The sequence below is a fragment of the Rhynchophorus ferrugineus genome, unplaced genomic scaffold, assembly GCF_030347505.1.
Source record: "Rhynchophorus ferrugineus isolate W39M unplaced genomic scaffold, kcgeb_rfMv2 rfM14, whole genome shotgun sequence".
Lineage (NCBI taxonomy): Eukaryota > Metazoa > Arthropoda > Insecta > Coleoptera > Curculionidae > Rhynchophorus > Rhynchophorus ferrugineus.
This window is the reverse complement of record NW_027472593.1, coordinates 358,050-430,138: the sequence shown is the minus strand read 5'-3', so window position 1 is coordinate 430,138 and position 72,089 is coordinate 358,050. Positions and strand designations below refer to the sequence as shown.

The 72,089-nt window shown below is 32.4% G+C and overlaps 4 pseudogenes across 1 annotated transcript; 2 read left to right on the top strand and 2 right to left on the bottom strand.

The window, feature by feature from the left end:
- The window catches only part of LOC143205747 (eukaryotic translation elongation factor 2-like), a 10,067-nt pseudogene extending 6,573 nt beyond the window's left edge, over positions 1-3,494 (top strand).
- Positions 3,495-13,439: 9,945 nt separating this feature from the next.
- Positions 13,440-34,937, top strand: LOC143205746 (translation elongation factor 2-like; annotated as a pseudogene).
- Positions 34,938-41,529: 6,592 nt separating this feature from the next.
- LOC143205745 (eukaryotic translation elongation factor 2-like) lies at positions 41,530-62,596 on the bottom strand (annotated as a pseudogene).
- Positions 62,597-62,846: 250 nt separating this feature from the next.
- LOC143205719 (eukaryotic translation elongation factor 2 pseudogene) lies at positions 62,847-63,294 on the bottom strand (annotated as a pseudogene). The gene is made up of 2 exons (XR_013007874.1): positions 63,084-63,294; positions 62,847-63,022 (listed from the first exon to the last, which is right to left on the bottom strand). The product of XR_013007874.1 is annotated as a eukaryotic translation elongation factor 2 pseudogene (transcript).
- Positions 63,295-72,089: the final 8,795 nt, after the last annotated feature.

The following is a 72,089-nucleotide window of genomic DNA, read 5'->3' as shown; positions in this document are numbered from 1 at the left end:
ACATTCGCAAGATATGTTATATTAATGGTATATTACTTTCGGTTCTAAAGAATTCTTACTTTTTGGCCATTTGGAATAGGGGAACTAATAAGACATTAACAATCGTTAACAAATTATTATATTAACAAATGTTTCTTAAAAGTTATCCAAAAATACCTGATTTCTTCTAAAGATTTAATTGGCTGGTTTTCACAATGTTTCAACATGCTTGTTGAAAAATATGATTTATGATGTTTCGCATTTATAATTTAATTTTAGGAGATATTTCTTCAAGTTTAATATGTTTAAAAAATATACCAAAAACCACACCATAAGTCATGTATCTAATATTTGACCGAACTGCTTTATTATTGAATTTCCCGTTTTAATATTATAATTTTTCTGGAAACATAATTATTTATCAGATTATTTATTTATTATAAAAGCTAGTACTGTACTAATATACGAAATTCTTTTTTAACATATCTAATATTTTATTTTGTTGTTTTTCAGGATACGCATAAAATAAAGAAAGTTTTCCAGATCTCAGTCAATACTTGGACAAAATGTAAACGCGTCGTCAATGACAATCCATTTTTTTCTACAGTACAAATAAAAAGGGCATGATCCATGTTCTCGTCAGAGAGTAGACGGCAGACTGCATCTGCTTTTTAATTGCCAAATATAACAACTTGAGGGGATCCAAACTTGCTGGAGAAAGCGAATTATAGGAGAATTGGGGAATTGGACAGTAGGGGTTGACAGTACTTTGGTTGAAAGCTGCAATCCGACGAACTGTAGCAGTTAAAAAGGATGAGCAATTTAATATATATTTGGGTATACACGTAAGCTAGAGCCTGGTCTGGAATAAGGCGTCGTTCTCTGGAATCATTCCCTGTTCGGTGAACTTGAGAGAACAGTTTTGCCCATTTTTAAGGTCCACCCGATAGATGTGCGGTGGGCGTGGGTAGAAGAATGAGTCCATAAAGATACCAGATAACTGAAGTAAGGTAGTACATTCCATCTTACCGTGAACTTGTTAGGTTTATTAAGTTGTCTTTTTATAGCATTCATATGAATTGTAAAATTCAATTAATGTTATCAACATTTTTATTATTTAAATTTCAAACGTTAATTCATCAATAAACTATTATATTTCTTGTCATAGATTTTATAATTAATTAATAAATTTTTTGGAAAAATGACTTGTTTTAATGTTTGACCATAAAAAATGACACAAAGTTTTAAAATTACTTTCCAGGCGATGTGCATCCATTACAATATTTTTTAGAACCGATTTGGCAGAGGTAATTGGGCAATTAAAATACTGAATTCAGCTGAGCCGCTCTGTATTTATACTTTATGAATAAGTCGGTTATGGCCACATCACAGAATTAATTAAGATACCGGAATCTTCATCCTGCCCGTGAGGCTTTAACTCGATTTTGCCTCGTAGTGTTTTACATATTTATATTTCAAGGCAGCAAAACATTTATTTATGCAATCGTGCATAAAAGCGCATTTACCATATAGGCGTCTCTAATCAATTATTTGTGTCTAACATTCGGCCACCCTGACCTCGCAAAACTTCACTCCGGCCTGCTCTTGGAATATGGTGGTTTTTATTCTGAATTTTCTATAATGGAGACATACTCTTAACTACTTGATCTTTTAAAATTTCTTACCTTGTTGATAATTTTTTCTATATAGTTCCATTTTATACTTTCCATACTGTGTATTTTATAATTTCTGTGAAATCAATTTTTTACTTTTTGGAGTGACCAGCAGTTTATTCCTTCGGTGAGGTCCGACTGCCAGACACTATTTTAAATTCTCTTAATGGCCTGGTATATTCAATGATTCTTTTTCTGTTTTCTTTTTTTTTTCTTAGGATCCATATAATACACGTCCTGCTCGGACAGGAGTTCGGTGGTACTATGAATTTAACTTAAACATTATCTATATATTTTGATCAAACGATGATAACTCTATTCCTAATTTTTGAATTATTCTATACTGCTGGCGTAAAAACTTCCTGTTCGTCAGAGTGCATGCATCCGATGTGATGGAGGGCTGGCTGCCTCCATACTGTTGTCCGTAATGTAGACCTTTCCACGTCTGTTGTGGTGACTACCGATTGGTTGGCTACTCCTGTGCAGGCAGCCTGGCTGTAAACGTTCATAGCAACGTCGCTCGTGATGGCTCCCAATTTTTGGTACCCTTCATATCATCAGCTAATTTGTTGTCACGTGCAATGGTTGTTCTTATCGTTGGAGTACCCCACATAGGTATGCCCCTTTTGCAAGCTCTTTACTTTCCTAAATATAACTATATATTTGTAATAGATATCGAAGTTCTTTCCAGTTGCTCTATGTATTTGTGTTCTGAATCGCATCTTAAATTAATGACTTTATGCCTAACAAGATCTGAGAATAGAATATATATTTTCATTGTGTAAAACAATCGAACACTTGTTACCTCCTACTGTCCAACCTCTTTGATAAAATTACTTTGAGTGGAAGGACAAAAAATAATTTGAATACATTTAGTGTTTAATATCTTACCATGTATTTTATAGCTTATCACTTTTGGCGCTTAAAAAATATAACACACATTTATCTAATTTTTAGGCATTTAATTTTTAATCCTAAGCAAGCAGACCTTGGTAGTCAACAAGGCTTCTACTTATTAGCATATCAAGAAACCAAATGACAGATAACCGAGGTAATAAAAAAATGAATATGTTAACAATAAAAAAATAAAATACCGAATAAATTTTACAAGGAATAGACTATTTATCTCTAAAAATACTTGTCAACTTCATAAGTAAATCATATATAGTTATTAAACATACATTAAGCACATTTTTATAACATAAAACAATGAATTTTCAATAAATCACATAAACACTTAATACCGCACGCTTATAATAGAATTTTAAAATAGAACATAATTTATTTGCTTTGGATAATATAGCTTTTGGACTTTTCCAAATTTCATTATTACATCATTTTTGTGTCAAGTGTTTTGTCTTTGTATGTGATGAAACCACTGGTGTTTGTGGCACGTTTGTCTAAAAAGAAACCAATCAAAGCAAGTCAAATTTTGAAGAAAAACTCAAAAATTCATATTACATTTTTACGTTCCTGACAACTATTCAATTTGGATTTATTGGATACGGCAGTGTCTGTAAGTTGTCCTATTCTCTGTCTTTCAGAATTCCGAAAATTCCGTCTCTTTAAAGCAGACTCTGTGTCTAAACGTCTCAATACTTGATGTTCGAGACAATATTGCTCTGCAATATAAGTTGGGCCCTCACACTAAAAATACAAAAAAATTATAATATTTATAGATTATTAGGATATTCTAAAATCATAAATTACATTATCCCAACTATCATCAACTGGTACAAGTTTAATAGGTTCTAGAGGTGTTACCACCTTTTCAACTTCACTGCCTTCTTTTATTAGCTGCAATTCTATACACTTTTTATCCGGGCAGATACTATGGTGTAACTAGTATAAAAAAAGTACTGTATTGGTTTTCTTTAATAAATAATACACCTTACATTTAATTCTTCTGGTGGTACACGGTAACATGTATTGTAATCACAAGGGACTAGTTCAATATTCCCGCTGTTAGCAGCTTTGCATTTCTTCAAATGTAATTCCATCCTTGATACTCTTATGTGATGTGAGTTATTGTATGGACAAATAACTTTTTCATTGGGACTGTAAAATATCGGTTTATTATCTTTAAACTCTTTGGTCATACATTACTCTCTTAATATCTCCATTGTTTAAATTTCTGTATTATGTTTTTAAGATATTTTAAAATATACACTAATATAAATTGTTAATAGTTAAATTATAAACGTTTATACGTGAATAAATGCACTTAGTCTTTGAAATATTTCAATGTAGCAAACATTGTTTATCAAATTCTTTTGTCAAAATATTTTATGTTTTCTTATTGATTATATATATGGAAGATCAAAGAATAAACTAGAGATGATGAAAAAACTTCCGATGTATCGATAGTTACATAAATTATTCCATAAATATTATAAAGCCTTTTAATTATTTTTAATAAACTATTAAATTTGGTAGTTAACTTTAAAAGATTAGCTTCACTACACTAATTAAAATAAAAGATTTATTAAAAAATTCTATAGTATTTATATAGTATATTCTATAGTATTATTCAGTAGCTGTTAAAAAATATCTATATTTTATTCATCCCTTATATCCATATACTTTTTTAAAAGTTAACCTTGAAAGTGAAAGGAATACATAAAATTAAACAAATTAACTCGGCGGGAATGTGACACTAGAAGTTGGAAATATCATTCAACATCTTCCATTCAAGATCAAAATGATATTAGGTCGACTGCACGTTGTCGATATGTTCCCGTGCCGCATCTCCGAATGGTTCCGGAACAGTCTCCCTTAGTTCGTTGATTGAAAACGCATTGCCTTGTCTTACCTGTTGTACCAATAAGGTAGTATTTTTGTCGAATAAAGGCCTATTATTTAAACAAGTAAAGTTAGAATATAATGCACATTTTAAAGACTAGAACATCTGTGCTGAGGTTATAACAGTGAGTTAAATAAGAATTAAAATGACAGTGACAAAATAGCCGATGGATTATCCCCTTCAAAAGTGGTAAAATCAGACTGTGTAGAAACTATGCTTGTCGTCTTATCAGAACAGAAGCTAGAAATAACTGGATTAACGTAAAAATGCTATATGGCGTGGTAAACTTCCTCATCTGATGCTTCTAGCGCACAAGCTAGAATGGTTTGGATATGTAATTAATCTAAATTAAAAATTAGGGGTAAGTGATAACATTATAATTGTTAAGGCAAGTCAATCTGTCAAAGTCTGGTCCATACTATACAGTACATAGATACTATTTGAATGTTAAGCTATATATAATAGTACAGGAAAAATATATAACAGAACTTATTCTTGCGTTTACTAACAAAAAATTTCCGAGTTAACTTGCCTATAATGCCAACAACTCTCTGAATTATCGTCAATGTCCTGTATGAAATACTTTTATTTCTCGGTAAATAAAATACAAATATTCAACAAATATTATAATGGTCAATATACTAGGTGTTGCAACGATGATTACAATAACAATCGTATATCAAATACGTCAGCAAAGAGACTCTAAGAAACAATATGATTTCTGGTCAAGGCGTCGGCCTTAGTATCCAAAATGTGTACATCTCGGCATTCCCACCGCTCGGTCCCGATACCACGTCTGCCTCGATTAGCGAATGAGTCATCAGGTGCCCTCTATGTAATTGGTTAACAATACCGATCTATATTTTCTTGTAGCCCATCTCTTAGTGATTATGGAAAATTTCACTTGATTCATTTACCACAACGACCTACTTTGACGCACTGTATTAAGTAACATTGAATACGGACTATATCTTTTTAATCTGAAGCGGCAATAAAAATAAAAAATTCTGGGAATATACGAATAGTTAATTTAAATCAAGATAGAAGTCATCCGTTTTCACTCAATCATTGCAAAAAGGTCTATGCTGAAATTAGTTGTTGGTTAAAAATTTTTAAACCAAATAATACTAATTGTTCTACTATACAACAAAAGAAATCTCCATAAAATCCCTATTCCTACTATGTTGTGTGATAACAAGACATTTTGCAAATACTAAAATGTCGCAATATAATATAGTTTTAAGCAATATAAATATAGTTTTGCATAGCACTAGGATTTGTATTAAAAGTTTGAGTCTCGTTTTCTTCATTTTTACGCTTTGTAACATTTAAACTTTTAGGGCCCTTCGATTTCATTTGGATTATTCATCATATTTCACAGAAAAAAATAGGTTTAGTGCAACCAGCAGCAAAAAGAACATAAATGAATAAATGGAAGTAAAATGTATTAAGGCAAATGATCTAAATTTGCCTACAATATAAGGACTACTGTGTGTCTATAACTAAAATAATTTTAAAAATAATTTATTAATATTTTTCTTTGTATTTCGAGATTTTGATTCTTTCTGATCTGTGATCGGTGGTTAATAGAAATATTACTCCAAAAATATAAGGTCTAAAAGGATTAGTTTTCCAAACAATGATCCTACTTCAATTGTTTAGTATTTAATTTCCGTGTTTGTTAATATTCGAGAAGCTACCCGGTCTTTCCGTTTTACCATTATCCCTCAAGTCGGAAAGAATTAAACAAGTTACAAAATTTTAAGCATCTGTTGTTAATATGAATTGTTTATCAAAGTTAGGATACATTAAAATACTATCAGATGTTATAATTTTTTTACATTTTTCAAAATATGCTCTTATTTTTTTAATATGGAATTAGGAGGTTTCAAGAATTTTTAAACAAATTTAGAATATCAAAAAGACCTATAGATTTTTTTAAAATTGGAAAATATGGAATTAAGAGGTTTCTCAATTTCATCGAAATTTTAAACAAATTTAGAATATCAAAAAGACCTATATATTTTTTTCAAATTCACTTTCATTTCTTGTTATACGAAATCTACAATGGATTTCATTTTCTTAGTTGGTCAAGTATTTTCGGCACTAGTCCAATTGGAGAATTCCATGGCGATATTCTAATATTATCTAATCAAATAACTTTTAAATTTGATTTTTAATTCTTCTTGTTTTATGTTATAACAGCACCCATAGATTTAGCAATTGTGGAATTTTCAGAATTTGTTTTCATGTGATATTTTATTTTACAACTGAAAGTCAAAGGTTCATCCTTATCCAAAACAATGTCAAAACATATACGTACATATTTAATTTTATTTTGTAAATCAAAATTTAAATATTTTGTTAACAATTTGCTTCACGTAATATGCTTCTTTGTATCTTTTGAATTGGATGAATATTTGGATGAGGATTGTCTTTGATTAAAAATAGTTGATAGCTTTCCCCGCTTATAAGCCATGAGAATTCAAAACCTGAAAAACATTCACTAGAAAATATAAATCCAAAAGGAGATTTTTTAAAAACATATTAAGAGATTTATGCTGTGAGAGTGTAATAGAAGTTACATTTATTCCAAGTATATTAAATTTTTCTATTTCATTTTTACTATAAAAAAAGAATAATTCAAAATAAAGAAGCTCCCGAATCCACAAATTATTTTAATAGCGACTGATTACTTATATGAAAGATTGTAATGCCGTATGGGGATATTCGTTTACCATAAAGCTTTGGGGGTAAAAATTTAATCTAGCTCTATTGCAATTTCGTCGTTTTTATCAATATTTTCTTCATTAAAAGAAGCGTTGGGAGCAGTTTTAATTTTAAAAGTTTAATAACAATTTTCGGAATTATATCTAATTGTATTGTACGTTCTACATTTAGAATATTTAAGTTTCAAGTGACAAACATGTTAATTATACTAACTGCATTATCAAAATATAAAGTATAGCCAGTTTGAGTTGGATTTATTAAATAATATTTCATATTATTTTACTAATTTGATGTATTATTCACTTTTATTTAATAATAGAATTTGATAAACTTACAATTCACCTATTGTCTAAGACTTGCAGACGTTTCTTTGTCAGAACAACGATTTAGTCAAAACAACCTGACAAAAGGCTTGCCGATGATAACGCCAAGTTGTCGTTATTGTGTAATATTTGTTATTTTTCCTGTATATGTAGGGAACGACATCTGATCCATCTGTCTGACGGAGCCGTATCTACGTTTCAAGAATACGCTCTGAATGGTTTCTTGTTTGTGGAATAGCCGCCACCGAAAGAATACGTTCGAGTGGCATACAATAATGGTTAGTTTTTAATTTTTTGTTATATGAATTTTGGTTATAATTTATATTAACAGAAGCAACCATACAATTATTATTATTGACTTGCCATAAATTATGAATTATGGGTAATATAACACCTATACACTGATACACGTATACACACTAAACAAGTTCCTGTGGTTTGGTTCGCTTCGATCTTCTGATTTCCTGCGTGTTGTCCAATAGCTGTAGAGCTTCCACGTTACTGTGATTATGCAACCGTATTTCAAGGCGAAATCTTGGATCACTTCTTGTATCCATTTGATTTCGAGGTCATTGATAATAATTCGCAAAATTTTTTGATGTTTGGCGTATTATCAATATATGGCATTTGTCAACCCCATATGTGCACACCATGTATCCAAATTGGCTTTATGATTGACTGATAAACCAATCTCTTTGATTTTAAGTCAAGTGGAGAGTATATTCCAATTAACCAATACAATTGCTTGACTTTGAGTCTAATCTGCTCTGCTTCTTGTCTAACATGATGTTTTTAGTTTAACATACCATCGAGGCGTATTTCGACGTATTTAACTGATTCTGCTTGAATCAGGCATCTGTCAAGTGATATAATTATGTTTTTGTCATTTTGCTTCAATTCAAAATTAACATGGACGGATTTGGAGCGATTAAGCCATATTTTTCAGTCTCTAGTCCATTTGTAGATTTTTTTACCGCTACTTGTACGTTATCTACAGCCTTAGACAACTTAGACAATTGTTAATATGAAAACTGTGTCGTCGGCAAATGTTCCAAGTATTTTTTCTTCTGTTGTAGGGATACGTGGATCTTCAACTAAAATAGGGTTGAGTGTAGAGATTGCTCGTTCATCTAAAACTCTAAATTTTTTCAAAATGTTATTATTCGAGGAGTCGACAGTAATTGGGCGGAAGCGGAAGTAATATTGCAGGGCAGTATTTCTTTTCTTCGAATGCTTTTTTAATTACCGCTGTTAATCTATGCGCTTGGTCCATTTTTGATTGGTGATTTCAAACTGCAAATTGGAAATCTGGTATTTCTATAAATTACTTAATGCGTTTTAACAGCAGTTTCTCATATAATATTGATATCGTAGGTAACAGCGAAATACGCTGGTAAGATCTAACTTGGTCTACTGGTTTATCAGGTTTTTTAAGCAAATGAATTCGAGCAACATTAAATAATTCCGAAACATGCTTCAGTCTCAAACAGGCATTGAATATTCAATATATCTTTTATTAACCAGCCTTTTTAGGATTGATGTTAATATAAATTTCTGTAACAACTTCCATTGGAGAAATCTGATTTACAGCAAGATCGTCCTTATGAACAGGATTTGTATCTATTGTAGATTCTATAACTCTCGGTTGGAATACGTTATACGTTCTTGCATTATAAGACTAAACGGGTCTCTGCTAGTAAATGTGTTCGTAGGATTGGGTTTGTTTGTTTGTTTTTTCAGATTTGTCGCATCTAGTACTAACAATACTGGAGTGTGATCAAATGATACTTCGCAAAATCTCTCGATTTGTATTTCATTTGAATTTTAATTTGAATGAAATTAATTTTTACTGCCCCAATAAGTGGGTTTGCGCCCAGAGTAATAATTACATGTAGTAATATTTATTGCTGCGAATAGTTCGTTGGGTTTTCCAGATATTATTAATCGTGAACCTCAGGCATATGTATATATGTATGTTTAACATTTTTTTATTATTTAGTTATTATATTGTTACTAGTCGTTTCCGCCTAACCTACGACTTGTCTTTATAATAACTTAAATCTAGGTATATAACTAGGAGGACCCATTGGCCCTATCTCAGTCTCTGGTGAAATAATATTTATACGGTTCACTGCTGAATTTTTAAATATATACACCTCACTACACAACGCTACACAAGATCAGGTGATTTGATTTTTTGAGTCTGTGTCGTGTTCTGGTGGTATCCAATAGTTGCAATATTTCAATATTCGTATGAGAATGGAATCTTTCCTCATGCTCCCTTGCAATTCTCTTGATTTCTTGATTGACTGTGGGTATCTGAAGGTCTCGATGTAGGTAACAAGTCCTATAGTATTTGGGTGCACCCACAATACCTCTCAGGACTTTGTTCTGAAAAACTTATTTGATTTACGTTACTCTTTGCAGAACATCCACATAATTGAATTCCGTATGTCCATATAGGTTTTAGTATTTGCTTATATAATAGCAATTTATGATATACTGTTAATTGTGATTTTCTTCCAATTAGATTTTCCTATTTTTTAAATCCAGTTCGTTTCTTTTCTTCTTTATATGTTCCTTCCAGCGAAGTTTTGTATCGTGTTTCATTCAAAGATGTTTAGCGTCTTTTTATATTATGAACTGCACATGTACAGTTTTACTTTCATTAATTATTATTTTCCAAGCTTGTATCCAATTATTTAAATTGTCACTAGCTTGTTGTAATTTTGGTGAGGCTTCTTCAGTATTATCTCCGACAGCTATAATCGCAGTATCATCAGCCAATGTAGTCTTCGTAATGTTTTCCATTTGAGGTATATCACAAGTGTAGAGCAGATAAAGCATTGATCCCAGTACACTTCTTTGTGGTACACTTGCTTTAGCTTCTTTTATTGTAGAGTAAGCTTCTTCTAGTTTGACTCTGAACATTCTGGTTCTGACATGATTTTAATAGTTAGGTGTGTTGTTTTGGTAATATTTTCTGTAGTTTATGCACAAGGCCTTCATGCCAAACCTTATCGAAGGCTCGTGTTACATCTAAAAATATAGCTGAGCATACTTTTTTACTTTCGTAGGCTTTTTCAATAACATCTGTTATTCTGTGGACCTGGTCAATTGTTGAGTGCTTGTTAAAAACCCAAACTGGTGTCTTGGTATTAGGCTTTTTTTCTTTATATAATCGGTTTTATTCTTTTCAACAGGAGGTTTTCAGAAACCTTAGATATTACTGGCAGCAGTTATGTAGGTCTATAGGCTCTTATTTGGTTTGGTGACCTCCCAGGTTTTGGGAACATTATAATTTCCTTCAATCTTCAAATGTCTGGGACATATTTTAATCTAAATTGCTGTATTGATTCAGTTGGTGAATTTTATAATTTCCTTTCTTGGTAGTCTTTGCAGTAGTTCTCCTGTTCTTAAGTCGTAGCCTGGTGATTTCCTGGGGTTAATGTCAGTTTCAATAAATTTGTTTAACTCTTTTGTCGTGACTAATTCAATCGTCGAATTTTCAGCTTCTATGTCCGGCAAAATATGTTCAATATTAGTTTCGTTTGGTTTGAAAGTGTTTTCTAGATATTCAGCAAATGCTTCTGCTCTTTGGTGATTGTCACGTGCCTAATTTCCACATAGGTCTCTTATAGACGAACTGTGTAGACATGAACGCTTTAAATATTTCGGACTTTCCAGATTGAGTAATCAGTTTCTTTATCACTCTTTGGATTATATTGTTTAAACTATTATTATTTTCAGGTGTTCTGTTTTGTTGCCATTTTTTTCGTAATTTACGTTTTTCAGCTACCATTTCCTTCACTTCTTTTGGATAATTAATTCCTTTAGTTGTACTATTTGTGGAGTATTATTCCAAGCAGCTTGTTAAATATCAGCTACGAATTTCCCTGCTTCAAAATTTAATTGTTCGGTTGTCTTGAGGAGTATATTTAGTTAAATTCGTTTGTTCAATTCTTCAGCAAATCGTTCCCAATCTGTTCTCCTGTTTGTTAACGTTAGGTTTCTTTCGTTGGGTCTTATTATATTTTCGCTCAACGTCAGAATCACTGGCGTATAATCTGAACTTAGCTCAAAATTTTCTTAGATATTTTTATAGTTGGCTGTTATGTTTCTTACTATGAAGAAATCTAACAGGTCTGGGGTTTTCTCTTGATCAGTCGGCTAATAAGTTGGTTTTCCAGTTGACATGTAACTACATCTTTGTTCAGCAGCTGCTTTATGCCGTTCATTGCCTTCTGCATTGAAATCAACTCCAATTTTAAATTTTTCTCCCAGGTTGCTTAGGACATTCAAATAATTTTCCTTTTTTTGATTGTATCTTGGAGGACAATAAATTGCGGCTATTGTACCCTTGTATCTGCTTGATTTAATAGTTAGTGCTGTTACCTGATTTTCTGCTGTACTGAGCCGGGGTTCTTGATGGAGGCAAATGTTCTTTTTTATTATTATTACACTTCCTTCTCTTGCGGTGTTAGCTGGATGTATGGTATGATAAAATGTATATCCTCTAAATTTTATAAAGGACTCTTTTGTTAAATGTGTTTCTGATATTAGGCAAATATCTATTTTTATATCTAGGAATACTTCTTCCTGTTCTGTCATTATTGTAAAGTCATCCATTTGTACTCAATCATTGCAAAAAGCATATTTGAAATATGTATATAATAATCGTTGTAATAACTAAATAAAAATAAACAGAAACCTTGTGTGTGTTCCTTATTTATTTTTTGAAGTCGGTTTAATTTTCTTGTTAAAAACATTATATTTTTCTCTTTTTGGTTTTAGATATTTGCTCAATAAATTATGCAGTTATTATATTAAATATTACAATGGGTAGGCCAAGTAAAGTTGCAGTCTCTTTGAGGAAATATAGGAATAAAGGAACAACGAATGAAAATAAGAAATGCTTCAGACCCCGGGGTCCGGTACCTAACCTAACTGATTTGACAAATTATTAACAATAACCATTAACCAAACTAGAACAACCACGAAAAGTCATTGTTCCCATCAAGAATCGAACCCGTGATCTCCACGTGTGATCTGAAGTCTCTAATACCATAGAAGCAGTTGCCTGCAATATTTCTACAGCTTTTCATATGATATGGTTAGTCTTTAAAAAGCAAACTGAACGAATTTGTACGGATAATTAACATAGATTAATTAACTTAGATATTATAGACAAACATTTGTGCATTTTCTATTTTCCCTTCCCTTTTCAAGATCTTAGGAACCTTTAATTTACTTAATGAACTATCCTTTTTTTGGAGTCTTAGAGTTTCTGTTTGGTCAGCCTATTTAAGTCCTTGTTGATGTTGAACCTCTGTTTGGTGATGATAAGGATTTCGTATAGAAATTTTGCGATTGTACTGCGATGAATTTAGAGATATCGGGCTATGTATATCTGGATCGTGAATCCTTCACGCCTTAAATAAAATCTAAAGGGCCGGCTTGGTTGGCACAGTGGTCAAGGGCGACAGCAAGACCCTCTTACTGTTGCGATAGTAGCGGTTTCGAATCCTGCTGGGTAAATTTATGTTTTTGATTGTTTATAATCCGAAAAAGAAAATCTGTGACTGGGATCAGTCACGCCAGTAACCAGGCTGGGTAAAACCGGATTTATTCTGGAATCATCTCTAGGACCGTGGTTCGGAGTGGGGAACAGATAAACACTAGTTAGTAAAAAAGAGACGTTCAATGTTGTACGTACTATGTACATGGATATGTAAAACATTTTCTTTTCAACCCAATATAAACCCAAAAATATCTGAAAAATATGTAAAACATTATTTGAAAATGTCTATATTGTGTTGTAGAGCCAGAGAGAATTACAAGAAGATAAATCAAATTGTAGATATGTTAAGTTACTATGCTACAAAAGAGTGGAAGTTTGAGAACAAAAACGTGAAATCGCTATGGAAAGAAATGAGAAAGAGCGACCAGGAACTATTTGATTTTGATATGGGTGTTTTGAATTGGGACATGTACTTTTACACTTGTATCCGAGGTAAATCTTACCTGTACTGAAGTTCATTAATGATTGATGCTAGATGAATGATTATAAATATCGGTTATATGACAGAAGAACTAAAAAAATCCAAATTAGATGATATTTTTGTTATTTCATTTCAACTCGTATATATATTTACATACTAATTACACCCAATTTTTCAATTATTTTGATATACCTTTAAATATTATTTGTTATATCAATTCATTTGTTCATCATATAAGGTAACAAAAATTGGACAGTTTGTATTATGATGTGATGAGAAATGATACAGTCATACTGGACCCAATAGTGATTCCTAACTAGTGCTTTTCAAACTTTTCTATAATGTTTCGTCAGTTTCATTAGAAAAACACATGATTAAGGAAACGCCATTGCCAAACGACGTGTTAATACACTTGGCCAATGGGCAAATCCTAAGAACCAAGAAATCTGGAGTGCTGAAGGTGAAATGCCAAGGCAAAACCATATCAATAGAAGCGTTAATAGTACCCAATTTAAAATACAACTTACTATCAGCATCTAAAATGACGTTAAAATGATGTAAAATTATAATTGAAAAGGAGAAAACAACCATAATTGGAAGAGAGTTCTCTCTTAAATGTGAAAAGGAAAATGGATTATATACACTGAAAACAGATCTTGTTGAAAATGAAAATGAATTATGCAACATCATAGAAGATTTATGGCACAGACGATTAGGACATGCAGGCAACGACTCAATTTATCAACTGGGACTTAAGAAGATGGAAAAACCTTGTTCTATATGCATAGAAGCTAGAGCAACCAGGAGCCCTTTCTACTTTAAGAAGACAAGAACAAGTGCAATTGAAGAGTTAATTTATTCAGATATTTATAAATTAATAAACCCAATATCTAAAGATGGAGGAAAATATTTATAGTAGGAAGGATAGAAAAAACTAGATGATTTGTCCCATTTTATCAGAGAAAAAATCCTGAAGACAAAAAAAAATGAAGCTGAAGAGAATTTGAAACAATACATTAATGAATTAGATAGATAGCATGGAATAAAGCTATTTTGTAGGAAAAGGGGGATTCATTTAGAATATAGCAATAGCTCATTCACCGCGAAGTAACGGAAAAGCGGTAAAATTAAATAGGACATTATTAAATAATTAAATTTAGTTATGTATACGAATCAAGATACCAACAATTAAATTAAGCATTGTTCGGTACACTATATTTGGAGAGATAAGATAATGACTATTATCTAGTCATGAAAGGTAGTAATTATTCAGTAGTACTCAATGCTGATGCATTAATAAAATGACGAAGAGCATATAGTGGATTTAATGAACAGTCTCTATGAAGTTAAACAATTTATTGGAATGGAAAAAGCAGCGATAGAAGAGATTAAAATTCATCAAAAACACATAATTTAACGACTGCTTGAGGAATTGTACGTAGAAGGTTGTTACACCAATTAAAATTAATATTAACACCAGCAAAAGTGGAGAAATAATTTACAGTTAATAATTTAAAGGATATAAGTTTTGTTAATTACAAGATCGCATCTAAACAGATCAATTTGGTGCGCCAATGAAATTCTACTTCAATATGGATAATAGTGAGCAAATAATTGAAGATATACCGTTTAGAAAATATATAGGGAGACCAATATAAGGTGAGCAGATAAAATTCCAAAGAAAAATCTGTGAGTAAACCGATGCAGATAATTTTGCAAGAGAAAGGAAATTAGACAACCTGCTTATATTAGTCTGCTTATATCAACAGAAAAGACACCCACAGTTGAAGATGATATGTTTTCATTATTACAAGTCAATGATAAGAGAACGTTAAATAAAATAATGGATTAAGAACCTGACTATTTAGCTTTATTCGAAGACGAAGAAGAAAGCCCTAATCAAAAATATTTAAGATAAGATAAAGACAAACAGCACTTAGACAGTTCTGGGTTATATTAAAAGATTCTGATTTCGAATTGGAAATGGAGTGATAATGATTCTGATAGTAATGGAAATAACAAACATATTAGGATTTGATTCTGAGGATATCTGGTCTAGATGAAAATAAGAATAAAACAAAGGGAACTGTGAAGAATGTTCAAAGAAAAGGAATAACAAAAGTGAACACCCATTAATAATTGATTTGGAGTATAGAGATAAAGAACAGAAGAAAGCTCATAAAGCAGAATAATGTTAGTGAATGATTTGAGTTGAAAGGTGAAGATGATAAAGTTAGACAACTGGAGAAAACAAAATTGAGTACAATATTATAAGCAGAAAATGATAACCTCAGTGATACCAGAAGACCATGGGCTAATGTAGGGCAGAAGTGGACTTGAAGGAGCAACTTATGAAGACTGGTATGGTAATCAACTAGGAAGTTTTAATGGATCATACCATTTGATAAAAACAACCCAGAGGCACGGAAGAAATTCATTTGAAGAGAAATAAATGTGTATGTTTGGCATTCCAAGAACAAACTATATAATCGATATTAAATTGGACAGTGTTTTGGCGACTATTTCTATGAGTGTTCATAGAGAGAATTGTTTTTAAGTAGAAAACTGACTGTTACGTTTGTTTACCACATAATTGTGTAGATTCATCTGATTAAATTACTAATTAAAGTTAAAATTATCACAATGTAAAAATAGGATAGTTCTAAGTTCGAACAAATTTGTATGTACAATGTAATAGTTTTGTTCTGGCAATTTAAATGTACTTTTGTAATCTTTATTTGCAATTTTAAATACGTTAAGTTATATAGTACATTTAAATTGAAGGGGAGTGTTAAATATATGACTTGTCTCGAAAAAAGAGCCAGTATAGAAAGGAGGAAGAAAAGTTAGTAGAGGGCGCTGTGACTTGTATCGAGTGGGTATAAATTACCAGGGATCAAAATAAAGTTTCTCTTTTGTTTCAAGGCCATAAGTGGTGTATTAATTCCGTCCCGTCCCGAATCATAAGTGATTCGTAAAACAGTTTTGTCTAGCTAACGCATTTATCGACTAATATCGTGAAGAATGTATCCGGAGATCATTGAGATGATTGATGATGATAAATTTATTATGTTATGGCTAATATTATCCACCAAAACTCGCTGGAAAGCTGAAATTCTTAAATACACCAGATCCCATTGTAAAAAATAATAAATATAAAATATAATCGAGCGTAGAGTATCAATAGATCAATTGATTAACTTCAGTTAATGTACAATGGTTAATAAGACAGATAAACGAGTAACATTGATTGATGTTTCCACGCGGAAAATAAACATCCAAGTTCTTGCATCAAGAGAAAATGAGCTGGGTCTCTACGAACATCTATCAAAACCATCCAAAAAACATCTTTGTTAGTAACAACAAAAAATCAACAATCAAATCAATAAAACTAAAACGAATATGTAACAACTGGATTCCTATAGACGAACTTCGATTATGTCGAAGTAATCTACTTTCACATATTAATTTTTTCCTTAGAAGATATCCGGCTCAGTTGATCAGTGTCATCAACTAAGCGGTTTCTGGTTTTACTGTGTTACATGTCCACTTTACGCGCTTTACCAATAAACCGTTTTGTTGTAAACGAAGTAGTACTATTAACCTATAAATTGATTCTGGACATCGGTAATGAATGACATTAGAATTACAGGTTGGCCAACTAAAAAATAATTAATATTATAAATATATAAGTTAAAAAAAAGTTATAAATATTTAATCTTTACGGATTATATAATTGTTGTATATTATATAAAATAAATTATATATGCTTATTTCAAACATATTTAATTAAAACAGTATACATAGGATCTATTTACAAAGACGGTATCAAGTACTCGGCCCTTTTAACATTGTTTTAATCGTCAAGTTAATTACTTGCATCTTGCCGGGTTTTTCACACCATTTGTGATTTCGAAAATAGTTATAATGTGATCTAATACAGGAGGTAACAATTTAGAACAAATACTAATATTGGAGATGGTATCTAACGAACCATCTCTAGGAAACTACGCAAGTGTAGGAAGAGGTGCAAACGCCTGTTACTTATACCTACAGATGGATTAACGCCGAATCATCTAATATTCCTTATATTATCGTTGATGATATTTATGTTAGTGTCAGAATATTAAACGACAAAGTGCTCTCAAGAATGAAGAGATTCTCATTTGAAGTGTATAACTTATTTTAACTGCAGTGTAGTATAATGAGTAAAGTGGAAGTAGATCTGTTTAATATGATTAACATTGCACATGCTGATTCTTTTGGAAGCAGTTTTCAAGAGGGCCGTGAATACAAAATGCAATTGTTTGAAATTTTAAGAATGTATTGTTTTTTAAAATTTTGTGAATATATTTTGTACAATCTTATAAAACAAATGTACAAACAATTTCCTAAAGAGATATGCGGCTTTTTACAGATAACTGCTAAGTATCACGTACCATTTATAGTGAGAAACAATGAAAGTTACACGCCTTTGTTTTACTTTGAAGGAGATTTCCTTTTTGGGAGACAAAATTATAGTGTGCACTAATTGGGAAATGGCCTATTTTAAATTGTTATTCAAACTTCAGAAACTTAGTGTGCACAAATTGGGAAATGGCCTATTTTAAATTGTTATTCAAACTTCAGAAACTTAAAATCGAATTTGGAAAATATGACTTGTGTCTCATGGTTAAAGTTGATGATTTGTTACCCTTCGTTGAGGGGGTTGTTGACACAAAATTAACATGGCCATTATCCGATATGCTCTGGATGAAGCCAGATAATAACTGAAAATCAAATATTTATTCATCAACAATAATTAAAATTGATGTTATTTTCAAATTTCTATATGTTAGTTTATGTTTGAGAACTTTCTCTACATATTTTGTTGCAGAATACTTATAATCCTAGTTATATTATTGTAATCATGTTTAAACACATTAATAGTTAATAAAAGTTTGATTTAACGAATCATATTTGTTTTAATTTTTATTGTACCATTTAATAATAATGAATTGAATATATTATTTGTATATAGTTTAAAAGTTGTTTTAAATAACATTAATTGATAGTGTTTATCATTATTTAAAATTGGACATTTAAACCTGTCTATTTCGTTTAATATTTGTTTTCTTTCCCTTGTTCATTTTAAATTTACTATTCATACATTTAGCCTATTTTTAGTATGTTTCTTTTTTGCCTGTTATAACTATGGTATCTGTATGATTATGTTCCCAAATAATAGTCCGCTAACTGTTTCTTGTACATCTATTTTTTATGTATGCCAAACTATATCGAAGGCCTATCTAAGAATATAACTGAGCTTATTTTTTAGCTTTCTTCTGTTATTACAGAAATTAGTTTTATGTTTCTAAACACTACGAATTCTTAACATTTATTTTTGATAGAGGTGAATTTTACAGCAGATGAAATTTGTGCCATGATAGTCTAAAAACGAAACATCCGTAATATATCCGTCATAGCTTACGTAGATAACGGAAAATCATCTTTGACAGACTCCTTAGTATCAAAAACTGGTATTATTGCTGGTGCCAAAGTTAGACAACTACATTTTACAGACACCAGAAAAAATGAACAAGACAGATTTATTATCATTAAATCAACGTAAGCATATTAAGAATATGTAGTCTTTTGAAATATTGGACGACGAAATTTACAAACCACTGAACATGTGTGATAATTTTAATTAGTCATTCTGAAGCTTTAACTCTTTAAAATAAAGCTGGGTATTTGTTTTAACAAGAATATTAACTAATATATTTTTAGCGCCATATTAATGTATTTTGAGCTCGAAGATATGGATTTTTTCATAAATGATCTTGATTAACGCGAAAAAGAATAGAAAGTTTTTTTAATTAATTTTATTGGTTGCTCTGGGCACATAGATTTCCGTTTTGAAGTAACTGCTGCCCTTCGTGTAACTGACGGTGCTCTTGTTGTAGTAGATTGTGTTACGGGTTCTATAATAAATTAAATAATTATGTATGTATTTTGGTGTTACTTCACTTTGTATTAATTTTACTAATGAAACATGCATAATGCAATTCAATGCAGATGCAATAACGCATATCTAAATATATTTCTGTGGTAGACAAGACAATTTATTAAGGACTTTAGAAAAAAAATTAAATCTTCCAGTACAATTAGGCCACTGTATAGTTTACAAAATAACTTTTATAAAGTTATTTGGAAATAAATATATTGTTGGCAGTGCATTGGAAGAAAATTATAAGCCTAGGTATTAAACGCTTTCATGTTACCTCTATCTTTATATCCTAAGGTGACAAGCTGTTATATCGAGAATGCATTATATATTTGTTGTTCTTGGGTGTAACTAAAATATTTATTTTAGGGAAGAAGAATATGAAGTCCTTCTCTCCACACTGCGCACTAATTTGAAATATGAAGTCAAGGATAAGGATGGAAAACAATTTAGGCGGACATGGTTACCTGTTGGTGAGACTTTGCTTCAGATGATTACCATTCACGGGCCATCCCCTGTAACTGCTCAGAAATACAGAATGGAAATGTTATACGAAGGTCCACATGTATGGATTTTTAAAACGCGTGAAATTTTAGTATTTATTTATACATGACTATATGTACTTTACAACTCTATGCTGATTCACTGTGAATGATTGGTATAAACTGAACAACAATTACCAATTTATTATTATTTTTTAGTATACGCAAATTACTATACTTCGCTTTTTTGTTTTAATGTATTACGAACTGAACTATTGATGTGATATAACGGTCCTCTGACGATGTATGTGTCTAAAATGGTACCCACTTCTCATAAAAGTCATTTCCATGCTTTTTTGCTGTCTTTTCCGGTAAAGTAGCCACCGGCATGAAGGCCCTTATCCTGGGACCTAACTAAGTGGCATCAAGAAAGAAGATTTACACGAGCATAAAATTCAGGGAACCATCCTCATGATGGGTCGTTATGTAGAAGCCATGGAAAATGTCCCATCTGAAAACATTTGCAGGTTGTTCGGTGTGGATCAATTTTTGGTTAAGTCCGATACCATCACCACATTCATAAACAAGCAGAACTTGAATGTCAAGAAGTTTAGCTTATCTTCCGTAGTACGTGTAGCTGTGGAACCGAAGATTCTGGCCGATTTAGAAAAACCTGTAGAAGGTACAAAAATGTTCGCTTTTAGTGTGTGACTATCACTAAGGTCTGTGTCATTTGACTTCAGGTTTGAAACGTTTGGCCAAGTCTGACCCTATGGTTCAATGTGACATTGAAGAATCTGGCGAAAACATCATTGCCGGTGCCGGAGAGCTCCACTTAGAAATCTGTCTGTAGGCCTTGGAGGGGGATCATGCTAGCATTCAAATTAAATTATCCGACCCAGTAGTATCTTACCGTGAAACCGTCAGCGAAGAATCTGACCAGATGTGCCTGTCAAAATCCTGTTTGGATTTATATTAACGTGTAGTCTATAAGATATAGTTTATAAGGCTCTGCAATAAAAAAGCTGCAAGTCTCATCAGTGAATATAGCATTGATTAAAAAGTTTGAAACGATATGCTAGTCATCTAGTGGGATACTCATAAATTATTTAGATGAATATATAATTAGAGAATTATATATATTAGGAGAGTTAGTGTACAGTTCTTTTGGTTTAATTTTTAAATATTTCTTCCATACTCTGGAACAAATAAAACACGCACTATATAGAGTATTGAACGAAAAGTTGCAGGCGTCTGAAAATTTCGAAACAAATGTGCTGTCTGGTATCTTGAACATTAAGAGCAACGTTCTAATTATGTCTCTGTTTTTGTCTAGATGAATCTTCCACTGGCTTTTGGTTTATAGATCATACCCATTATTAAGCCAAAAAATGGCAACGCGCTCTTAATTTATTTTTTCAAATCATATTTAATGGAGTGAGTTTTATTCTTAATTCTATTTACAGGATTTCAATAGACAACAAAACAATCCATCATGGTGGCGGTTACATCATTCTTTCCACCCGTCGTATATTGACTTGTATGCTTGGCTATTAGTCAATATATTATTAATTGGTTAATAGTCTGGGCAGACGTCCAGCCCAGACTCATTGAACGTGTTTGTCAGTGTGAAATTCAGGTAAATCTTTTATACAATTAAATTTTCACTCCATCTTTATTTGGTATTGAATGTTAGAAATCCGTTGGATATCACAGAAAGCCTCACCAGATGATACAGCGTTGAATAAGTAGCAATTTTGAATTGTTTATATAATTATATCCCGGTTGATTTAGGACTTCTATCCATTCTTAGATAATTCTCCAGAATCGACTTGGTGTAGGTGTTTGGGCAATTAAAGTACTAGATACAACTTAGTCCATGTATATTTATACTTTACAAACAATTCGTGTTTAAGCCATAACACAGAAATGAGTCAAGAGTGAGGGATCTTCATCTTGTCCGGGGGGCTTTATCGCGAGCATGCGCCGTAGCGTTTTTACGATTTTATATACAAAGCAACTACTCTTAACATTTAATTATTCAACAATATATGAGCCGATTCAGTATATAGGCGCATCCACCCAATTATTATATGTCCAACATACGTATTGTAACATTCGCAATATATGTTAGATTAATTGTATATTACTTTCGGTTTAAATAATTCTTACTTTTTGGCCAATTGGAATAGGGGAACTAATAAAACATTAACAATCGTTAACAAATTATTATATTAACAAATGTTTCATTAAAATAATTCAAATCCTATAATAATAATTATGACCCACAGGCAGATTATTGAAGGCCTAAGAGATTAATAAAAACATTTAATTTGTGGCTCTGACTTAACAATATCTATTATCAGAAACATAAAATATTATCAAATATAATTTATTTTAGTATTTTAGGACATTTATTGCATATGTTGCCGAAGTACTTAAACTACAATTAATTATACAGTTCTAGTAGTTTGTTGGTTAGCAACTGCCAAGCTACAGGCATGGTGAACTACATGAGTTCACTATGGTGAGAGACAACACCAGGTATGGCCACTAGAATGGTTACGTCAACCAGAGAGAGTAGTCCAGTGAGTATGAGAACCGTCAACAATAAGGGTACAACCGACAGTCGACCACGAGCATGTAGACCCAGTACAAGGTATGTAAACAAGAGAGATGCCAATCCGGGTAACCAGGACAAATGTTCAGCCAACCTGGAGGTTTCGCCACAAGCGTGATACTAATCTAAGGTATGTGCAGCCTATCTGATAGGCCGCAACATGCGTTGCGACTACTTGAGGTATCAAACATTAAATATACCATCCATTTGATAGGTCCACAAGGAGGACAACGAAAACTGTAGAAATAGACAAATCGAAATAAATATCTTGTAATGTAATAAAGAAACTGTAATCAACGAGCTGACTATCGTCAATATGATGAAAGTGCTCAGTGAATTTCAGACTTAAATAAAACACAAATTTAGTTGGTTAGAAAGACAAAGATAAAAATAAGCGATTCCACAAGAAGCGTTTTGCATCGAACATTTCGCGTCTTAAAATCGAGAACGCCGAAATGGCATGGTTGAAAGCAAAAGAAGCCACCTCTCCCGATCTTGTCTTCGATCGCAAGTTTAGGTGGAATTCCCACATTCAAAGGTCCCTCCATAAAGGTCAAGGTATTGTTAATTTGCTGTTCCCACTTATCAACCTGGCACAAATGTTCTAGTATTTCAAATATTTATTATATTATAACCACACACACTTGATTGGATAAGAATCCCACTTCTGATGTTAGCAATCAAAATTAAGAGAATGTATTTGTTTAAATAAAAACCCATATTTCGACAAATATACTAGTTTATTGGTCCGATAGGTAAGACAAGGCAATGTGTTTCGATCAAAGAACTAACGGAGACGTTAACGTTCTGGGACCATTTGGTGGTGCCGCATGGGAACATATCGACAACGTGCGGTCGGCCTAATATCATTTTCTCTCGAATGGAAAAATTTGAGTAGCATTTCCATCCGCTAGTGTCACGATACTTTGATGTGTCACGATTTTGGTTTTCCTTTTCATATTCATTTTTTATTAGACATAAAGTCATTAATTTAAGATGGGATTCAGTACACAAATACACAGAGCTACTGGAAAAAAACTTATTTTTAGGAAAGTAAAGAGTTTGTTTGATCAAAATATATAAAGAATGTTTAAGTTAAGTTCATAGTACCACCGAACTCCTGTCCGAGCAAGACGTATATTATAAGGATTATAAAAAAAAAGAAAACAGAACAAAAAAAGCACTTAATGCACCAGGCCGTTAAGAGAATTTAAAATGGTGTCTAGTATTTGGACTTCACCGAAGTAATAAATTGCAAGTCACCCCTAAAAAGCAAAAAATTGACTTCACAGAAGTTATATAATACACAGCATGGAAACTATAAAATGGAACTATAAAGAAAAAATCATCAATGTAAGACATTTAAAAAAGATCAAGTAGTTAAAAATATGTTTCCATTGAGACGCCTATATGGTAAACGCGCTTTTATATACGATTGCATAAATAAATGTTTTGCTGCCTTGAAACATAAATATGTATAAACGGTACAGGGCATGCTCGAGTTAAAGCCACACGGGCAGGATGAAGATTCCGGCATCTTGATTAATTCTGTGATGTGGCCTTAACCGCCTTATTTATAAAGTATAAATACATACCGGTTCAGCTACATTCAGTATTTTAATTGCCCTATTATCTTCACCAAATCGGTTCTAAAATATATTATAATGGATGCACATCGCCTGGAAAGTAATTCTTCAACTTTGTGTCATTTTTAATGGTCAAGTATTAAAACAGTCATTTAAAAAAAATTAATTAATTCTAAAATATATAACAAGAAATATAATAGTTTACTCATGAATTAACGATTGAAACTTATATATTAAAAGCGTTGATAACATGAATTCTTAATAAAAATAAATATTTAGCTATTGGAAATTACGATTTCTATGAATGCTACAAAAAGACAACTTTTATGCACTAATTGATTATTTACGCGTAATTTATAAATAAAATGCAATTTTATCTCTTGAACAAGAATGGACTGCAGCACTCTTAGGTTAAAATAAATTAAGGAACTTATCTATATTTAAAATTTTTATTTCAATAATACATCCTGTCCTATTTTTCACTTACTCTTCACTAAACCTAAATGAACCTAACAAGTTCACGGTAAGATAGAATGTACTATCTTACTTCAGTTTTCTGGTATCTTTATGGACTCATTCTTCTACTGCCGTCTGCCACACCACTATCGGGAGGACCTTAAAAATGGGCAAAACGGTCCTTTCAAGCTCGCCTAAAAGGGAATGATTCTAATAGCTGAATTATACGCCTTATACCAGACCAGACTCTAGCATACATGTATACCCAAATATATATTAAATTGCTCATTCTTTTTAGGTGCTACAGTTCGTCGGATTGCTGCCTTCATCCAAAGTACTGTCAAACCCTAGTGTCCAATTTCCTAATCCTAATCCTTCCTAGTCCACTCTCAACTCTCTAACGAGAATCTGGATCACGTCCTTTTTATTTGTACTATAGAAAAAAAAATGGATTGTCATTGATGATGCGTTTACATTTTGTCCAAGTATTAACTAAGATCTGGAAAACTTTCTTTAAGACCCTTTATTTTACATGTATCTTGAAAAACCACAAACTAAAATATTACGTATGTTAGAAAATAATGTCATATATTAGAATAGTACTTTTATTATAATTAAATAAATTGATATATAATTATGTTTCCAGTTATTTATTATCACTTTCCATTTCCAAGTAGAAATCAGAATCTTTTTAATATAATCCAGAACTGTCTAAGTGCTGTTCATCTTTATCATATCTTAAATAAGTTTTTTAATAAAATAAATTTTTGTTTAGGGTTTACTTCTTCGTCTTCGGATGAAGCTAAATAGTCAGGTTCTTGAGCCATTACTTTATTTAACTTTCTCTTATCGTTAACTTGGTTTCATGAAAACGCATCACCTTCAAACGTTTTTTTCTGTTTAAATAAGCACACAATAGGCGACATATATGTCATAGTCATTTAATTTCGTTGGCCTCGAGGTTTTTCTTCTAGAATTTGTTTCCTCCAATTTAGATGGGTTCGTCATCACTGTCTGTTATCTGTTCTTGCATGATTTTTTCATCATCATCATTCTTGTATTCTTTTTCCTGTTGCAAAACTGTCTGCATCGGTTTACTCACAGATTCTTCTTTGAATTTTCAATGTTCGCATTATATTGGTCTCTCCATATATTTTTAAACGGTATATCTTTAATTATTTCTTCACTATTATCCATATTGAAGTTGACTTCCATTGGTTTATCAAATTGATCTGTTTAGATGCGATCTTGTAACTAGCGAAACTTATATAAAATTGCATTTTAATCTTGTATATAGTACCCATTAAATTATTACTAAATTATTTTATAATTTTGCCCCTGTTAATGTTAATTTTAATTTGTGTAACAATCTTCTCCGTAGAATTTCTCAAGCAGTTGTAAAATTATGTGTTTTTAATGAATTTTTAATCTCTTCTATCTTCGCTCTTTCCATTTCAATAAACTATTTATCTTCATACAGACTGTCCATTAAAACCATTATTTGTTCTTCCTGTCCTTTTAGTAATGAGTCATCACTGAATATAACAACATGAACATTATCTTTCAAGCACAAGAAATAGTAATACTAAAAATTGAGCTTGCTCATTACCTCATTTCGTGTTCCAACTTTTAGATGAATTTCTCAGTCCATACCATGCTCATTCATAGTATCTGGTTTAAGTAAATAAATCCTCCGATTTCCTGATATATACATCTAGATATATTTTTCTATTTATAATATGATCTAGTGTCAATTTCATTTTTCTTCCACTTTAGATCCAATTCTGTTGAATTGATAATTATATCAAAACTCTAATACCTTACAAAGAAACTTTTCTCCATTGCTCTAAAAAAACTTTTCTATTCTACCTGCAGCTCTGTTAGACCTCATGTTTCTAGTTTTCATAACTTGTCTAGTCCTTGCAACTTATACATGGTTGTTTTTCTAAACTCTTCGCCATTGATTACAATGTTTCTGTTTATCCTATCTATAATTCTGTTGGACCCCATGTATCTAGATTTTCTATTGCTTCATTGGTCAATGTAAATTATACACGGCTGATTTTCTAAATTTTCTCTATTACTGATTACTACATTGATTACAAAGTTTCTTTATCCAACTGACAATTCCGTTAAATTATATGTTAGTAGTTTACTAGTGCTTCACTAATCCTTGTAAATTAAACACGTAATTAATTCTCGAAACTCTTGATTACTTCTTCAATAATTATTACATGTATACAATGTTTCTTTCCATCTTACTGATAATTTGAGATCACGTGTTTCTAGTTTGCTAGTGTTGCATACAGCCTTCTTGTTACTTCCATTTACCTTCGTATATATATATATATATATATATATATATATATATATATATATATATATATATATATATATATATATATACATTTACTCTATATATTTTTTTTCTTCAGGTACGTTTTATCCCGTAAAAGAACATACGAGAGGCGCCATAGTTAGCACACCTTTGTTTGTATTTCTTTAGTAATTAATTTTCAAATTTTTAAAATAGAAAGTACTACTTTAAATAATTAAATATGTAGTTAGATTCTTTGTATATACTTGAATCAAAAAATATTTGGGAAAATTTTAATATTATAGTGAAAAACTGTTTAGAATTTCAACTTTACTCAACAGTATGAAATGCAGACTATGTGGTGCAAAATGTTTACATATTTTTGAAATACTTAACAATAAGATATTTTGAATAGATTTCTGTTTCAAAATTGCTAATTATATTATTTTTATTACTCCATTTATTTAAAATATTTAAATATTTAAAATATTAAAAATATTTGAAATATTGTAAAAAACTACAAGAAAAGTTCATTTTAAATCAACAGCGTAACATGCACCAGATGGTTGAACTTTATTTTAATAGACAAACAATATTGGGAGTTACCTTCATTTATCATGAGCTTTCTTCTGTTATTAATTTTTTTTTATACTTCTAAATGTTGAGAATTCTTAACATTTATTGTTTTGTTTTAGGTGAACTTTACAGAAGATGAAATTGGTGCCATGGTGGACAAAAAACGGAAAATCCGTAATATATCCGTCATAGCTTATGTAGATCACGAAAAGTCATATTTAACCGACTGATTAGGCCTAAGCAACCGCTGAGAAAAAATTATAATTGGAGGTAATTTCAATACAAAAAATACAAGATGGGGATCCCTAATGACAATAATTAAAGGCAATGAACTGCATAAAGCAGCTGCTGAACTAAGATGTGGTTACATGTCGACTGGAAAACCAACTTATTGGCCGACTGCTCAAGAGAAAACTTCAAATCTTTTAGATTTCTTCATAGTAAGAAACATAACATCCAACTATATAAAAGTCGAAGAAAATTTTGAGTTAAGTTCAGATCATACGGCAGTGATTCTGATGTTGAGCGAAAATATAATAAGAAACGAAAGAAACCCAACGTTATCAAACAAGAGAACAGACTGGGATTTGCTGAAGAATTGAACAAAAGAATTCAACTAAATGTACCCCTCAAGACAACTGAACAATTAAATTTTGAAGCTGAAAATTCGTAGTAGATATTCAACAAGCTGCTTGGAATAATATTCCAGAAAATAAGAGTATAACTAAAATAATTATTATCTAAAAGAAGTGAAGGAAATGGTAGCTGAAAAACGTAAATTACGAAGAAAGCGGCAACAAAACAGTACACCTGAAAATAAAAATAGTTTAAACAATATAACCCAGAGACTGAAAAGGGAAATACTGGAAATTAAAAACAAAACTATAAATAACAAAGAAACGACTCGATGAAGCGAAACTTGAACATAATTTTCCGGATATAGAAACTGAGCTAACCAAAGTTATTAAAACTGGCATTTACCCTAGAAAATCACCAGACGACGATTTAATAACCGGAGAATTACTGTAAAAGCTACCAAGAAAGGGAATTATAAAACTAGCCAATTTGATCAATTCAGCATTTAGATGTCCCAGACATTTGGAAGATGGCGGAAGTTGTAATATTCCTGAAACCTGGGAAGTCACCAAACGAAATAAAAGCCTATAAACCTATATCACTGCTGCCAGTAATATCTAAGTTTTTTAAAAAACTCCCTCCTCTCCTTCTTACCTCCTTGATAAGAATAAAACCGATCATAGAGAGAAAAAACTTAATACCAACACACCAGTTTGGGTTTATTAAAAAACACTCAATAATTGATTAGGTACATAGAATAACAGATGTTATTGAAAAAGCCTACGAAAGCAAAAAGTATGCTCAGCTATATTCTTAGATGCAGGACAAGCCTTCTATAAGGTTTGTCATGCAAAAATGCTGCCAAAACAACACACCGAACTATTAAAATCATACATTACAACCAGAATGTTTATAGTCAAAATAAAGGAAGCTAATGAAGGTGTACCACAAGGAAGTGTACAGGGACCAATGCTTTATCTATTTTACACTTGTGATATACCACAAATGGAAAATCTTACGATGGCTATATTTGCTGATGAAACTGCGATTATAGCTGTCGAATCACTGGAAGAAAATCACAATTATCACTATATAATAAATTGCTATTATATATGCAAATATTGAAACCTATATAGACATAGGGAGTTCAATTATGGAGATGTTCTGCAAAGAGTAATATAAACAAAATAAAAAAAATTCAGAACAATGTTCTGAGAGGTAGTGTGGGTGCACCCAGATACAATAGTACTGATTACCTACATCGAAACCTTCAGATATCCACAGTCAGTCAAGAAATCAAGAGAATTGCAAGGGTGCATGAAGAAAGACTCCATTCTCATGAGAATATTGAAATATTGCAGCTTTTGGATACCACCAGAACATGACACAGACTCAAAAGTATCAAACCATCTGATCTTGTGTAGTGTTGTGTAGTGAGGTGCATATATTAAAAAATACAGCAGTGACATGTGTAAACATTATTTCACCAGAGACTGAGATATGGCCGATTGATCCTTCTAGTTATATACCTAGATTTAAGTTATCATAAAGACAAATTGTAGGTTAGACGGAAACGATTAGTAACAATGTATTAATTAAATAATAAAAAAATGTTTCTTATTGTTGAGAATTCTTAACAACATCCGCTATATATCCGTTGTAGCCTCCGTAGATCACGGAAAATCATCTTTAACAGACCCCTTAGTATCAAAAGCTGGTATTATTGCTGGTGGCAAAGTAGGACAGGCACGTTTTGCAGATACCAGAAAAGATGAACAAGGAAGATTTATCACCATTAAGTCAATGTAGGCATATTAAGAATATGCAGTCGTTTGAAATATTGAATGATGAAATTTACTAACTATTGAACATATGTGATAATTTCGATTAGTCATTCTGAAGCTTTTTCCGCTATTTTTTAAAGAAGTGGGTATTTGTTTTAACAAAAATTCTAACTAATCTATTTTTATCGCCTTATCTACGTATGTTGAGCTCAAAGATAAGGATCTTTTCATTACCAATCCCGATTAACGTGAAAAAGAAGAGAAAGTGCTTCAGATGATTTCCGTTCACTTACCATCCCCAATAACTGCTCAGAAATTCAGAATGGAATTGTTATACGAATATTCACACGATGATGAACCTGCTATTGGTTATCTGTATGGATTTTTAAAACGCGTTACATTTTGGTATTTATTTGTATTATTTGTACATTTTGATATGTAGTTTGACAACCCTAGGCTTATTTCACTGTTAATGATTGGTATAAACTGAACAACAATTACCAATTTTTTATATTTTTTTATATATGCAAATTACTATATTTCGTTTTTTATTTTTAGGTATTAAGAAATGTGACCCTAACAGTCTTCAGTCCTTCTTGGTCGTGTTTTTAGTAAAAACCGTTAAAGTAGCCACCGACGTGAAGGCCCATATCATGGGACCAAACTATGTACACGCAGTTCCGTGCTAGCTTCCGAAGAAAGCCGTCAATAAGGCGAAACAGCAACTGCTTCCAAATCAGAACCCAAGCCGGTAGCCAAGCCGGCCATTCAATATACCCAATCGAAAGCCAAGGCTAACCAGCCTGCGCAGGTAAGTAGCCAGGTCACTAACCAAAGCCTGACCACCATATAAAAAACTGGCGAATCATTTCGGAGACTGTTTCTCAAACACCCTCAAAAATGGAAAAAAAATCTAACGTAGAGTGGCTAACTCCGTGACAAGAAGAGTTTCATGGAGCTCATTAGAATCTCCAAGGCACAATCAATTTATATTATCACACGAAACAAGACGGAGGACATTTTCTTATTCGTCGCCATAATTATTACGATTACGGAAATCTCACTACCCTGCTCGAGGAAATTAATTATCCTTACTATTCCTTCTGTCATCCGGGATTGTCCTCTTCGACCAAGGTTTCCGTTCCAAATTTGGGCAAAGATGGAAATTAAAATCTGGGATAGAACTACCAATTGTTCAGGTCCCTCGCGAAGAGCGACAGATCACCTATATGACCAAATTCGGCGTCGTCAGAGTGAAGGTCGAGATCCAGCGGGGAAACGACCAGCCAGTACAGCTTCAACTGTCAGCTTTTCGTGCATTCCAGCTCACATTGCCGAGCCCCCCCGCATCAAATGTGCCGGGCATCCCCAAAATTATATAAAAAAACTGACAGGATCAGTACAAAAATCCCAGAAGCATATTCAAAGTGCAGCAACTGCGGTGAAATTCATACCGCAAACTTTACCGGTTGCAGCAGCTGCCGCCCTGCTCCGAGGAAACTAAAAATTCCGACCCAATCTATTCCTGCACAAGGTTCTGTATGGAGTAACCAATGTGGCAGGAAGCTAGCCCAAAAACTAGTCGACGCTACCCAGCCTGCTCCAACTCAAACTCCTGTTGTAATGCAGGTATTTACTGACGCAGGCTTTTCTGCAAGTGACCGCCCTGGCCCACTAACATGCTCGTGTTTTCCCAAATGTCGCCGTCTAAGCGGCAACATTTACCTGTTTATTTAATTTCCAACAGCCTTTTAAATCTTTGAATTGGCTGTTCCAAAATTTGTTATACTGATGACACGGAATGTAAACAGCTTACTCGGAAAGCAAGCAGAATTGGAAGAAGTCATGACATTCTATGTCGTCGACATTGCTCTCATCCAGGAAACTTTTTGAATACTTTCTTGTTTCTAGAAACGATAGAACCACGGGTCGAGGCGTTGGAACCGCCATTCTCGTCAGAAATAGCGTCATTGTTGCTCTAAGTGCAGATCTGGAGGTATTGCCCTGCCAGATGAACCCACTAGTTCAGCTTCTCAAGGCGCAGCAAGAGTCCTTGATTTCTTTATTCGTCAAGACGTAAACCGCCCTTCCGAAGTTCGAGTCCTTGGCGAACTAAAATTTGATCATCGTCCGGTCCTTCTCAAACTCGAAAACTGCGCCACCACTCAAGTCAAACTGACGAGATTCAGGAAAAACTCTCAGGAACAGACTCTTTTCCTGAAATCCGATCCAACCAACTTTCCCGCCAACCGCAGAAACAACCTTCCCGCTACTCTTAAACGTGAAATTCGCATCAAAAACGTTCTATGCAGGTAAGCTCTCTTCACCCTTAATGCTGCAGACAAAAGGGAGGCGAACAGACCATGCAAGGGGGTAAGGAAGGCCGTCTCGACCTGGTGCGCGATGGAATGGAACTCATTTCTCGCGGAGCAAAGACTGGATGGCCAACCTTCTTTCTGGCGTGTCTCCAAATGCCTCGTAGGAAAGACGCACAATGTAATGCCACCTCCACCCCCCACCCCTTTGAAGTCAGCGATTACGGGAAATTTCGCATATCGATTACCCAGTTAAAAAAGCTCCCACATAAGCAGCTCGCGGAACTGGCAAACATCATCAACTCCATCATGAGGTTGCAACATTTCCAAGCGTCTTGGATACATGCACATATAGCCGTTGCTCCCAAGAAAGGAGTATAATCATCTCCATCTGACTACAGACCCATCAGCCTTCTCAGTGTCATTTCGAAGCTTGCTGAGAGGGCAATACCCTACCCTCTCAACCCTTTTACAAATTATAACAACATCATTCCAGATGAAAAGTTCGGCTTTCGCGCTCACCACTCCGTAAACCGTGCGTCGGTTTCAGTTTAGTGTATTGGTAAGCCCAGAGGCAGTCCCATATAACCCGGTCCAACTTGTCACTCCAGGGCAAGTCTCCGCGATCAGGTATGCGTCATACCGCCTGGTTTTAGACCAGAACAAAAAAAAAACTATGTGCCCGGCAAGCCGGCTTTTATCGTGCAACTATCAGTAAGGTTTGTGTCATTTGATTTCAGGTTTGAAACGTTTGGCCAAGTCTGATCCTATGGTACAATGTGTCATTGAAAGATCTGGCGAATACATCATTGCCGGTGCCGGAGACCTCCACTTAGAAATCTGTCTGAAGGACTTGGAGGAAGATCATGCTAGCATTCGAGTTAATTTATCTAACCTAGTAGTATCTTACCGTGAAACCGTCAGCGAAGAATCTGGCCAGATGTGTCCGTCAAAATCGCTAAACAAACACCATAGATTGTTCATGAAGATCCAGCCTATGCCGGGTGTATTAGCCGAAGACATTGATGACGGCAAATTCTATCCCAGTGACGAATTCAAAGCACGTGCTAGGTATCTAGTTGTTGCTGGTGAGTATGGTATAGTTATTGTGGTAGTTATACACGAGGAGGTTCAGTATTAAAATTGGATTAAGATGTATTTGTTAACTTTTTACAAAATTCCTTTCGACATATTTACCACATCTCGCTGCTTAATCATTGATCACTACTCTTCACACCTCGTCTACTCTTGGGCTACTATTTGTTTGATCCGTTCTCTATGGTCTTGATGAATAACTTTTGGGTTATTCATTGAAGGGTCATTTAACATACATGCTCAATGTGCTCATCGATCGTGCATGGATGTAATAGTGGGACTTGATCACTGCTTGCAATATTTAATGCGAACAAACACGGAGATTGCCCAGCGAATTCGCTTATTTTAGGCGCTTCTTACGTCAGACCGTATTGATAGAATAACTCTTTAATATGATCTGTTAAGAAAATGGCTTGTACTTGACTGTTCTGTTGTGGGTGTCACATTCTTCTGCATTACTGGCCCCAAGTCTTTTAGCTGTCAGTTTTTTTAATAGATGCAGTTTAGATTTCTATTAACATGTAATCTATAAGTCGTAGTGTGTAATGCTCTGGATTCAAAAAAACTCGAAGTATCATCAGCGAATATAACATTGATTAAAAAGGATTGGAACGATATACAGGTCAGCTGGTCGGATCCGCGTAAATTATTTGGAAGGATATATATTTAAAAAATGATATATATTAGGAGAGTTGGTGTACACTTCTTTTAGCTTCCCTTTTATATATTTCTTCTGTAATCTGGAACAAATAAAACGACACTATATAGAGTATTGAACGAAAAGTTGCAGGAGTTTTAAAATTTCGAAATTAAGTACTGCCTGGTATATTGAACACTAATAACAACGTTACTGATTGTGTCTTTGTTTCTGCCATAATAAATCTTCCACTAACTTTTGGTTTATAGATCATACCCATTATTAAGCCAAAAAATGATCACACGCTCTTATTTTATATTTTTTGAGGTCATATTTAATGGAATGAGGTTTATGCCTCATTCTTTTTATATCTTTTTAATGGACAACAAAGGAAGCTGTCCTTTCACAGAAGCAGTCTGTACGCTTGCCTATCGACTGCCCAGCCCAGACTCATGAAGCCTGCCTGCTTATGTGAAATTCAGATAATTCTTTTTTTTTAGTTAAATCTTGACCCCATCTTTATTTGATATCGAATGTTAGAAATGCGTTCGATATTTGCAGGTCATAGTATAAAATTTGTAATTTATTGCCTTTTTTAATTATGTGTGTAATAATGTAATGGATATATAAAAATATTTTCATTTATGATTATAACCTTGTTAATTATCTATATTTAACAATAGATACAGATATATTTTTGTTTCACCTTTTAGTTTTCTGAAGTTACCCTTGGTGATATCTAAAGGGTATTGAACAGAATCATATCCTCAAAGATATTCAAATCGCCAGTACCCCCATGTTCATTGTAAAAGCGTATTTACCTGAAAACGAATCATTCGGTTTCATCGCCGATCTTAGGTAAGACCTAATATATGTTAATCGCACACTGTACGTGGTACAGAAATGGGGAAATATTCAGAGCATAGCATTTAGACCGCGATACGGTTCAATCAGGCGAATGGAACAGGTGTCGTTTCTTCCACTTGTCCTTCATTAAATTTTGTAATTTTTTTTTCTGTATAAAAGCAGACATGTTAAAATTTGTGTTGGAGAATAAATATATTTCCTAATCATTATAATAAATATTATAATAAAATTATTGATTATTCTAGCATAATTATTTACTAAATTATATTTCGATTATATTAGTTATAACTGAGCAGTTAATTTAATACTATTTATTTATAAGTGATTAGAATATATGAAAGCATCTAATAATATATTTTTAAGAAATATCAATCAATATGAAATTTAAGGTAAATCTAAGGTATTAGAATACAATCCAAATTTGGTATGAACATATGTCATCTCAATTTATGACGTTAAAACTCTGACTTAGTTTATTTTATCTTTGACCTGTAACAAAATTTTAATCTAATGTTATGAAACAAAGATGTTATTGAATATAATTTATTTTAACATTATAGTCCATCTAAAATCTACAGTTAATTAGCACTATAGTACGGAGCATCGACAATAGCACATCTACGCTTTATCTTGGAACCATTATTTGATGGATATATTAGAATTGCTAGCTATTCTCCACAGTTTTATTCCATATGACCAAATAACCTTGAGTATAGATTAATACAATAATATCTTCTTATCTAATGATAACTTGGATTTGTGCCCGATAATCTAATATATTTGGTAGAGTTAAAGTCCAAGTTTTTCAGTTTGGCGAGTATGTGCATCTTCCAAGTTAGGCATCGATCTAGGTGCTTGCCAAGATGTTCAGCATCCTGTTCTTTCGGGAGTTGAAAATTATTGATATAGACCGGTAAACATGTTCTTCTATGAAGTGTAAAAGTTATATGATTAGATTTTGTTTCGTTAGCTTTTATACGATAAAGAAATTTCGTATCGAATCTTTTGGTATCGAGCATCTGCATCAGTTGGTCTATAAAGTCAGTCATAATAAAATGTAAACAACAAAAATGCATTTATTTTTTTAAATACACTTATTGATTGATATATTTTTTGGCTGATAACACTTTTAAACCAAATATTTGGTTTGGTTATTGACTAAAACAGAATACTTTAAATAAGTTAAGCCTTCAAAAAAGCAATATTACTTTTAATGATATGACAATGATATCCAATCTCTTTACCGCACTTATATAGAGAAATCAATCAAAAGCTACCGAGGATGCCAGCATAGCGACTCATACAACCACCTATAAATTTTGGTTTATGATCGCCAGTTCAATTCGTGCAAAGAGAAGTAAAGGACAATGAAACAATACCTAAAGGTGGGAGATCAGATTCTGCGAAATAAAACCTATATTCATCTAACCCACTTGCTCATTTCGACTAGTTCCTTTCAAACTCTCTCTTTCAAAGTCTCTTTCTTGGCAGCCTAATTGAAATCTCATATTTCAGGATAGAAGCAATTCTTCCATGCTTCAATAAACAACACAACAACATTTTTTCTCGTACTGGTATAAAACCAGGCGGTGGAATGCATGATGCATACCTGATCGCCGAGACTTGGTCTGGAGAGATGAGTTAGACCGGTTTATGTGGGACTGTCTCTGGGCTTACCAATGCACTAAACCGAAACCGCCTCACAGTTGACCCTTGTGGGTCGCTACTGCTACTGCATAAATTTGAGGATATAGCACCCGCCAACCGGGCAGCCATTATGGGACACCAGGACCCTGCGAAAAAATCGAGGCGAGGGTTGAGATCGTTTTAGCCCAGAAAAGGAGAAGTTAGCAATGACATGGTACTAATATTCCAGCATGTTCACCAGCTCGCGAACAGCGTAGAGGAGTACAGACCGAATTAACATCTTGTAATATAAGTATATGATGAAGATGAGAAGTCTGCTGGAAGAGCAGATCTTTTTGGATTAAGGAGTTATCCAGCCATGGAATTGTTGCGGTGTCGATCTTAAGATGCGAGACGCGTAGTGCGTAACGCTTCTTATGGAAAATGATAGTCTGGGTTTTCAGGGGATTATTGGGCTGCTGCTTCTGTAAAAGTTCTTGAATATTAGCTTCGAGTCTGGAGGCCGTTAAGAAAACAGTGTCGTCAGAATAAAACGCGACGTCAATGTGCTGTTTTCTCGGCAGATCTGAAATAAAGCGGTTAAATAAGGCTAGGGCCTTCAGGGAACCTTGAGGTATGCCAGCGTCAATTTATTTTTGACCGAAAAGTGTCTTCCTGATCTTGTCATAGAAATATATGTCCTGTAGATAGGACGTTATGAGACGTCTGTGACGACATAGGACGTCTTTTGGGAGACCTAACCTTGTCGAAAGCTTTGGTTAGGTCTAAGAGGACTGCTCCAAGCTTTTTACGTTAGTCAAGTGCGTGATAGATTTGAGCGGCCAGACGTGTGGTCTGATGGATTGACAAATTGTCAAATTGTGAGCGCGAAAGCCGAACTGTTCGTTAGGAATGACGTTATTTTCCTTTATGAAAGACTTGAGAGCATAGAAATGATTTTATGCCTTTCTTGCAAATAACCACTATATATGCGTGTTTTAAGGACGCCGGGAAATGTTGAAGCCTCATTATGGAGTTAATTATGTTTGTGCTAGCTGCTTATATGGGAGCTTTTTTAATTCGGTAATCGATGTTCCGTCCAAATCCGGCGATTTTTTGGTTTCAAGTTCGATCATAGTGTGTAGAAACTTTGGACATACGATATGATTGAGAAGAAAGACTAAGGTGGCTGGTTGCTTTTAATGAAGTTGGATTCATTGGTGACATTATTGTTGTCTTTAGGTTTGGTGTTTTCTGTGACAACAATATTTCCATTTTCTTCCATGTTGATAATACTCCGGACGGTTGAAGTAGTTTTTCCATCAGTCTTGAACATTTCCGGTTAATCATTCAATGTATCCATTATTACCTCGTTATTAGGAAAGGAAGTTTTTATGACATCAAATGGTGGCGGGGTTTCAAAACCTCACTGCCTGTCGCAATTTGTAAATTCGTTTTAGAAACAGACAATATTTTCTTTCCCATGTCATTCTAGTTAAAAAGATACACAGTGCTGTCTGATAAGTATGAACGTGTAACCGAACTAGCCTGCCATAGTCGACAGTCAATCAAACGTATGTAAAATTCTTCAAAACAATAGTGATGAGAGGTTATAAACAGGCAAATATTATTGATAAATATAAAATCGCTACTAACTATTACTCTGACGTGAAATTCGGAAGGCAGACAGAACAGATTGCGTCGCTAATAAGTTACTTTGATTAGGAACGGGATAATGGAACCCCCTCTTGCTAGTAAAATTGGTTAGAGAGTTAAGCATTTTTACAGTTAAATATTAATTTGCTATCATATTTTACAGAAATATCTCAGAAAATTGAAAACCTAATATTGGATTCACCGAAAAGGAACCGTTCTCGTACGAAGGGGGAGACGAATCAAGATCAGTTTGATGGTAGCACTATCAGAGATCAAATATATGAAATGTATAAAAACAGTGAGTAGTTCTTTCAACATAATTATAATTTAATACAATTATTTCAGAGGAAAGTGTTCTAAAAAGTATTGAAGATGTCTATGGACCCTCTGGATATTACCTTTAAAATAATACAATTTTTAAAGGCATACAGTGAAATGAAGGAAAACTTTTTATTTCAATTCATATATTTAGATGAGACATAGATATTTCAGAATGGGACCAATATACTCAAGGGCAACCCATGGAAAGATGACAATAAAAATAGTTTTATGAAAACGGAAGTTGATGGAATAGGTTTTATTAGTCATAACATTTATTCACAACATTCATTACTGATATATTGTGCTTCTTGATGGAAATATGGTTAATGGTTAATAACACATTTGATTTGGAAGTACTCGATCAGACACATTAAAAAACAAATTCATAAGTGATGGAATAATTATCAAACATTAGGTAGATTGGAAATTAACAGCTTAGTTATCCACTTGAATGAAACTTTCTGAATATCATATGATTCAATTCTGCCAATCTCTAAGACAGGGTGATGAGTGGAAAAAGGTAAAGGTAAGTATATAATTAATATATGATATATGTAGGAAATGTTGTTGCAGTGTATAAAAGATATTAGTATAGTGATGTGCACAGAGATGTGTGTAATTGCTTAAAATATATATGACCACTTGGTAAAAATGTATCAGGAGAGAAAGTATACTAACTCTTTTGAAGATAAGGCAAATGCATTAAGAAGAAAGCTGTTATTAAATATAGTTTTATTATTAAATATGCATACAGGTAGTAACAAAACAAACTGAAGAGAAATACAGTGATATCAGAATGTCTTTACAAGGAAACACTGTACCAAAGAATACAAGAACTAAGCGTAAATAGTAAATAGGCTTTTATTGTTGATATAAATATTGGATTTGAAATAATTGTTTGATTATATTTCGAAATTTGATTTTTGATGAAACTAAAATCATCGAATTGCATCTAAAACTAAATAAAAACGTAAACGAATTTGAAATCTTTCAGAATTACTCTCTCTTTTTAAAACATTTTGATTATTATTTTTACATTACCTTTGACATTTAGTTGAGGTTATATTTGTTTGTTTGTTTGGGCTTCTATGGATTAAAAACATTCAAAAGTTAGAGAAATGAAATAAGTTAAATTGAACAGTGCATTGTGATGATTCACTGAATCATAGGGACTAATGACTCTGTCAAAATGGGTTTTTACTCTGCTGGCAGATCCCTAAGTAATTTCTTATTTCCTCTATTATTTCAAAAAGTTATTTTTGTATCATTACAATAAATATAATAAGTACTTAGTAATACATACTATGTTATTTTTAGTTAATTAATTCATTTTAAAGATTCTGTGCCAGAATAACATTTTTTATAAAACATCATATTGCATTAATGCCTCTTATTGTTGTTTCAACTATTTATTGACAGTCTTTGAATATTTCTAAACAAGCGGAGTTTAAGAGTTAAGTTACTTTTTTTTAATTTGACATTGTTAAACAGAATAAAGCCCCAAAATTATATGATAGTATAGAAAACTTTGATTTGAATAAAGTGTATAAGACAGATCATTTAACACGCAATGTTTGACTGTTAGAACAGTTGTTTTACTTTCGAATAATTGTGTCACTGTCACTATCTCACCCCTCTACGCCCCAACCGGCCACCTATATACTATATTAAAAACTAGTTGTTTTAGTTTTATATTACGGCAACAAGTAAAAATCTTGTATTAATAGATATGATCACATGTATATTATTAAGTTGATTTCTTTTTCTTTATTATAATAATAATCTTTACTATATTATTAATGTTTTTTTGATGGGCGCTTATACCATACGTTTGTCGCGACATTTCTATACATGTTCTGATCGACAGCTAAATATATTTAGTACAAATATATTTAAAAAATTTATATTCTTAGTAATGTGTGCTGTAAATACTCCACATGTATCAACATACATCAAAATTCAAAATCATAGGAATTCGAATCTGTGATCTGCTTGAGTAGACCCTGAGTCCTGACATGTTAACTTCGTATTTAACACTTGCTGCCATTCAGTGATAGATATTTGGTGTTGTTTTATCAATAAGAATTGTTTTTTCTTAATTAAAGAAGTTATTAGGAATAAATATACGTATAGTATTTCCAATAAAACAGTCAATGCACGTCATCAAAACCGTCGAACGTATTGCCAAATTTAGTAAAACGTATAATTATTTTTAAACCAGGAGCATATTTCTTTCTCATTTTACTAATTATAGAGTAATCCTAATTAATTGTTTAAAATAAATTGAGTTAACTCAAACATGAGCCTACAACCTATTGTGTCTTTTTAATTAACTGTATTTTAAGTCCTTTAATAAATATGGATTAGATGCACTATAATATTAAAATAAAATATATTTTATAAAGTTATTTTTGTTTCATTATTTCATTTACATAAGTATTTTGATTATTATGATTTTAATGAAATTTGTTGTATATTACGTTTTGTTGCTTAAATATTAATAAACAGCTTAAAGGAATATTTTTTGCAATATTTTAATTATTACATAATTGTTTCAAGAGTGTTGATTAGAGCACGAAAAATTGATTTAGGCAATAAAACAAATACCTCAAGATGTTCACAATAACATACGATCCAAAAATATTTAATTGTTCCTGTTTAAAATGTACAATTATTTCAGAGGAAATTGTTAGAATGGAAGGCGTATATACAGGATTTAAATGGCATACATATAACACACGAAAAGGTCTAGTGAACTATACATTGCATTTAAAAGAATAGAATTTTTAAAAGCATACAATAAAATCAAGGGAGGCTTATTGTTTCAATTTATTTATTTAGATAAGAAATGGATATTTCGGAATGGGGCATTGAGTCATTCGTGATAAGATTACAATAAAAATGGTATGCATAAGCATTAGGTTTAAAATTTAAGAAAAGAGAAAGAGTACACTTCTGCAGATATGGCAAATACATTAGGGAGAATGCTGTGATTAAATCTTCTTTTATCAAGAAAGATGTTTTACGATTCACTTATGATTCGGGACGGGACGCAACCAATAACACCACTTACGGCATTGGAACAAAAGATAAAATATATTTTTATTCCTGGTATTTTATACAGAATTCGATACACGTTACAGCGCCCTCTACTAACTCTTTTCCCTCTTTTAACACCCCACCTCAATTTAAATGTACCAAACAACTTAACCTAATTAAGATTATAAACAAAAATTACATTTAAATACATTTAAATTGTCAGAACAAAGTCATTACATTATACATACAAATTTTTTCCAACTTAGAATTGTTCTATTTTTACATGGTGAGAATTTTAACTATACTTAATGATTTAATCGAATAATCTTACACAATTATGTGATAAACACAGGTAACAGTCAATTTTCTACTTAAAACAATTATCTCTTTAAACAAAAAAAACTTTGACAATCATAGAAGTAGTCGCCAAAACGCTGTCCAATTTAATATCGATTATGTAGTTTGTTCTTGAGCTGCCAAACATACACATGTATTTGTCTTCGAATGAATTTATATGCTGCCACTGGGTTGCTTTTATCAAATGGTATGAATCTATTAAAACTTTCTAGTTAGTTGCCATCCCAGTCTTCATAATTTGCTCCTTCAAGTCCACTTTCACCTTACATTAATCCATGATTTTCTGGTATCACTGAGGTATCATATTAATTAGTCACCATTATGCCCATTTTCTGCTTCTAATATTGTACGTGATTTTGTTAATTTTATTTTCTCCAGTGTTTTAACTTCTTCACTTCTTCTAGTTCATTTCCTTCATCTATTACTTTCAACTTAATCATTCACTAACTGCAATTCACTGCATCCTCAACTTTTTCATCAATTAAATCCTTAAATATATCCCCTTAAAACTGTTATTCTGCTTTATGAGCTTTCTTCTTTTCTCTATTTCTATAATCTAAATCAGTTATTAATGGCTGTTCTCTTTAACTGTTTCCTTTAACATTCTTCCCTTTGTTTTATTATTTTGCTCTACATCAGATTCATCAAAATCAAATCCTAATCCATTTTTGTTATTTTTATTAGTACAGTCGAGCAAGATGTTGGGACTAGTGCTGTCAGGAATGAAATACCAGTTCTTATGGTATGGCAACGTGTGGTAGGGGCATCGGTAACGTCGTAATCGTATTTTTATCCTAAATACCTAGCACGACCTTTGAATTCGTCACTGGGATTTACTTTGCCGTCATTAATGTCTTCATGAACAATCTGTTGTGTTTTTTTGGCGATTTTGACGGGCAAATTTTGACGCTTTCATGGTAAAATACTACTGGATCGGGTTAATTAACCTGAATGCTAGCATGATCATCCTCTAAGGCCTTCAGACAGATTTCTAAATGGAGCTCTCCGGCACCGGTAATGATTTAATCGAAAGATTCTTCAATGACACATTGTATCATGGGATCAGACTTGGCCAAACGCTTCAAACCTGAAGTCTTGAGGATGGCTCCCTGAATTGTCTTCCCGTGTAAATCCTCTTTCTTGAAGCCACTTAGTTAGGTTCCAGGATAGGGGCCTTCAAGTCTGTAGCCACTTTGCCAGAAAAGACAGGACCAAAAGCGTAGAAACGACCTTTATGAGAAGTGGGTACTATTTTAGACACATAAATCATCAGAGGACCGTTAGGATCAGATCTTAATACCTAAATACGAAAAACCGAAGTATAGTAATTTGCATATACTAAAAAAAATTGGTAATTGTTGCTCAGTTTATACAAATCATTTATAGTGAATCAGCCTAGAGTTGTAAATTACATATCATCCTGTACAAATAAATATCAAAATTTAACGCGTTTTAAAATTCCATACAGGTAATACACAACAAGAGCGGCTACATTATCATGTGGGCCTTCGTATAACATTTTAATTCTGTATTTCTGAGCAGTTACTGTGGATGGTAAGTTAACGGCAATCATCTGAAGCAAAGTCTCACCAGAAGGCAACCATGTCAGCATAAATTGTTTTCCATCCTTATCCTTGTCTTCATATTTCAACTTAATGCGCAGTGTGGAGAGAAGGGCTTTATATTCTTCTTTCCTAAAATAAAATTTTTAGTTACATGAAGAACTACGAATATATAATGCATTCTCTATATCATAGCATGTCACCATAGGATATAAAGATAGAGGTAACATGAAAGGTAACATAACCTTTAAATACCTAGGCTTATAATTTTCTTTCAATGCACAGCCAACAATATTTTTATTTCCTTATTACATAAAACTTATTTTAATTCAATAATATTAATAATAATATTAAATAAATTTTAATTTGTCTTTAGTAAAATTGATACAATGTGAACTAACACTAAAAAACATATATAATTATTTAATTTATTATACAAATAATTATTTAGGAATTTACTTACCCGAAACACAGTCTACTACAACAAGAGCACCATTCTATTCTTTTTCGCGTTAATCAGGATTGTTTATGAAAAATCCCTATCTTCGAGCTCAACATACATAGATATGGCGTTAAAAATAGATTAGTTAGAATTTTTGTTAAAACAAATACCCAGCTTTATTTTAAAGAGATAAAGCTTCAGAATGACTAATCAAAATTATCACATATATAAATGTGGTTTGTAAATTTCATCGTTCTATATTTCAATATACTATTAATATCCTTACGTGGATTTAATGATGATAAATCTGTTTTGTTATTTTTTTCTGGTATCTGTAAAACGTGTTTTTCTAACTTTGGCACCAGCAATAATTAAGCTTTTGATACTAAGTCTAAAAGACTAAAGTCTAAAGATGATTTTCCGTTATCTACATGAGCTATGACGAATATATTATGGATATATTGTTTATTGACCATCTTGGCACAAATCATCTTCTGTAAAATTCACCTAAATCAAAATTAAATGTTAAGAATTCGTAACATTTCGAAACATGAAATAAATTTCTTAGAAAAAAAATGAAAGTAAATCCAAATATTGTTTGTATATTAAAAAAAAGTTCAACTATCTGGTACATGTTATGCTATTGATTTAAAATGAACTTTTCTTGTAGTTATTAATCTAAGTGTCAATCTCATATATATTCATACCATATTTGAAATAACTGGAGTAATAAAAATAATATAGTTTACTATATTAGAACAAAATTATATTCAAAATAGCTCATTGTTAACTAATTCACAAATATGTAAACATTTTACACTACATAGTCGCCATTTCATACTGTTTTGTACTGTTGAAAATCGAAAGAGTCCAACTAACAATCCAATTTAATCCAAATCAAAACAATGTAAGACAACACCCGGTAAATATTTGAATTCAAATTATTTTCTTTCCTTCTTAATTTCTTAAGCAGATCTGCAGTAAACTGAAAACAGTGCGGATCAAGCCTTCCAATTGATAATGTATTTTGTGGCATTCCAGTAGCGATGAGACGTAATTTCACATTTCATGTTCCAGGAAACTGCGAATAGTTACAGATGTAAATTGTGCTGCTATATCTCTTCGTGGTGAATCGTATTTCTTTTAGTATTTTGTACAAAATTGTCTATCTGTTGTCATGTCTGTGTAATAGAGCGTTTGTAGTCTTGTTTATAATGACATAACGCCAAAAGCATTTCTAAAAATGCATCCGTTATGATCATAACTTGATTATAACCCTTGTCTTTTGATCGAAGGACCAAGAAGAAAGATCAATCAATATCTCAAGTATGTCACCATATTTGTCACTCTTCATAGAATTTTCCCAATACGCATCACATACACAACAGCTGCTGTGAATACATTTTAAAAAATATCAATTGGGCCGCCCGTAAAACTGCTTTAAGTTCACAGGTGTCGACATTGAATACCGTCTCTGCTCCTCGACTTGAAAAGATCTGCATCATCGGCTTTATATAACTGTCGATTTTTCGGAAATTTGTTATTTGTTGGATGTTTCTGCACTACAATCATCATTATAATGAAACGCTATGTCCTTTTATCACACAACGGAGTAGGAATAGAGAATTTATGGAGATTTATTTTGTTATATAGTAGAACAATTGGTATTATTTGGTTTAAAATTTTTTAACCGACAACTAAATTCAGCACGGGCCTTTTTGCAATGATTGAGTACAAACGGAGGACTTTACCTTGCATTGAATTTGCTTAAAATTCTTTTTTATCTTGATTTGAATTAACTTTTCGTATATCTCAGAGTGTAGAGATTGCTCGTTCATGTAACACTCTAATTTTTATTCGAAATGATATGATTCCAGGAGCCGACAGTAATTGTGAGGCAGCAATATGCTCATTTTGTATATTAATCCCAAATACCATACCCGGTCAAAAGCTTGTGAGACGTCCAGGAATATTGCAGGGCAGTATTTCTTTTCTTCGAATTTCTTTTTGTCAACCGCTGTTACTCTATGCGCTTGGTCCATTGTTGAGTGGTGATGTTAAAGTGCAAGTAGGAAATCTGGTATTTCTATAAATGAATTAATGCGTTTTAATTGCAGCTTCTCAAATAATGTTGACATGACAGGCATCGGAGAAATAGGCCTGTAAGATATAATTTGGTCTACCGATTTATCAAGTTGTTTAAACAAATTAATTCAATTGACATTAAATAATTCGGAAACATGCTTCAGTCCCAAACAGGGAATATATTGAATATATATAAGTCAGCATGATTATTACTTTTCGTGGAAGCTTCTTTAATAACAACTTATAATAACAATTAACTTCGTACAAGCTCTTGATTTGTATTTTATTTGACGAGTTGCCTTTCAAAATGTGAAAGTTCAGTCTGATCTTTTTTTTACTGTCGGTGGGCCAGTAAGTGGGTTTTCGCCTAGAATAACAGTTACATTGAGTAATATTTTTTTTTTTTCCTTTTCTAGGTGTTATTAATCGTCAACCCCAGGCTGTATGTTTAATATTAAAATCCGCTCCAATAGTATATATTGGTTCTAATTTTAAAAACAAATCTCTATAACGTGAACATAATAAATTGGGATTTAATAAATAATAAATGGGAATTAGAAAGAGAAAACTGGAATACTCTATGAACAAACTACTATTTCATGAAACTCAAGTAGGGTGGCACAAAAGACACCAAAACAAACTGAATAAGAAAAAGTAGCGATTCTGAGCATCGCGTCTTTAGAAATGATGTGTTATGAAGTTTTAGCATCACTAGGACGTGTTAGGATATCACATTTGGCAAATACAGTCCCCGAAGAAATATTAATAATGTTGGTATTTATGATAATTATTTCTATTGTTAAGTATTCACAAAGGCGACAAATTGTATAATTAGGAAGCAGTGGCAATCCCATCTAGTTCTTTTACATCCTCGTTCAAATTAAAAAAAAAAAACATATATAACCGACCCACAATAAAAAAGTCTAAAATATCGTTCTACTAGATGGAATTTTATGTTTCATAGATATTCGGAACCATTTATGATATACTTGAATGGTACATGTTTTCTAGTCTGTGTTTTGGGGAAAATATTGAGAAAATATTTAAAATATAACTTGCTTTTATACTATTATATAATATATTGAGAAACAATACTAAAATTATGAATTTTTAAATACCTTAGGATAGATAATCAATTTATCATAAATATATAAGTTGCATTTTATATATATTAAATATTAAACTTGAACATCCGTTCAAGATCATTCAGGTCATTCCTAAAACCTTATCTGGACAACAACAATCAAAATTTCCAAATTTAAATAAAAGTATGCTACTTACCTAAATATACATTTATTTATATTAATCAATTTTGAGGCATATTGGTATTTATGTTCCTTGTAAATGCTCTAATATACATAATATATATTATATTTTCGCAAAATATCTACTTTTCACTTCACATTAATGATGTATTGACCTCATTACTGTGCCTACAATTACTGTCAAGACCATGGCTAACTCCCACACTAAGCACCAGCAAAGCAGCCAAACAGGCCGACTTCAAGACATTAAAGCAACCAGTTCCCAAAACACCAGCTGAAGCGACGGAGAGCACCGTAAATATACGTAAGCGTAATTTTCCCGATCAAAAGTCGACGAAAACGTATCTCCAATTCAAAGGCTACCACTTCGCCTTCTACCTCGACGCAATCGCCTTGGCCGTCGCAATCAAAATCAAAAATACCGCCGGTAGTACTACGCGATCAGCGATATTTTTCCAAACCAAGACTAATAACAAGCCAACACGGCATTCAAATCGGCATTACCCAAACAGAAAAGGAGGATTTATTCTTTTACCCCCAACAGAAAAATATATTTCGTATACTATTATTTCGTACAGTATTATTAAGTACTGCCCCGGTGGAAATATGCATCCGGACAAACTTCAGGGGTCTGGCAGTCTTTGTAGCAGCAGATGATATTAAATTTGAGCTCGAAGCTCTCGAGTTTCACCCCAAATATATCCAATCTTTGAAAACCAAATCAGGCAACCCGATTCCTATTGTAAATGTGGTGGCTCCGAGAGAGGAACGTCATATTTTCAACTTAAAAGGATTCATGGATCAATCAAACAAGGTCCAGGCCCAGCGTAACTCAGGATAACCAACTTAATGTTTTAACTGCCAAACTTTCGGCTACTCCGCAAACCACTGTCACGCAAACCCCAGATGCCTAGGGGAATACTAGACGAGGGTCTGCGAAAAACAAAAGACGTCTCCAGCCGAATGTAGCAACTGCGGTGAACCACATTCAGCCAACTTTTCAGGCTGTAGCTGCAGACCTTCAAACAAAACACCAAAAACAAGGTGGTCAAAATCGCCAGCATGATCTACCGAGCCCACTCTACCCCAAACAGTAGCCTGAAGAAACGGGGGAGGTAGACGGATCGCTTATAACCTGGCCAACATCGAACAAGCAAGCCAACAGGCAAAAATTTGAATTCCTCAATCGCAGCCTTAGCGATTAAAACAATCCATCTTCCAAGCGCTTTCAACTCACTCACAACATCGACATACTTCTGCTCCAGGAAACATTCCTCAAACCATCCAACCGTTTTCGATACCGAATTATAAAATCTACAGAAACGATAAAACCGCTGGCAGTGGTGGTGGAATCGCAATCTTAATTAAAAAGAGAATCCGTCACTTCTCATTACCGTCACCACATATGAACAGTTTTGAATCAACCTCCATCTAAATTGTTCTATCAGACAGGCCAGTCAGTCAAAATCACTTATGTGTGTCGGAAATACACGGATAACGACACCTCCGAATTCAGGACCGTGTTCGACGAAGATGTAGCCAAAATTATTGGCGGAGACTTCAACGCACACCACCCTTCATGGGGCAGACTCCGAGCTAATCAGGCAAGGGTTGATATCGACCGAATGAACTCGGATCTGAGTCTCGGACTGATAATCCTATCAGAACTAACACACTACCAAAACCTGCACTCGCTTCCATCAACAATTAATTTCTTCATAATCCAAAACACACAAAATCCCGTTGACGTACGAGTTCTCAATGAAATAGACTCCGATCACCGGCCGATTACCCTCACGCTGGGAGCCTCGGATGATCGAAACTCAAAAAACGAAACCCGAAAAACCGACTGGAAACTATTTCAAGAGATCCAACTGAAAACAAGTCCAATCTCCAAAATAAATAACCGCGAACAAATCGAGGAAACAATTACCAAGCTTACAGATAATGCTTCAAAATGCTCACAAACAGTCAATGGTCACAATCCCACCTCCGCAAGGCAATTACAACACAGCATTGCCGCCAAATATCAGAGAGGCCAACAATCTAGCGAAAATAGTCCCTCCAAACTATTTCCAAAACCATCTAGTTTCACCAAAGGCACCTACGATAAAATTTCAGTATTCCAACTCAAAAGGTTCCCACTTGACTCTCGGAATTAACCAACATTATAAATTCCATCATGCGACTGCAACACTTCCCAGAAATTTGGAAACATGCATACATAGTTGTGATTTCGAAAAAAGGAGCAGATTATTCGTCTTCAGACTACAGCTCCATAAGCCCGCCTAGTTCAATTTCCAAGATTGCTGAAAGAGCGATCCTATTTGCACTCAACCGGTTCACTGAGCAGAACCTTATCACACCAGACGAACAACACGGGGTCAGAGCCAAACATTCATGTGCACATCAGACCAGTAGATTGACCGCAGAAATTCACTTTGCCATGAAGAAAAAGCACAAGCTCTGCGCGGTGTTTTTAGACCCAACAAAAGCAGTTTGACAAAGTTTGCCATTGAAGCAGGTTTACCCGAAGACCTGATTTTACTGCGTTATATTTGTCGGATTGGTCCTTTCAACTAAAGATCAGTAATACATTCTCCAGTCCTAAATCAGTCAATGCAGGAATCTCCCAAGGTTCTCCATTAGCCCCAGCATTATTCAACCTCTTCATGTCAGACATCCTAACGAAGAACGATTTTGAAACCGCCCAATTTACGGGTGACACAGCTCTCTTCGCCAGTTCTCGTTCTGTAGATGCCGCTCAGAGAAAACTTTAAACCCATTTAAATGCCACAATCCAATGGTTAAATTTCTGGAGGTTGCAAAGCAACCACCAAAAAAAACCGGGCTATAAACTTTCATAATCAGAGAAACATCTACGCCTACCAGTTGAGAGTGGAAAAATTTTCAATCCCGTGGCGACAAAAAGCCAAATATCTCGGCATCATCTTTGACCGTATATTCCTATGGTCATCACAGTGCTTAAACCGCTCATCTGCAGAAAAAGTAAATTATCTCCGATGATTAAAGTTTTGCTTTACAAGTTGCTTGGTATCGGTTTATCAGGTCGGAATTAGTGAAAAAGCTTCAGGTAATGCAAAATAAACTTTTCAGGAAAACTCTGAACGCACCATAGTTTCAATCCAGAGTCAGAAATACTCAAATTCGTTGGGAAACAGATACACCAGAAATAAGACGGTTCGTTTTCTCCTTATACAAGAAATTCCATGCAACCTCATCTGTCTCACAGAAGTACCCACATCAGATCGCTGTTAGAGGCGTTCCCAATCAGGTAACCCCGAGGACCATCCCCCCAAAAAGCGGTGCTTCAAGCTGCTAAACGTTCTCATAGCCGAAGAAAGCTCCTTCGCAGGCAATTCTTTCTTTTAAATTGAATTAACATCAATAAGGAATCCTTTTCAGCTGGCAAATGAGGCCCTAAAAAAATTCGACGGTCTCTTCTTCTCTGGGCTGCCTCCAATAGTTTACCACTTGTCCATTCTCGATTGTCACATATCTAATATATAGTAACAATTACTTTAAAAAAATCAGTAAGAAGATGACATTAATTTACGAAACATTTTAGAAGAAATAAAAAGAAAAATACAGCAAAATATTAAATTTTTATTTACAAATTAAAGGATATAAAATAATGAACCTTAACTATGCCATAAACCATTTGCTAAAGTACCACATATTTGCATATACAATACTACAAATGTATTATATATAAATAAAATTTTATAACAAATCATTCAAATCATACAACTGTAGCAAGTACAATCATTGGTTTTTCCTAAACTCCTGCAATGCTTATTAACTGGAGGGATTAATTACAATGACTTAAATATATAATTCCCTATTACCTTATCAAAATTCAGTTCTAGAATATTATTCTGGGATTCATATTGGCAACTAGCACTTGCTTCAATATTGAGTCTTATAACAATCTTAACAAAAAAAATTCTGATGTAAATATAATCAAATTAATTTTTTTCTTCATAATTCTTCTTGCCTTATCATACCCTACCTACAATTCATTCGTAAGATAATAATCACATCTATAGTTTTATGGAAAATACTACCTTGGTGACAACTCCTTATACAGTGAAATATTTATCTTGACTTCTTGAAACTTATTGTCTTTTAAAGTATTCTTGAAGCAATAATTTTTCTTTATCGTCGTGTGGCTTCCAACTTTCAAAGACTTACGAATTCAAACAAGAAATATAAACTTTGTTTAACATCTATATTATGGATCCGACAAAAATGCTACCGAAATTCAGTATGTATGGATACTAAAATTATTAACTTGAGGACACAGAGAAGTCAAATGATCTTTCCTGTCATCGACTTTAATTGTGCAGCAAGCTCATGGTGAAACCTGTTTCTTTCTTTTGATATTGAGCATGTCTTATTACAAACTTGACATATTCATTTACTTTCACTGCAAAATTTAAAACATTTAATTATTTTATTCTATTTGTAACATCTGAAACTAAACCTACCTTTGACTCTCCATATTTGTAATATTGTTAAAAAGCTGAAATGTTAAACTAAAAGGCCTTCTTTTTAAATAAAAACGAATGTCAAAAATATACCTTTATAAAAAGCCATATCGAACGCTTTAATAGTTAAACAAATAAATGTCCAATATTAAATCAGAGCAATATCGAATATCACCATTTCTTTTAATAAACGCTTATCCTGCAGTACCATGCAGTATTGCCAAATTTAAAGGCAAGCGCTATATATTGTACTAAATAGTAAAACACTTATTTACTCTATTATTATTTTTTTGTTTCAAAGTTAAATATTAAAGTTAATTTCAGAAAATCTTCTTAAATAAATTATATTTCTAAACTAAATTACATCCATAAAGAAAATTGTTTAAACGGTAAATTTTGCAACATAAACTTTTAATATTTTGATTTATGGCTAGAATATTTTGTCGACAAATGTACGAATGGTTCCGAAAGTAGCCGAATCTCTAGACCATTACCGGCAGTGCCCTATATCTCTTTAAATAAAATAAAATGAGAAGGAATATCTGGTCTAATTATAAAAGGAATTTACAATTTGGGACAGGCATATATGGATAATGCGATCTCACTGCTATTTTGAGTTGACTATATGTTAATTGCAAAAAGTCTTGTTAAACAAATTGTTTTATAGATCAAATCACATAGCGCTATATTTGTTAACATCGACTTTAATTAATTCCATTCCAAATTATGGGTTTGACCCAAATATTGCGCTTATCAATGCACGGATAATGCCGAAAGCAACCGAATCTCCGGATCATGATGATGTTTAATGTTTCCTATCCTTACTACTAGGCATTTTCAAGCAGGGTAATCACAAATATTATGCAGCTATTTCAAATGAATCAAAATAAGCTATAATAACTGCAATAGGCATTACATTGATACATTAATACGCTGCTACTTTGTAGAGGCTATAATTAAGGCCAGGAGAGAACTTCGTTTCCCAAATCGGCTATTTTCGTTAATATCCGTTTATTTTTGTTTTTTAGGTTTTAAAACATTTTGGTTTGATCATTTTGACATTTGACAGAAGAGAGTGTCATTATATGATTACTTCTGTTTTTGGAGTTTTATAATTTAGCAAGTGTTATGGATAAATTAAAAGTAACCGAGGTGTGCAGGTTGTGTCCTAGTTCGGAGCAGTTGCTGAATATATTTGATGATCAACAATCGTATAAATATGACACTGCAAAAATAATATTTATCACAACAGGAATAGACGTAAGTGCGAAACCATCTTATAATATTACCTTATAATAAGAACAGAAAATTTATTTACCGTGAACATTCTTCCATTTAAGCTTTTTTGCTAATACATCTTTCTACTGTCTCCGGGTTACCTCAAATTTTAATACCATACAATTTATCTAATAAAAAATCCATTTAAAAAATAATTTTATTCTGTCGAGTCTGTAGAATTGCTGTACTATATACATAAATGTTGTTATAATTTCATTTTCGATATTGTTTTGCTTTAAGTTTTAAAACAGATATGTCATAATTTACCTACAGTGTACATGTGCTAAAGTATTGACATCAACTAGTTTTGCTGAAAATATTTATTAAAAATTATAATCAAAACTATATCTGTAATGATAACTTGTATGTGTTATCCAAGTAAAATATTAATTGCTTAGCCATTTTTAATATGTATACACTGTTCCAAAATATTGTTTTGCCCTTACATTATTATAAAATTAAACATAACACATTCGTGGTAGACAATTCTCAATCCAATTATATATAGTCTATCCAACATAACAGTGAGTTCAAGTCACCAGGATGTCACATGTATTGTCTATTGAATTTTGTAAATTTATTTTAAACTCAGATTGTATTTTTCCTTACATTATCTCCACCAAGAATGAAATAATTGGAGCCCCTTGTTGCCAGTAAAATGTCTTAGAGAAGTAAATACTTATACTATTAAATGTTGTTGCTGCGATTTTATTGGAAATATTTTTACCACGTTGCAACTGCACTGAAAATTCGCATGGAAACTATGACTAAACTCCTTCAAAATGTAGAAATATAATCTTATTGAGGAAAAAAGGCATCTGTAGATTATGTAACTGAACAATAAGGTCGTAGACTGTTACGTCTTCTTAACGTTTTAGTGATTGACTTGAATGCTGACCCAGATAGTGAAAATGATAATGATTTTATGGACATACGACACAGTGCTAATATTTAGATTAGAACGGAAATAATTAAATGTGGGTATATATTTAATATATGATACTGAAGGAAATCGTATTGTAGAGTTGGTTATATTTGTGTGCATAGATATGTGTGTAAATGTTTAGAATTATGTGCTTTACATTTAATTTGAATATATAGTTTATCCAACGTAGGAACATACGTCACATCAATTTATGACATCAAAACGGCTCAATGTTGCCACGTCAACTCTGAATTTTCATTTATTCTGGCATTGGCTTATAATAAAATTATTTTATCATTATCGTATGACATATTTAATGAAATGACGTAAAATTTATGACGTATTTAATGAAATTAAAATATATTATTTGGATACATAATTATTAAATGGGTTGATTAGGTCTTTAGAGGATATTATTATATGATGTCCAAGCAGAGCATGTTAAATATTTTGGTATGCACTTAGGTCGACACCTAAACTGGAAGAAGCACATACTTTCTAAACGAAAACAAATTGGACTTAAATTATATCAAATGTATTAGCTCATCTGGCGCAAATCCGAGTTATCATTAGATAACAAGGTGTTGCTGTATGAGTATATACTCAAGCCAATTTGGTCGTATTAAATCCAACTATGGAGTACCGCTAGCAAATCTAATATATCAATCATTCAACGGTTTTAAAATAAAGTGTTGCGTGCCATTGTTGATGCTCCGTACTATATTTCAAATAAAGCGATACAACGCGATATTCCTCTAGAACCTATAATGAGTGTAATTCAACGTGTTAGTGAAGTACGTGAAGTACATATATAGACTTTAGAATTAGACTAATTAATTAATATAAATGCCATGTACATATAATATAGACATAAAAAATACCTATTGCTTATAGGGCAGATTGTGGAACCACAAAGAGTAAAAAAGCAAATATTAATACATAAGGGCAGATTGTGGATTTACAAAGATTAAAAAAGGCAAATATTAATCTCTTAGAACTTCAACATTTCACCTCAACCTCATTTTTCATATATATTTTTCATAAGTTTATCAATAATTTTAATTTATATTTAAAATCACATACAGTGATATATGATTTAAAATGCACGTAACAATGCGATGAACAGATCTGGCCCACTTAAAAAACTTTTGTTATAGAAATACCAGATTTCCAGTTTGGATTTCGAAATCACCACTCGACAATCGACCAAGTGCGACTTTTAAATGTTTAGTAAATTTTGGTAGTTAATTATAAGGGTTTATTAAAATTAACAATACATGTTGAAAAAAAAAATTGATATTTTTCTTCTGCGATATATCGATATTTTTTTAATAATATCTAAAACGATGTATCGTTATTATTCTTACATTCTTTTATTTTTATTTTTATTTTTTTTTTTTAGAATACCAGTAGTTTTCTCAGCGGCCGATACCCCTAATTTCTCTTGCTCGGTCACAAAAATCGCCCAACGTTTGCCGCGATTAGCTAATGAGGGTCCTCTACGTAATTCGTCAACAATACCGTTCTATATTTTCTTACATACACAATATTTTTATAATAGTAGTTTCAAGTTGGTAGGACATTATATTATTTTAGATTTTTATATTTCCTTATTTCTATAACTATATAAGCCAAAATATTATCCAAAATTTCGCCTTAAAACACGAAAAATTACTAAATCATACTAAAATGGAAGCATTACAAATACTGGACCTCGCTCAATATATTAGAAGATTGAAGCGAACCCAACCGAACCATACGAACTTAAATAATACCTTTAGTGTAAACTATAGCTAAAGTTATTATAATTTTATAATTGATAAATACATACTAAAACTCTCACTCGTCTTGCTTGTGAGTTAATCCAAGTACAAATTAATTATTAGTAGTAAGCATATCTAATAAAGATGTTATCAAAAATATTCTATATAATATATCTATATATTTTTTTATAAGAGTACTTTGACAATTTTATAACTAAATTTATAACTAAATTTGTATTTTAAATATAATCCTGATATAGTTGATGCGGTCTTATTCCGTTATTATTGTTACAGATATTGCAGAGTGATACTTTATCAAAAAAATTATGTAAGAAGTGCCGAGATATTACCTTCAGAATGTACTTATTTCGGCAAGACTCTATGAAACATAACCTCCAACTGAAAGTAAGAAAATCTAGTGGTACATATATATAATTATGTTATGTTGTTAATAGTTGAGTTCAGTATTTTAACATGTTTATTATTTTACTTTGACATTTACTAAAGCGACTTTTTATATTCAGGAAAAATGCCTTAATATACTCACTGATGATACCGAGTTACATAGAACATTTATCCAAACTGAAAGGAAGGAAGAAGATAAAGTGCCGGTCAAAATTAATAAATATCCGAAGGTTCAGTTTCACGATTCTATTTTGAAGATTTACGGTACCTACCCCAATATTAAAATACAAAAAAAATATTTTAATACAAATTTTGATCCATGCGTTTGCTTGTCTCTTGGTGCTACAGAATCATATTTATTCAATCAAGTTTTAAATAAATATGGATTAGGTAATCTTTAACTTTCAACTTTTAATTAATTGAACCAATATACGGATACTATATATACTATTATTATTATAATATCTACTTCTGTGTAAAAATGTGAATTAAAAAGTGCCAAAAATTTATCGTAGGAATAGATTTGTTTTGAACAAGAATATAAAACTTAATCATATCAACATTTCATATACTACATTACCGTTAATATAATTTTTTATGTCTATAGGTTTGTGTAATATTGTTGACTTGATAAATAAATTCTAAAATACATAAACAATTGTTATTATTTCCGTTGACTTCTTTTGTATGATAAGATTATTTGAATAGAATGTGATTAATTCCAGTTTCCACCAAAATATAGCATTTTGAATTGAATATAACCTACTTCGAATGGTAAGTTATTTTCATAAGTTTGAAATAAATTTTACAATATGTTACTTGTATTTCTCAGTTAAATAGTTGTTAACGTAACGTAACGATTTGGATATTCGTCCAAATTGAATTTGCTTTACATTATTTTTCATGAAAATATGATTTTCAGAATACATTATAAATCTATTTTTCTATAGGAAGTTTTTTATCTTTTTATAATAATTAGAATTTTATAAAAATATATGTTATATACCTTTAGTTAAATAATAACTTCATAGCAAATGATTGAATATATTTAAAAAAGATATTTTATTTTAAATACTCACTATTTTACATTATCAAAATAGACCGTGAAAGAAAATGTTGGTCTAGTTGAAATCCTAAATTTTACATTTACAAATTTTTGGTTTTTGCTGTTCTATTTGCTTTGTTACAATGCCAAAATAAAAGACTTTTTAACATTATAAACGTTCAGAATTTTTTAAAAATATTATTTGCTTACGAAATATCTTGTAATAGTTGGAATATATAACTGTCCTACTTGCTAGAATTTAATTTGTACGACAAAATTATCTTTACTGGTATGCCATGATATATCCTAACATAATTTAAAATTACCTAATAAATTAACAATACATTTTATAACAATATTTTTAACTCGTTCGATTCGTTTGTTTTTACGAGATGTGGAGCTTTGATTATTTCTCCGTTATTCAATATAATTCAAATATAATTAATAGTTAGGTTAGGTATTATAATTCAAGTGGAGATAACTAAAGATGAATATATAATTTTATTATATAATGTAAGATAGATGTTTCTATTATTTTTATAAATTTGAAAATTAATTTTACTACTGTTTTTTTCTTGTATTAATACACATCGAGGCGATTACGGATTTAATGAATCAGTATGTATTTCCTAAATTAATACAAAATTAAACTACTTAGAGTTAAGAGTAACACTTATACACCACACAAGTTGTCCAACTGTGTTGGATCCACATTACTATGATTCAGTAACCTTAACTATGAACATTGGTAATTAATAGAAGTACTTTATTTTGGCAGCATATTTCCATTCCATAGATGCAAATTGGCTAAATGATAAACTAATCTCTTTGATTATAGATCAAGTTCAGAGTATTTTCCTACTAATCCATACAGTTGCTTGAGTTTGATTATAATTTGCTCAGCTTTTTGTCCAACGTGATGTTTCTAGTTTAACCCATCATCAATATGGATGCCGAGGTACTTAGTTGATTCTCCTTGAAAAATCGGAAATCCACCAGATGATAATTAGATCAAACTGTATTTTTCCAGTCTCTAGTCTATTTGTAGATATTGTTGGGTACCACTTATATTTTTTCTATATTAATGCTATATAGAGCAGAGGTATATATTTGGCCATAATAACTGTGTCTTTATTAAATATTTCATATATTGTTTCTTGTGCTGTTGGGATTCAACAATGTAAAGCAGACAGAGGATTGGTCTCAAGACACTACCCGGGAAACTTTAGCCGAAATAAGTTTAAATATTAATAATGCCCCTTCATGCGAAACTCTAAATTTAGTTGACAATAGTTCCGCGGTAAAAATTTTCTCTTCTTGTCAATTAGCCCCAAGTGCCATTACCCGGGCAAAAGCTTGTGAAATGTTCAGTGTGAAATACTATTGCAGGGTAGTATTTCTTTTCTTGACTTTTCAGCAGCCAATGTTACATTACATTACAGTGCTTGGTCGATTATTGAGTAGTGATTTGAAATTCAAATTCCATTTTCTTTCAACGCTAACTAATGTAGCTGCTATTTCCTATTTTTTAATTTTATCTTTTAGTATATGTCGAATATTTTGTTTTTGTTGAAAATTATTTCTGTTTCGCCTCAGGCACGTTCGCTGCGGTTTAGTACCCAGGCATAGTATTTTAATATAGTTTTTCTTTCGAAAATAATGAAACTCTGACTAGAGAACTATATCTATGTGATTTGTTCTCAGAAATAGTTTTAATTCCCGGATGCGATTTCCTAGCCACGAATCGCTTATTTTTATCTTTGTCTTTCTAACCAACTAAATTTGTGTTTTATTTAAGTCTGAAATTCACTGAGCACTTTCATCATATTGACGATAGTCAGCTCGTTGATTACAGTTTCTTTATTACATTACAAGATATTTATTTCGATTTGTCTATTTCTACAGTTTTCGTTGTCCTCCTTGTGGACCTATCAAATGGATGGTATATTTAATGTTTGATACCTCAAGTAGTCGCAACGCATGTTGCGGCCTATCAGATAGGCTGCACAGACCTTAGATTAGTATCACGCTTGTGGCGAAACCTCCAGGTTGGCTGAACATTTGTCCTGGTTACCCGGATTGGCATCTCTCTTGTTTACATACCTTGTACTGGGTCTACATGCTCGTGGTCGACTGTCGGTTGTACCCTTATTGTTGACGGTTCTCATACTCACTGGACTACTCTCTCTGGTTGACGTAACCATTCTAGTGGCCATACCTGGTGTTGTCTCTCACCATAGTGAACTCATGTAGTTCACCATGCCTGTAGCTTGGCAGTTGCTAACCAACAAACTACTAGAACTGTATAATTAATTGTAGTTTAAGTACTTCGGCAACATATGCAATAAATGTCCTAAAATACTAAAATAAATTATATTTGATAATATTTTATGTTTCTGATAATAGATATTGTTAAGTCAGAGCCACAAATTAAATGTTTTTATTAATCTCTTAGGCCTTCAATAATCTGCCTGTGGGTCATAATTATTATTATAGGATTTGAATTATTTTAATGAAACATTTGTTAATATAATAATTTGTTAACGATTGTTAATGTTTTATTAGTTCCCCTATTCCAATTGGCCAAAAAGTAAGAATTATTTAAACCGAAAGTAATATACAATTAATCTAACATATATTGCGAATGTTACAATACGTATGTTGGACATATAATAATTGGGTGGATGCGCCTATATACTGAATCGGCTCATATATTGTTGAATAATTAAATGTTAAGAGTAGTTGCTTTGTATATAAAATCGTAAAAACGCTACGGCGCATGCTCGCGATAAAGCCCCCCGGACAAGATGAAGATCCCTCACTCTTGACTCATTTCTGTGTTATGGCTTAAACACGAATTGTTTGTAAAGTATAAATATACATGGACTAAGTTGTATCTAGTACTTTAATTGCCCAAACACCTACACCAAGTCGATTCTGGAGAATTATCTAAGAATGGATAGAAGTCCTAAATCAACCGGGATATAATTATTTCAACAATTCAAAATTGCTACTTATTCAACGCTGTATCATCTGGTGAGGCTTTCTGTGATATCCAACGGATTTCTAACATTCAATACCAAATAAAGATGGAGTGAAAATTTAATTGTATAAAAGATTTACCTGAATTTCACACTGACAAACACGTTCAATGAGTCTGGGCTGGACGTCTGCCCAGACTATTAACCAATTAATAATATATTGACTAATAGCCAAGCATACAAGTCAATATACGACGGGTGGTAAGAATGATGTAACCGCCACCATGATGGATTGTTTTGTTGTCTATTGGAATCCTGTAAATAGAATTAAGAATAAAACTCACTCCATTAAATATGATTTGAAAAAATAAATTAAGAGCGCGTTGCCATTTTTTGGCTTAATAATGGGTATGATCTATAAACCAAAAGCCAGTGGAAGATTCATCTAGACAAAAACAGAGACATAATTAGAACGTTGCTCTTAATGTTCAAGATACCAGACAGCACATTTGTTTCGAAATTTTCAGACGCCTGCAACTTTTCGTTCAATACTCTATATAGTGCGTGTTTTATTTGTTCCAGAGTATGGAAGAAATATTTAAAAATTAAACCAAAAGAACTGTACACTAACTCTCCTAATATATATAATTCTCTAATTATATATTCATCTAAATAATTTATGAGTATCCCACTAGATGACTAGCATATCGTTTCAAACTTTTTAATCAATGCTATATTCACTGATGAGACTTGCAGCTTTTTTATTGCAGAGCCTTATAAACTATATCTTATAGAATACACGTTAATATAAATCCAAACAGGATTTTGACAGGCACATCTGGTCAGATTCTTCGCTGACGGTTTCACGGTAAGATACTACTGGGTCGGATAATTTAATTTGAATGCTAGCATGATCCCCTTCCAAGGCCTACAGACAGATTTCTAAGTGGAGCTCTCCGGCACCGGCAATGATGTTTTCGCCAGATTCTTCAATGTAACATTGAACCATAGGGTCAGACTTGGCCAAACGTTTCAAACCTAAAGTCAAATGACACAGACCTTAGTGATAGTCACACACTAAAAGCGAACATTTTCGTACCTTCTACAGGTTTCTAAATCGGCCAGAATCTTCGGTTCCACAGCTACACGTACTACGGAAGATAAGCTAAACTTCTTGACATTCAAGTTCTGCTTGTTTAATTAATGGTAATGGTATCGGACTTAACCAAAAATTGATCCACACCGAACAACCTGCAAATGTTTTCAGATGGGACATTTTCCATGGCTTCTACATAACGACCCATCATGAGGATGGTTCCCTGAATTTCATGCTCGTGTAAATCTTCTTTCTTGATGCCACTTAGTTAGGTCCCAGGATAAGGGCCTTCATGCCGGTGGCTACTTTACCGGAAAAGACAGCAAAAAAGCATGGAAATGACTTTTATGAGAAGTGGGTACCATTTTAGGCACATACATCGTCAGAGGACCGTTATATCACATCAATAGTTCAGTTCGTAATACATTAAAACAAAAAAGTGAAGTATAGTAATTTGCGTATACTAAAAAATAATAATAAATTGGTAATTGTTGTTCAGTTTATACCAATCATTCACAGTGAATCAGCATAGAGTTGTAAAGTACATATAGTCATGTACAAATAAATACTAAAATTTCACGCGTTTTAAAAATCCATACATGTGGACCTTCGTATAACATTTCCATTCTGTATTTCTGAGCAGTTACAGGGGATGGCCCGTGAATGGTAATCATCTGAAGCAAAGTCTCACCAACAGATAACCATGTCCGCCTAAATTGTTTTCCATCCTTATCCTTGTCTTCATATTTCAAATTAGTGCGCAGTGTGGAGAGAAGGACTTCATATTCTTCTTCCCTAAAATAAATATTTTAGGTACACCCAAGAAATACAAATATATAATGCATTCTCGATATAACAGCTTGTCACCATAGGATATAAAGATAGAGGTAATATGAAAGCTTTTAATACCTAGGCTTATAATTTTCTTCCAATGCACTCCCTACAATATATTTAATTCCTAATAACTTCATAAAAGTTATCTTGTAAACTATATAGTGGTCTAATTGTGCTGGAAAAATTAATTTTTTTTTAAATAATATAACACATGTTTACTTGCAGTTCATAATCAAGTCAAAAATTTTGTTGTTGGGATTCAAGATGTACTTGCAAAACGATCTTTTGTTATCATTATCCTGTTTTTGGGTTGAAATATTCCTAACCCCATAAATTGTTAAACATCAGAAAATTTGGTAAAGTTATTCAGCGTCCAACCGCAATTTCAAATGGTTATGGTCCATCTTGTTCATGACCAAGATTGGCTTAATAAGTTCGTCGATAGCCTGACGTAACATAGTTTCCGTTTGTAGACACACCTGAAATAATTCATTATTACAAAATTGTTTTTAACTTTATCCATAATTTATAGCGAACTAGCAGCATCTGTAGCACCAATCATTAACCAAAGTCGGCCTGGGGCGGTTGGAGATGACATCACGATTAATTAAAAGATTGTAAATACACTATAATGTTTCCTACTTTAATTCGAAAGTTCTTAATAAATTGTCTTTACCACATAAATATATTTAGATATGCGTTATTGCATCTGCATTGAATTGCATTATGCATGTTTTATTAGTAAAATTAATACAAAGTAAAGTAACACCAAAAATACATACATTATTACATAATACATAATTATTTAGGAATTTACTTACCCGTAATACAATCTGCAACACCATCAGTTACACGAAGGGCACTACTGGGTCGGATTAAATAACTTGAATTCTAGCATGATTCTCCTCCAAGGCCTTCAGACAGATTTCTAAGTGGAGCTCTCTGGCACCGGCAATGATGTTTTCGCTAGATTCTTCAATGACATTATGTACCATAAGATCAGACTTAGCCAAACGTTTCAAACCTGAAGTCAAATGACACAGACCTTAGTGATAATCACACAATAAAAGCGAACATTTGAGTACTTTCTACAGGTTTTTCTGAATCAGCCGGTTTCTTGGGTTCCACAGCAACACGTACTACGAGAGCTACGCCGAATTTTATGACATTCAAGTTCCGCATGTTTGTGAATGTGGGGATGGTATCGGGCTTAACAAAAAATTGATCCAGACCGAGCAAAGTGCAAATATTTCCAGATGGGACATCTTCCATGGCTTCTATATAACGACCAATCATGATGATGGCTCCCTGAATTGTCTTCTCGTATAAATCTTCTTTCTTGATGCAACATATTTAAGTCTTGGGATAGGGGCCTTCATGCCGGTGGCTACTTTACCGGAAAAAACAGGACCAAAATCGTAGAAATAACCTTTATGGGAAGTGCACACACCTGCAAATAATTCATTATTACCAAATTGTTTCTAACCTTATTCATAATTTATAGCGAATTAGCAGCATCAGTAGCACCAATCATTAACTAATGTCGGCCTGGGACGGTTTGAGATGATATCACGATTAATTAAAAGATTGTAAAGACACTACAATGTTTCCTACTTTAATTCGGAAATTCTTAATAAATTGTCTTTACCACAGAAATATATGTTGATATGCGTTATTGCATCTGCATTGAATTGCATTATGCATGTTTCATTAGTAAAATTAATACAAAGTGAAGTAACACCAAAAATACATACATAATTATATAATTTATTATAGAAATAATTATTTAGGAATTTACTTACCCGTAATACAATCTACTGCAACAATAACACCACCAGTTACACGAAGGGCATTACTGGGTCAGATTAAGAGCAAAGTGCAAATATTTCCAGATGGGATATCTTCCATGGCTTCTATATAACGACCAATAATGAGAATGACTCCCTGAATTGTCTTATCGTTTAAATCTTCTTTCTTGATGCAACAAATTTAGGTCTTGGGATAGGGGCCTTCATGCCGGTGGCTAATTTATCGGAAAAAACAGGACCAAAATCGTAGAAATAACCTTTATGAGTAGTGGGTACCATTTTAGACACATATCATCATAGGACCGTTAGGATCACAGTTCTTAATACCTAAAAACAAAAAAGCAAAGTATAGTCAAATGCATATATTAAAAAAAAATTTCCATCCTTATCCTTGTCTTCATATTTCAAACTAATGCGCAGAGTGGAGAGAAGGACTTCGTATTCTTCTTTCCTAAAATATAAATTTTAGTTACACCCAAGAACAACAAATATATAATGCATTCTCGATATAACAGCTTGTCACCTTAGGATATAAAGATAGAGGTAACATTAAAGCGTTTAATACCTATGCTTATAATTTTCTTCCAATGCACTGCCAACAATATATTTATTTCCAAATAACTTTATAAAAGTTATTTTGTAAACTATACAGTGGCCTAATTGTGCTGGAAGAATTAATTTTTTTTCTAAAGTTCTTAATAAGTTGTCTTTACCACAGACATATATTTAGATATGCGTTATTGCATCTGCATTGAATTGCATTATGCATGTTTCATTAGTAAAATTAATACAAAGTGAAGTAACACCAAAATACATACATAATTATTTAATTTATTATAGAACCCGTAACACAATCTACTACAACAAGAGCACCATCAGTTACACGAAGGGCAGCAGTTACTTCAGAACGGAAATCTATGTGCCCAGAGGAACCAATAAAATTAATTAAAAAAACTTTCTATTCTTTTTCGCGTTAATCAAGATTATTTATGAAAAAATCCATATCTTCGAGCTCAAAATACATTAATATGGCGCTAAAAATATATTAGTTAATATTCTTGATAAAACAAATACCCAGCTTTATTTTAAAGAGTTAAAGCTTCAGAATGACTAATCAAAATTATCACACATGTTCAGTGGTTTGTAAATTTCCTCGTCCAATATTTCAAAAGACTACATATTCTTAATATGCTTACGTTGATTTAATGATAATAAATCTGTCTTGTTCATTTTTTCTGGTGTCTGTAAAATGTAGTTGTCTAACTTTGGCACCAGCAATAATACCAGTTTTTGATACTAAGGAGTCTGTCAAAGATGATTTTCCGTTATCTACGTAAGCTATGACGGATATATTACGGATGTTTCGTTTTTAGACCATCATGGCACAAATTTCATCTGCTGTAAAATTCACCTCTATCAAAAATAAATGTTAAGAATTCGTAGTGTTTAGAAACATAAAACTAATTTCTGTAATAATAGAAGAAAGCTAAAAAATAAGCTCAGTTATATTCTTAGATAGGCCTTCGATATAGTTTGGCATACATAAAAATAGATGTACAAGAAACAGTTAGCGGACTATTATTTGGGGACATAATCATACAGATACCATAGTTATAACAGGCAAAAAAGACACATACTAAAAAATAGGCTAAATGTATGAATAGTAAATTTAAAATGAACAAGGGAAAGAAAACAAATATTAAACGAAATAGACAGGTTTAAATGCCCAATTTTAAATAATTATAAACACTATCAATTAATGTTATTTAAAACAACTTTTAAACTATATACAAATAATATATTCAATTCATTATTATTAAATGGTACAATAAAAATTAAAACAAATATGATTCGTTAAATCAAACTTTTATTAACTATTAATATGTTTAAACATGATTACAATACTATAACTAGGATTATAAGTATTCTGCAACAAAATATGTAGAGAAAGTTCTCAAACATAAACTAACATATAGAAATTTGAAAATAACATCAATTTTAATTATTGTTGATGAATAAATATTTGATTTTCAGTTATTATCTGGCTTCATCCAGAGCATATCGGATAATGGCCATGTTAATTTTGTGTCAACAACCCCCTCAACGAAGGGTAACAAATCCTCAACTTTAACCATGAGACACAAGTCATATTTTCCTAATTCGATTTTAAGTTTCTGAAGTTTGAATAACAATTTAAAATAGGCCATTTCCCAATTTGTGCACACTAAGTTTCTGAAGTTTGAATAACAATTTAAAATAGGCCATTTCCCAATTAGTGCACACTATAATTTTGTCTCCCAAAAAGGAAATCTCCTTCAAAGTAAAACAAAGGCGTGTAACTTTCATTGTTTCTCACTATAAATGGTACGTGATACTTAGCAGTTATCTGTAAAAAGCCGCATATCTCTTTAGGAAATTGTTTGTACATTTGTTTTATAAGATTGTACAAAACATATTCACAAAATTTTAAAAAACAATACATTCTTAAAAATTCAAACAACTGCATTTTGTATTCACGGCCCTCTTGAAAACTGCTTCCAAAAGAATCAGCATGTGCAATGTTAATCATATTGAACAGATCTACTTCCACTTTACTCATTATACTACAGTGCAGATAAAATAAGTTATACACTTCAAATCAGAATCTCTTCATTCTTGAGAGCACTTTGTCGTTTAATATTCTGACACTAACATAAATATCATCAACGATAATTTAAGGAATATTAGATGATTCGGCGTTAATCCATCTGTAGGTATAAGTAACAGGCGTTGGCACCTCTTCCTACACTTGCGTAGTTTCCTAGAGATGGTTCGTTAGATACCATCGCCAATATTAGTATTTGTTCTAAATTGTTACCTCCTGTATTAGATCACATTATAACTATTTTCGAAATCACAAATGGTGTGAAAAACCCGGCAAGATGCAAGTAATTAACTTGACGATTAAAACAATGTTAAAAGGGCCGAGTACTTGATACCGTCTTTGTAAATAGATGCTATGTATACTGTTGTAATTAAATATGTTTGAGATAAGCATATATAATTTATTTTATATAATATACAACAATTATATAATCCGTAAAGATTAAATATTTATAACTTTTTTTTATCTTATATATTTATAATATTAATTATTTTTTAGTTGGCCAACCTGTAACCCAACTATCCTATTTTTACATTGTGAGAATTTTAACTTTAATTAGTAATTTAATCAGATGAATCTACACAATTATGTGATAAACAAACGTAACAGTCAGTTTTCTACTTAAAAACAATTCTCTCTATGAACACTCATAGAAATAGTCGCCAAAACACTGTCCAATTTAATATCGATTATATAGTTTGTTCTTGGAATGCCAAACATACACATTTATTTCTCTTCAAATGAATTTCTTCCATGCCTCTGGGTTGTTTTTATCAAATGGTATAATCCATTAAAACTTCCTAGTTGGTTACCATACCAGTCTTCATAAGTTGCTCCTTCAAGTCCTCTTCTGCCCTACATTAGCCCATGGTTTTCTGGTATCACTGAGGTTATCATTTTCTGCTTATAATATTGTACTCAATTTTGTTTTCTCCAGTTTTCTAACTTTATCACCTTCACCTTTCAACTCAAATCATTCACTAACATTATTCTGCTTTATGAGCTTCCTTCTGTTCTTTATCTCTATACTCCAAATCAATTATTAATGGGTGTTCACTATTGTTATTCCTTTTCTTTGAACATTCTTCACAGTTCCCTTTGTTTTATTCTTATTTTCATTTAGACCAGATATCATCAGAATCAAATCCTAATATGTTTGTTATTTCCATTACTATCAGAATCATTATCACTCCATTTCCAATTCGAAATCAGAATCTTTTAATATAACCCAGAACTGTCTAAGTGCTGTTTGTCTTTATCATATCTTAAATATTTTTGCTTAGGGCTTTCTTCTTCGTCTTCGAATAAAGCTAAATAGTCAGGTTCTTAATCCATTATTTTATTTAACGTTCTCTTATCATTGACTTGTAATAATGAAAACATATCATCTTCAACTGTGGGTGTCTTTTCTGTTGATATAAGCAGACTAATATAAGCAGGTTGTCTAATTTCCTTTCTCTTGCAAAATTATCTGCATCGGTTTACTCACAGATTCTTCTTTGGAATTTTATCTGCTCACCTTATATTCGTCTCCTTATATATTTTCTAAACGGTATATCTTCAATTATTTGCTCACTATTATCCACATTGAAGTTGACTTTCATTGGCGCACCAAATTGATCTGTTTAGATGCGATCTTGTAATTAACAAAACTTATATCCTTTAAATTATTAACTGTAAATTATTTCTCCACTTTTGCTGGTGTTAATATTAATTTTAATTGGTGTAACAACCTTCTACGTACAATTCATCAAGCAGTCGTTAAATTATGTGTTTTTGATGAATCTTAATCTCTTCTATCGCTGCTTTTTCCATTCCAATAAATTGTTTAACTTCATAGAGACTGTTCATTAAATCCACTATATGCTCTTCGTCATTTTATTAATGCATCAGCATTGAGTACTACTGAATAATTACTACCTTTCATGACTAGACAATAGTCATTATCTTATCTCTCCAAATATAGTGTACCGAACAATGCTTAATTTAATTGTTGGTATCTTGATTCGTATACATAACTAAATTTAATTATTTAATAATGTCCTATTTAATTTTACCGCTTTTCCGTTACTTTGCGGTGAATGAGCTATTGCTATATTCTAAATGAATCCCCCTTTTCCTACAAAATAGCTTTATTCCATGCTATCTATCTAATTCATTAATGTATTGTTTCAAATTCTCTTCAGCTTCATTTTTTTTGTCTTCAGGATTTTTTCTCTGATAAAATGGGACAAATCATCTAGTATTTTCTATCCTTCCTATTATAAATATTTTCCTCCATCTTTAGATATTGGGTTTATTAACTTATAAATATCTGAATAAATTAACTCTTCAATTGCACTTGTTCTTGTCTACTTAAAGTAGAAAGAGCTCCTGGTTGCTGTAGCTTCTATGCATATAGAACAAGGTTTTTCCATCTTCTTAAGTCCCAGTTGATAAAGTGAGTCGTCGCCTGCATGTCCTAATCGTCTGTGCCATGAATCTTCTATGATGTTGCATAATTCATTTTCATTTTCCACAAGATCTGTTTTCAGTGTACATAATCCATTTTCCTTTTCACATTTAAGAGAGAACTCTTCCAATTATGGTTGTTTTCTCCTTTTCAATTATAATTTTACATCCTTTTAACGTCATTTTAGATGCTGATAGTAAGTTTTATTTTAAATTGGGTACTATTAACGCTTCTATTGATATGTTTTTGCCTTGGCATTTCACCTTCAGCACTCCAGATTTCTTGGTTCTTAGGATTTGCCCATTGGCCAAGTGTATTAACACGTCGTTTGACAATGGCGTTTCCTTAATCATGTGTTTTTCTAATGAAACTGACGAAACATTATAGAAAAGTTTGAAAAGCACTAGTTAGGAATTACTATTGGGTCCAGTATGACTGTATCATTTCTCATCACATCATAATACAAATTGTCCAATTTTTGTTACCTTATATGATGAACAAATGAATTGATATAACAAATAATATTTTAAGGTATATCAAAATAATTGAAAAATTGGGTGTAATTAGTATGTAAATATATATACGAGTTGAAATGAAATAACAAAAATATCATCTAATTTGGATTTTTTTAGTTCTTCTGTCATATAACCGATATTTATAATCATTCATCTAGCATCAATCATTAATGAACTTCAGTACAGTTAAGATTTACCTCCGATACAAGTGTAAAAGTACATGTCCCAATTCAAAGCACCCATATCAAAATCAAATAGTTCCCGGTCGCTCTTTCTCATTTCTTTCCATAGCGTTTTCACGTTGTTGTTCTCAAACTTCCACTCTTTTGTAGCATAGTAACTTAACATATCTACAATTTGATTTATCTTCTTGTAATTCTCTCTGGCTCTACAACACAATATAGACATTTTCAAATAATGTTTTACATATTTTTCAGATATTTTTGGGTTTATATTGGGTTGAAAAGAAAATATTTTACATATCCATGTACATAGTACGTACAACATTGAACGTCTCTTTTTTACTAACTAGTGTTTATCTGTTCCCCACTCCGAACCACGGTCCTAGAGATGATTCCAGAATAAATCCGGTTTTACCCAGCCTGGTTACTGGCGTGACTGGTCCCAGTCACAGATTTTCTTTTCGGATTATAAACAATCAAAAACATAAATTTACCCAGCAGGATTCGAAACCGCTACTATCGCAACAGTAAGAGGGTCTTGCTGTCGCCCTAGACCACTGTGCCAACCAAGCCGGCCCTTTAGATTTTTTTTTAGGCGTGAAGGATTCACGATCCAGATATACATAGCCCGATATCTCTAAATTCACCGCAGTACAATCGCAAAATATCACCAAACAGAGGTTCAACATCAACAAGGACTTAAATAAGCTGACCAAACAGAAACTATAAGACTCCAAAAAAAGGATAGTTCATTAAGTAAATTAAAGGTTCCTAAGATCTTGAAAAGGGAAGGGAAAATAGAAAATGCACAAATGTTTGTCTATAATATCTTAGTTAATTAGTGTTAATTCTATGTTAATTATCCGTACAAAATCGTTCAGTTTGCTTTTTAAAGACTAACCATATCATATGAAAAGCCGTAGAAATATTGCAGGCAACTGCTTCTATGGTATTAGAGACTTCAGATCACACGTGGAGATCACGGGTTCGATTCTCGATGGGAACAATGACTTTTCGTGGTTGTTCTAGTTTGGTTAATGGTTATTGTTAATAATTTGTCAAATCAGTTAGGTTAGGTACCGGACCCCGGGATCTGAACATTTCTTATTTTCATTCGTTGTTCCTTTATTCCTATATTTCCTCAAAGAGACTGCAACTTTACTTGGCCTACCCATTGTAATATTTAATATAATAACTGCATAATTTATTGAGCAAATATCTAACACCAAAAAGAGAAAAATATAATGTTTTTAACAAGAAAATTAAACCGACTTCAATAAATAAATAAGGAACACACACAAGGTTTCTGTTTATTTTTATTTAGTTATTACAACGATTATTATATACATATTTCAAATATGCTTTTTGCAATGATTGTGCACAAACGGATGACTTTACAATAATGATGGAACAGGAAGAAGTATTCCTAGATATAAAAATAGATATTTGCCTAATATCAGAAACACATTTAACAAAAGAGTCCTTTATAAAATTTAGAGGATATACATTTTATCATACCATACATCCAGCTAACACCGCAAGAGAAGGAAGTGTAATAATAATAAAAAAGAACATTTGCCTCCATCAAGAACCCCGGCTCAGTACAGCAGAAAATCAGGTAACAGCACTAACTATTAAATCAAGCCGATACAAGGGTACAATAGCCGCAATTTATTGTCCTCCAAGATACAATCAAAAAAAGGAAAATTATTTGAATGTCCTAAGCAACCTGGGAGAAAAATTTAAAATTGGAGTTGATTTCAATGCAGAAGGCAATGAACGGCATAAAGCAGCTGCTGAACAAAGATGTAGTTACATGTCAACTGGAAAACCAACTTATTAGCCGACTGATCAAGAGAAAACCCCAGACCTGTTAGATTTCTTCATAGTAAGAAACATAACAGCCAACTATAAAAAGATCTAAGAAAATTTTGGGCTAAGTTCAGATCATACGCCAGTGATTCTGACGTTTAGCGAAAATATAATAAGACTCAACGAAAGAAACCTAACGTTAACAATCAAGAGAACAGATTGGGAACGATTTGCTGAAGAATTGAACAAACGAATTTAACTAAATATACCCCTCAAGGCAACTGAACAATTAAATTTTGAAGCAGGGAAATTCGTAGCTGATATTTAACAAGCTGCTTGGAATAATACTCCACAAATAGTACAACTAAAGGAATTAATTATCCAAAAGAAGTGAAGGAAATGGTAGCTGAAAAACGTAAATTACGAAAAAAATGGCAACAAAACAGAACACCTGAAAATAAAAATAGTCTAAACAATATAATCCAAAGAGTGAAAAGGGAAATACTGGAAATTAGAAACAAAACCATAAATGATTATCTGACAAATTTAACACATGATAAAGAAACTAATTACTCAATCTGGAAAGTCCGAAATATTTAAAGCGTTCATGTCTACACAGTTCGTCTATAAGAGACCTATGTGGAAATTAGGCACGTGACAATCACCAAAGAGCAGAAG